The 57,663-nt window shown below is 52.0% G+C and overlaps 1 protein-coding gene across 2 annotated transcripts; it reads left to right on the top strand.

Moving 5' to 3' along the window:
* Positions 1-28,595: 28,595 nt before the first annotated feature.
* On the top strand, positions 28,596-55,700 carry LOC116953411 (uncharacterized). Of its 2 annotated transcripts, none has more exons than XM_076074940.1 (10): positions 28,596-28,924; positions 29,331-29,423; positions 37,406-37,658; positions 39,966-41,173; positions 44,539-44,597; positions 45,408-45,505; positions 46,387-46,455; positions 53,793-53,900; positions 54,385-54,459; positions 55,199-55,700. In XM_076074940.1, the coding sequence occupies exons 3-10, from the start codon at positions 37,503-37,505 to the stop codon at positions 55,352-55,354; spliced, it is 1,929 nt and encodes a 642-aa protein (XP_075931055.1). In that variant the 5' UTR covers positions 28,596-28,924; positions 29,331-29,423; positions 37,406-37,502; the 3' UTR covers positions 55,355-55,700. The 2 variants fall into 2 exon arrangements, with proteins under 2 accessions (XP_075931055.1, XP_032829486.1); XM_032973595.2 differs by lacking the exon at positions 28,596-28,924 and adding an exon at positions 29,023-29,216.
* The last annotated feature ends 1,963 nt before the right edge of the window (positions 55,701-57,663 follow it).

Genomic DNA, 57,663 nt, shown 5'->3' with positions numbered 1-57,663 from the left:
TGGTGGACTAGTCTGATGACTTGGCGTTTAGACAACGCGGGCGCTCCCACTGTGCCAACTCGCTGCGTTTTATACCGCCAGGCGCTCCGCTCGTTGTTGTGAGCGTCGCTCCTCCGCCCTCGGTCGTTGCTGAAAGGCGACTGCCCCCAACTGTCCAGTAGCAGCAGCAGCGTCCTTCACGAGCCTCCTACTCCACAGAAGTCGATCTGGGCGACGGTGGTGTCGGTCATCGGCAAGTCCACTCAGCTCCACATCCTCCCGTATCGCATCAGCCCATCTCATCTCCAGTCCGTGCCGGGCCCGTTTAGCCCCCCTCTATCCGACCAAACTGCAGCTGCTTGGGCATGCGGTGGCTGGGCATGCGGGCTACGTGACCTCACCAACTCAGCCTTGACGAACGGAGGAGCTCACTGATGTCAATTTCTCTCAAGGATCTGCGAACCGAACTTCGCACAGGGATGAATGGATCCGCAGGGGAGGCGAACGTGAATGTGTTCGACCGGGCTCATACGCGCCTTCATAGTGGCGCCTCCACGTTTCGCAAAGGCAGGGAAGGGAGGCCGAGAAGACACGGAGCTTGGAGCGACATGCCACGTGTCTTCCAAGGCGGCCTTACGCATCTGATGAAAAGACAAATGCAGCGCCACTGATTCGGAGTGAGACCTCCGCTTCCAAAGCGGAACTGGTCACGAGCACACTGCCCTGGTATGGGAACTCCTTCCCACACGCAAAGATAAAGATCCCCCATGTAGCCTTTTGACAGAGGGGCAAGTGCTGTTTAGCACAAATACAAAGATCCCACATATAGCATGGACAGACTGTTGGGGCAAGTGCTGTCAGCGAGCACCTATGAAGGCCGAGTGGCGATATTTTTACACATCGTACCAGGTACTCATTTGAGACTGAGTCGAGCTAGCGGAGGTCCAGGATCGGTTCAGACCACCGTCACTGGTGTCGGCCGTGAGCAGGAATCGAACTCATTTCGCCGGGTTCGTAGCGCAGCGCGCTAACCGCTACGCCACCGTTCCCCAATGTTCGCGCGCACACACTGACACAGTCATTAACACACACAAACACTGACACGAACATTGACACACGCACTGACACACGCACACATTGACACACACATTGACACGCACATTGACACATGCACTAACACACACGCTAACACACATTGACACACACACACACACATTGACACACACACTGACACGTACACACTGACATACACACAGGCACACACATTGACACACGCATTGACACGCACACTCACACACGCACACTCACACACGCACATACTTGTAACCGTAACCAAATATAACCTTGCAATAAGCAGTCAGTCCAACAGGAGGGTTTAATTTCTGTAATTAATGTGCTGGGATCCTTTACGTGTTAATTAGTCGTTGCAATATATTTATAACCAAATTACGCGGCGATGCCACTGCTGCTGCTTGCGTTGGCAGTAGTGCACAAGCACAATTAAAAACAATAAAAACAACGACAAACTAAATTTCGATTTAAAGCTTTCGTGACTGCAATGATTCCTCTTCTTTGGTTCTTTCGGTAAAGTCACCACCACGTAGAATGAGAATAAAATAATAAATTGATAAAATAAAATAACACAATAATATTCTCACGACGTTTCGGCCACAACACAAGCGGCCTTCATCAAGTGAAGGGACGAGACTGTCTGGTAGGACAGCGCTGGAGTGAAAGAGCCACGTTCAGATCACAAGTTGAGGCTTAAAGGTCGTGATCTGAACGTGGCTCTTTCACTCCAGCGCTGTCCTACCAGACAGTCTCGTCCCTTCACCTGATGAAGGCCGCATGTGTTGTGACCGAAACGTCGTGAGAATATAATTGTGTTATTTTATTTTATCAATTTCTTATTTTATTCTCATTCTACGTTACTTTACCGAAAGAACCAAAGAAAACGACAAACTACTCAACATATTCGTCAACAACAGCGTGGCCTTAAAAGAAACATGTTTATTATAGTGCGACGTTTCGGGCAAGAGTCCTTTCCGCTTTATGTGCTGATCATCATAATCAGCATTATCATCATCAGCAACAGCATTATCATCAGCAGCAGGATTATCAGCATTATCATTAGCAGCAGCATTATCATCATTATCATGATTATCATCATCATCAACATTATCATAATTATCATCATCAGCATTATCATCAGCAGCATTATCATCATGATTATCATCAATGTAATTATCATCATCATTATCATCAACAATTAATCTTCCTGTCTTGCACATTCTACCCCGACCTCACTAACCGGCGCTGACCGGCGTGGTGAAGTATGGTCAAACAAATCCCCATGACGGACACCAGACCATCATGGCCTTCATCCAGCAGTGGATTAACAAAAGATCTGTACATTATAACACATTCTTATCATCGGCCATGATCAGTTCACTGCTGGATGAATGCCTCCTCCATACCGCAGTCGTAGTACTGTTTTATTATTATTGAGTCGGAGTAGTTTCAGCATTAATTATGAAATGAATCAAGGGCCATTGCCCGAAACGTCAAACAATATATATGTTTGTAAGACCACACAGTGTTATTGACGAATGCATCGAGTTTTTCGAGTATTAATTATGTAATACTCCCCCCACACACCCCACCCACTCATATTAAATAATTAATAACCAAATAATATTGATGGATGAATTACATTACCAGGAGGTGTGTAATTTGAGTTCGCGTTTGAGACCGAACTCGGGGCTGGACAAACCTTCTCCTAGGCTGCTGTTGCTGCTGTGTGTCCCCTACGTGACTCTTCGCAAGGAAGAAAAAAAAAACTCCCCCAGGTTATTAAAACGTGATCTTTTTTCTGTGCGAATTATATTTGCAGCCCGGTTTAAAACAACAAAAAAAAGCTGAAAGCGCAGCCATGCAATTTCTTCACTCACGCTACTGCTGGCAGAAGCTCATCTCCCTGCAACCCAGGGCCCACGCCAACCACGCTAGTCCACTGAGCCCAAGGTGAACAGGTAAAGGCGCAGCCATGCAATTTCCTCACTCACGCCACTGCTGGCGGGAGTGGCCTACACTTGAGGTGGCTCCTCTACGCAGGGCGATTTGGCCCCTCTCTTCCACGCTGGACAGACGTATTTTGGAAGAAAGAGGTGAGAGTTACCCACACTTTACCCCACCACACATGACGGCCCGCCGATCTGCCCTACTATTGTAGGCGGGGGGGGGAGTAGCTGTAGATAAACGTGCATCGTGCTTTCAACTGCCGCGCCCGGAGATCGAATAGAACAGGGGACCTCCGGAAAGCAAGTCCAGTGTGCGAAGAGCATTGAAGTCCAGTTAACTGTTGTACCATTATTTTCATCATCATCATCAGTAACCATGGTCAATCCACTGCTGGATGAGGACTTCCCAATGCCGCCGCCGTCACCACCTCTCACGATCCTGCGATGCAACAATCCGTGTCCAGCACCTGCTCGCGGGCACGAATATATCGCTCCATCTCCTGCCTGGCGGGGTTCCTTTCTCTCTCTGACTCTGTGCAAAAACTACTGGACATCTGTGAAAGAGGAGCTTTACAGCTCAACGGATTCCTCCAGTGCAAATTCGCATTCTGATTCTGTCTCGCCGCCGTGACTATCTCGTTGGCATTAGAGTAGCGAGACTAAAAGTTCGCCTGTGAAGTTGTGAATATGCCACCCATGACAATCCTATTAGCGCCGAGCGCCGCTTCGATGACATTCTCTCGTGTCGTCTCGCCATTTGTTCAGACGGAGAGTTGCCCTTGACAAAAATGAAGGGTTTCCCCGTCGTCCAAGTCGCGATTCTCGTCGTCGTCATCATCTTAGCGGCAGGCGCAGCAGGGAAGAAGGCCACCTGGGTTCGATTCCCCGACTCGGCCGCCTTTCTGCGTGGAGTTCGTCCGCTCCCTCCCCACTCCTCAAGCCGCCTTGCTCCGCGTGGGTTTCCGCCGTCTTCTCTGCTTTCCTCCCACAGCAAAGGCAAAGCTCCCCCCCCGTGTAGCCTTCAACAGACTGTTTGGGGCAAGTGCTGTGCTCTTATGAAGGCCGGCACGGCGCACGAGGGGGTGGGTGGCCGACACCACGCCCGACCTCCTTTGTCTCCCCAGCGGCGATTATGTTTACACACCGCACCAGGAGGCCCAGGACCGGTCGAGATAATTGTCGCGGTTTGCGTGTGGCCGTGAGCGGGACTCGAACTCGGGTGGCCGGGGTTTCGCAGTGCAGCGTAGCGATTAAAACCGCTTGCAACTCCCGCTCCACGCTTCCTCCCACAGCTAATCACACAAACACGGTGCCATCCCAAATGCTGAACATTTGCACCGCAAATTACTCAGTCGGGATGACGCAGAGCGGCACGAGCAGCAGCAGCAGTAGCAGCAGTGGCGGTGGAATCGCGCGCCCCTACTGAGAAATACCAAAAATTGTATCTTGCCAAGGATTCGCACCGAAAAGGAGTCTTTGGGACTCAGCGAGGCTGCTTTCCTGGCTAAACCATCGGCAGTATTGTTGTTGTTGTTATTATTTACACGAACTCTTTCATAATCATCGTCACACTGACTGCTTCCTCGGAAAACGCCCATCGCAAATATCCGATCGCCCACACGTCCCCCTCGTTACCCCCCCCGTCCCCCTCGTTACCCCCCCCCCCCACGTCCCCCTCCTCCTCCTCTGCCCCCCCCCACTCACGCCACTTCCTGTCGTGAGCTGCTCTCTCACGGTCCCACACGGAGGGAGGAGGGGTTGGGGGGAGGGGTTGGGGGGAGGGGTTGGGGGGAGGGGTTGGGGGGAGGGGTTGGGTTGGGAGGAGGGGTTGGGGGGAGGGGTTGGGGGGAGGGGTTGGGGGGAGGGGTTGGGGGGAGGGGTTGGGAGGAGGTGGTTGGGGGGAGGGGTTGGGAGGAGGGGTTGGGGGGAGGGGTTGGGGGGAGGGGTTGGGGGGAGGGGTTGGGGGGAGGGGTTGGGGGGAGGGGTTGGGAGGAGGGGTTGGGGGGAGGGGTTGGGGGGAGGGGTTGGGGGGAGGGGTTGGGGGGAGGGGTTGGGAGGAGGTGGTTGGGGGGAGGGGTTGGGGGGAGGGGTTGGGGGGAGGGGTTGGGGGGAGGGGTTGGGGGGAGGGGTTGGGGGGAGGGGTTGGGAGGAGGGGTTGGGGGGAGGGGTTGGGGGGAGGGGTTGGGGGGAGGGGTTGGGAGGAGGTGGTTGGGGGGAGGGGTTGGGGGGAGGGGTTGGGGGGAGGGGTTGGGGGGAGGGGTTGGGAGGAGGGGTTGGGGAGAGGGGTTGGGGGGAGGGGTTGGGGGGAGGGGTTGGGGGGAGGGGTTGGGAGGAGGTGGTTGGGGGGAGGGGTTGGGGGGAGGGGTTGGGGGGAGGGGTTGGGGGGAGGGGTTGGCGGGAGGGGTTGGGGGGAGGGGTTGGGGGGAGGGGTTGGGGGGGGCGAGCGGGGGGGGTAACGACCGAGGAGGAGAGATGAAGGTCGGTGGGGTGAAGGGAGGGTTGAGGATGGTGAGGGTGGGGGAGGGGAGGGGTGAGGATGGTGAGGGTGGGGGAGGGGTGAGGATGGTGAGGGAGGGTGAGGGGAGGGGTGAGATCTCGTCGCCCGTCTCTGCGAGTCGTGGCTGCACCCTTCACGTCTCGCCGTAGCTCGCCAGCGCCGTCCTCACGACCTCCTGCACCCAAGGCCTTCGGCGGGCGTCTGGCTCGCACACCTGTGCGTACGCTGAACTTCTTTCGCACCGTACGTAGCCAACCGTGCTGATCGGAGGTGCGGCTGAAGGGCAATCGGAAGTGCGACGCCCTCCTCATCTGTCGAGCCCATCGGTGTCCCCGATGGGCTCGACATCGCAAGGCGTGCCAGAGTCGGCCCGTGGTGGGCCCCCTGACACACAAAGAGTGAAAGATACCACCCCCATCGTCATCATCGTGCTGCTGTCAGACCCAACAATGGTTTCAAATGTGCGGAGGCCCTCCAAACCCGATGTCTTTTCGGCGAAAGTGGCCCAGCCGCCCCTCTGAAAATTCATGAAGCACAGTGGGCTAGAGGCGTGGGTGAGCCAGTGACGCAATCCCCAATGATGCCATGAAATGTCTCAAAGAACGAGCGGCTGGTGCTCTCTAATGATTTTATTGGGCTGCAGTTGGGGCGCTCCACGGTACCTGGATGTTTACTACCTCGTTCGGTATACAGGAGGTCGTGGGTTCGATCCCAAACCTGACGCCTGTCTTATTGGGGTTTGCGTGCCCCTCTCTCCCCCGTGGTCACGCGTGGACTTTTCACCGGGTTTCCACCCCCCCCCCCCCTCCACCATATTTAGAGTCTTCGGCTGCTATAAAATGTCCATATTACGATAAGCCACTTCTTTGAGCCATAATTTGTGGGCAGGTCGCTTCTGAAAAAAGAGAATAGCTGTACGGGGAGCTCATTGGACCTGACGCTGGATCGCCCCCTGGCCGTAACCAGCGTGGTATTGCACCTACGGTAAAGTCGTCGGGGTGGTGGTGGACACAGATCTAAAGATGCACGGCAGATTTCGTTCCATGTGTGGTCAGAATAATGCTACTTGGAATTTGTCAGGCGCATTGGGAAGCAGGGGGATAAGCAGAACTGTTGGGTAAAGAGCAGTGTCGGATTAAGCTAGTGTGGGGCCTGTGGTATATGTTATGAAGGGGCCCTAAACAAACATTACAACACATTTTAAACTTGCATAGTAAAGTAATTGTATGTTTTCATTTGTTACACGGACAGATAATACGGCAAATCGCTAACCTTAAACACCCAGTCGTTCATAAAAGTTGTTGAAGGCGGTATTGTCCTATAGTAATAGAGCAAGTGCAGAATCACTGAACCGGAATTGATAGCTTGAAAGCATTTAGCGCGGTGCCCTTGAAAGTGCGGGGCCCGTAGCTACATATGTAGCTACTTTTGCTACTATGATAATCCGGCACTGGTAAAGAGGTGAGTTCTCAATACAGACTTAAATATATCGAACGATTGTGACCGTCTTATTAAAAAAAGTCAAAGCGTACCGAAGTTTGGGAGCTGCACTGGCAAAAGCCCGATCGCTCCAGGAAATGAGCCTTGATCTCACAGTCCAGAACAATAAAAATAACATCCCTTCAAGAGCGTGGTGAAGTTACAGCATAGCATCGTCTAAGAACCCAATTATCGACACGACGTGGGGAGGCGATCATCCAGCAGTGGATTGACCAAGAGATCTGAACTGCAAAAGGGGCTCTCAACGGGGTGGTCCCCCAGACCACGTGGAGGTCCCCCAGACCACGTGGAGGTCCCCCAGACCACGTGGAGGTCCCCCAGACCACGTGGAGGTCCCCCAGACCACGTGGAGGTCCCCCAGACCACGTGGTGGTCCCCCAGACCACGGTGTTGGTCCCCCAGACCATGTGTTGGTCCCCCAGACCACGTGGTGGGCCCCCAAGACCACATGTTGGTCCCCCAGACCACGGTGTTGGTCCCCCAGACCACGTGGTGGGCCCCCAAGACCACGGTGCTGGTCCCCCAAACCACCGGTGGGTCCGTGACGGCCCTCCGTGTCGGCCTCGGGGCTGTGATACAAACGCAGCTTGACCTGGACAATAATCACAATGTTTATTACACCTTTTTGTTTTCGACATTAATTGCTATTTTACTCATGATACTTAATTAAAAAAAATGATTTCCGGTAAACTACCCTGATTAAATTAAGCCTAAAAAAAAACTAAAAAAAAACGTATGTCTGCATTACAAAAAAATGTTTTAACCTTACTTTAATATTAAATATTATTGTATGAGTGGAATTTAGAGAGAGAAGTGTTGTCATCAGGGCATACATGTCAACCCCTTATAAGTGCCCTACCTTATTGCAGACCAATTCAGACCTTATTGGTCACCCCGCGCCCCTTATAAATCTCAACGTCCATCCTACAAAAGTTCCATCACAAGGGAGAAACACAAACAAATAGACATCTGTTGTTGTTTGCCCGCATGGAAACGGCTGTATGCCGTACGGACCTGAAGACTCAATTTCCCTGCACAAGAATACGGGGTAAACCGTGATGGGTTGACTGACGCGCCAGTAGCCGGGTGAGTGGATGCGTGGTGGTCTGGGGAAATGTTTGCATCGGCCGAGCGGTCCGCGGCTCGAGACGAGTTTTGAGAAGCACCGGGCACGGTCGATCGACGTCGAACTCTCCGAGAATAGTGAGCGGCGCTTGGGCAGGAGTCGTCGCGGCTGGCCATGCACTGCGCGAAAGAAGTTCAACGTCAGTCTAACGCGTCGGCTTTCGCGAACAAAATTATTCACGATAAAGGTGTTTGGGTTAGATTCCTTAATAATTGGCTGCGTCGGGTGGTGGAGGGCAAGGCCGTAATTAAAATATGCTCAAAATCTCCCTCCCCCCCCCCCAATATATTGCTATAAAATAGATTTCTGTTTATATGATTGTGGTTATGGTTGTACTTTATTAATCCCTAATCTCTGCCATTACATACAATGAAACAAGAAAAGAGCAATGTAATACAATACACTATTAGACATTATTGTACAAAATAAATAGAAAGTCCATCCTATGTATTCTTGGTTCTTTCGGTAAAGTCACGTAGAAGGGAAACAAAACAAAATGTAAAGCAATTAAATTCTCACGACGTTTCGACTGCAACACTATCAATCATCATCAGGTGTGAAAACCACAGCAAGAAAAATGTTGGTTTTCACACCTGATGATGATTGCTTGTGTTGCAGTCGAAACGTCGTGAGAATTTTATTGTTTTACATTTTTTAAGTTTTTTTTATTGTTTCCCTTTTACGTGACTTTACCGAAAGAACCAAGAATATGAATCCCTGCAGTCACGAAAGCTTTAAATAAAAATTTTATGCTATGAGTTAGTGATTTTTTTAAAATATATTTTAGGCAGGAAATTAGTTTTCAAATTTAGATTTTTTTCTGGGGGAGGGGGGGACCCCCAGGCCCCCTGGAAGATTTGGTCCCCCCCAATGTTGACTCCATGGCTACGGCCTTGGTGGAGGGTCACGACACATTTATATTTACGCGATCCAACCCAACCTCCCCCCCCTCTTGATTATGAAGCTCAACGTGCATGCAGTGCATGGCGACCGAGTGGCAGTCAAAGGCGGAGGCGAAAAACGCCCGAGAGGGAATTCGTCCACCGTGGAAACGGAGCGATGAAACCACCTCAATATTCTCATGCCGAAGAGTCGCTGTGCGCGTGTATGTGTGTGTATGTATGCATGTCTATTGATATGGGGAGCGGTAGTGTAGCGGTTAGCGCTACGCTGCGCTACGCTGCGCTACGAACCCGGTGACCGGAGTTCGATTCCCGCTCACGGCCAAAACCAGTGACGATTATCTGAACCGGTCCTGGGCCTCCCTTAGGTCGACTCAGCCTCAATTGAGTACCTGGTGCGGTGTGTAAACATCGCCACTGGGGAGACGAAGGCGGTCGGGCGTGGTGTTGGCCACCCACCCCCTCGTGTGCCGTTCCGGCCTTCATAGGTGCTCGCTAACAGCACTTGCCCCTACAGTCTGTTCAGGCTATACGGGGAATCTTTATCTTTGTGTGTGCATTTCTATTGAACTTCTTTCGCACCGTACGTAGCCGACCGCGCTAGTCGTAGGTGCCCTGGGCGGGAACTGCCCAGTCACATTCGCAGCACCGTGAGTGTTGGTGGCGGCGGCTTGGAATCCATCCAGCAGTGGATTGACAAGGCGATGCAACATTTTCCAGATCGATATTAATTTATATACTTGATTGGCCCTGGGGTGAGGTGGGGTGGTTGAGCTAATTTATTGTGGAAGATGCGCCGGTGAATGATTAGCCTTGTACCCCCATCCGCTCGCTATTGTTTCCTTCTGGATACAATTGGCCGCGGCGTTATTAATTGGGCCACAACGCGTGAGTCGGGCAAATGGTATGACAGGAAAGGGCATCCCATCAATATTATGACACGTGACTCTGCGCGCGCGCGTGTGTGTCTGTCTGTATGTATGTGTATCGAGGAGCGGTGGTGTGGGGAGCGGTAGCGCGCTGCGCTATGAACCCGGCGATCCGGGTTCGATTCCCGCCAACACCAGTGACGATTATCTGAACCGGTCCCGGGCCTCCCCTAGGTCGACTCAGCCGCAAATTAGTGTGCGGTATGTAAACATCGCCACTGGGGAGACAAAAGGCGGTCGGGCGTGGTGCTGGCCGCCCACCCCCTCGTGTATCGTTCAATGGTGCTCGCTAACAGCACTTGCTCCTACAGTCTGTTAAGGCTATATGGGGGATCTTTTTATTTGTATCGAGGAGCGGTGGTGCGGCAGTCAGTACGCAGCGCTGCGAACCCGCCAGAGAGCCGAGTTCAATTCCAGATCACGGTCACCAACACCGGTGACGATTCATATGAACCGGACCTGGGCCTCCCCTAGCTTGCTTCGGCCAATGATGATAATAATGCTGATGGTGACAATGCTGTTGATGATGCCGATTATGATTATCAGCACATAAAGCGGAAGGAATCTTGCCCGAAACGTCGCACTATCATGAAATGTTTATTTTAAGTCCACGCTGTTGTTGACGAATGTGTTGAGTCGTTTGTTGTTGTTGCTATGATGAGTACCTGGTGGGACGTGTGAACATCGCCACCTTCGAGAGACAAAGGCGGCTGGGCGTGGTGCTGGCCACCCACCCCCTCGTGTGCCGTGCCGGCATTTCACAACATCACTTGCCCCTAACACTCTGTGCAAGGCGATGTTACGGGTCTGTGGGTGTTTGTGTGGGAAAGCAGCGGCGGCGGTTCGTCGAACGAACGCCGTTGCAATGTACTCGCTCGTTACGCCGCACACAAAGCGCTACGACGCCTCGCTGCTGATCTCATCAAGGACCACGGCCATGGTCACGCCAACTACGTTCATCATCGCATGCGGATTCTGACCGGGCCATCGAACAAAGACTGGCGAACGCTGCATCGCGCGCTTTTGCGGCCGTCTGGAACGCTCTTCCTTCCACCATTAGGAAGCCGCTGGGAGCTGTGCACTTTCAAATCGACACTGAAAACTCATTTCTTTAGAAGTGCTTTTTTGTGTTTTTATTTGTCGTCCTTTCCCCGCACCTCCGATTAGCACTGTTGGCTACGTACGGTGCTAAAGGAGTTCAACGTGCGTACACATGTCCAGTAGTTCAACATACACACATACATATGTTGAACTACTGGACATCTGTGAAACTACTGGACATCTGTGAAACAATAGCTTTATAGCTCACAGCATTCTTCCAGTAAAAATACATATTCTGAGTCTGATACATACATACTTGCAGATCATCAATTGGTGGGACAGGGTGGGGGGATGATTATAGGGGTAGGTTATTACATCATGTAAATCAGCGGTCCCCAACCTTTTTGGCACCAGGGACCGGTTTCGTGGAAGACAATTTTTTTCACGGACCGGGGGGAGGGGATCATCATTGGGTCTTTCCCCCTTTTAAAAGAAGCTCTCCAGCAACGTTTGTTTTTTACTAATTCTGGCTACTCGGGGTTAGAGCTCGTGGGCTTACCAAACACTGTGACTGAGACAAGAGGCGCGGACGGAAGTGGTAAATAATAAAATAATGGGAGCGGGCCACGCGCGGACTCACCGCTCGCACCTGCTGTAAATTGTAATTATCATAATTCGTGTTGTACCGCTGATATTCGAACTTTTCTCTCGGCGTGTTGGGAGCTCCTTCAGGAAGGCCCAGGGATGATTCTCCTAAGCACGTGGAGAGGAAAGTAGACACACACACACAGAAGCAGATCAGCTGATTGATGAACTCGCTCAGCCAAAGCTGCGACATCAAACACTGCCAAATGGAACACTGGCACAGACGCTAATGGGATGAAAGGGGGATATTTTATCCGATAAATAAATCATTACGTCCACTTTGGCGAGTGGCTGATGGTGCGTCTGTTTGAAGTGTATCTGAGCGTCTGCGTTTGTCTTGTCTACGCTCTCAGTCAGTCAGGTGGGGAGCGGTGGTGCAGCAGTTAGCGCTACGAACCCGGCAGAAACCCGAGTTGGTTTCCCGCTCAAATGAGTAACTAGTCCACTAGGGGAGCCAAAGGCGATCGGGCGTGGGATGCTGGACAACCACCCCCTTCGTGTGCCGTGCCGGCCTTCATTGGTGCTCGCTAACAGAACTTGCCCCAACAGTCTGTTAAGGCTATACGGGGGTACTTTGTCTACAATCTCAGTCAATTAAACTCATAACACCGGTTCAGATAATGTTGCCGTGAGCGGGAAGCGAACTTCGGGGCCTGTAGCTCAGCGCGCTAACCACTGCGCCACCGCTCCCTAACACAAACAAAGACAAAGATCCCCCGTATAGCCTTAACAGACTTTTGGGGCAAGTGTTAGCGAGCGCCCATGAAGGCCGGCACGGCACACGCGGTGGTGGGTGGCCAGCAGCACGCCCGGCCGCCTTTGTCTTCCCTAGTGGCGATTGTCTACAAACCTTACCGGGTACTCAATTTAAAGCTGAGTCGACCTAGGGGAAGACCAGGACAGTTTCAGAGATATATATATAATCGTCACTTGTGTTGGTGGCCGCGAGCCGGGAAACGAACTCGGGTCGCCGGGTTCGTAGCGCAGCGCGCTAACCACTACCCCACCGCTCCCCACATGCAAGCTCTGTGCATCTCCCCCTCCTGCACCCTCCTTCTCAATCGATCTTAAACCCCACCCCCCTCTAGCCCCCTCCTGCACCTCCCCCCCCTCAACTTTCCTCCAGCTCGCTCCCTTCGTCTCTCGCCAATTAGGAGCACGCGTACTGCACGCGCCGCGACCCCCCCCCCCCCACCCCCCACGTGGCGAGAGAAGGGACATCGATTGCGCTGTGGGGGGTACGAGGAGAGGGGGGGGGGCATAGGGGCAGGGAGGAGGGGCCAGGGGTGGGGGGAGCGACGGGGGGAAGGGGGGGGCCATAGGGCGCTAGGAACACTTTTACCGCCCCTGCGTATGTACGCTGAACTTCTTTCGCAACGCACGTAGCTGATCGGAGGTGAGTCTCGTGCCTCCTGTTGAGGAGGGTCCTGCCACGTGTTTGCAGTGGTCAGGGGGTGGGGGGGGGGCGATGCCACGATGGGCGCTGTCATCCCAATCGAGTGATTTGCGGAGCAGCACAGCAGTTGCACAAACAAATAAAAACATTACGTAGATTCGTCCTTCCGCGTGAACCGTGAAATAAAACACGTTTCTGAACCCTAACCGTCCCCCTGGAGCCCCCTTGCATAAAAATACACGCGGCTGATTCTCAAAAGGTACTCACAGAAGCTTACAAAGACAAAGGTCCACCCATACCATACGTTTAGGGCAAGTGCTGTTAGCGAGCACCTACACGATCGTCGGGTGTCCAGCCACAACCACGCCCGGCCGCCTTTGTCTCCCCAATGGCGATATTTACACATCGCGCCCGGTACACAATTGAGGCTGAGTCGACTTAGGCGAGGTCCAGAAACCCCCCTTTGGGTAAAAATCGTCCGCCGGTGCCGGTGGCTGTGAACGGGAATCGAACCGCGGTGGCCGGGTCGGTGGCCCGGCGCGCCAACCGCTGCACCACTGCTCTGCCATGCAGACGCCTCCGCGCGCGTGACATTGAGCGATGCTCCACACGCGCAATTATTCCTTGCGCCCAGAACCTGCTGTTGCTGCTGCTGCCGCCGCCGCCGCAGCTATACGTTGTATTTTTATCCCTAGTCGCTGAACACTTGGAGGACCGAGAGCATTGTGCAGGCGGCCGGCAACTGAGCGTGCTAAAAATAGCACGGCATATAAAATAAAGAAATAAAGCACCACCACTCCTCCCAAGTGTCTCGAATGGAGCGAGGTTGTGTTGTGCCTCGAGGGCCGTACTTATATTGCAGCCACGTTCCATCTCGCCTTGTTTTGTGCACCTTGTAACCACATGATAATAATAATAAAAATATCAACATATCCGTCGATAACGCTGCGTGCCCTTTAAAGGAAAAAAAATATATAATAGGCAACGCTTCGGGTAATGGCCCGTGTTCATAGTACGTGATGTTTTATGATGTGCTATGGAGGGCCACATAATGTGCTATGAAGGGCCACATAATGTGCTATGAAGGGCCACATAATGTGCTATGAAGGGCCACATAATGTGCTATGAAGGGCCACATAATGTGCTATGAAGGGCCACATGATGTGCTATGAAGGGCCACATGATGTGCTATGAAGGGCCACATAATGTGCTATCAAGGGCCACATGATGTGCTATGAAGGGGCCACATGATGTGCTATGAAGGGCCACATAATATGCTATGAAGGGCCACATCATGTGCTATGAAGGGCCACATAATGTGCTATGAAGGGCCACATGATGTGCTATGAAGGGTCACATGATGTGCTGTGAAGGGCCACATGATGTGTTATGAAGGGCCACATAATGTGCTATGACGGGCAACATGATGTGCTATGAAGGGCCACATCATGTGCTATGAAGGGCCACATCATGTGCTATGAAGGGCCACATGATGTGCTATGAAGGGCCACATGATGTGCTATTAAGGGCCACATAATGTGCTATGAAGGGTCACATAATGTGCTAAGAAGGGCCACATAATGTGCTATTAAGGGCCACATAATGTGCTATGAAGGGTCACATGATGTGCTATGAAGGGCCACATGATGTGCTATGAAGGGCCACATAATGTGCTATGAAGGGTCACATGATGTGCTATGAAGGGCCACATGATGTGTTATGACGGGCCACATGATGTGCTATGAAGGGACACATGATGTGCTATGAAGGGTCACATAATGTGCTATGAAGGGCCACATAATGTGCTATGAAGGGCCACATAATGTGCTATGAAGGGCCACATAATGTGCTATGAAGGGCCACATAATGTGCTATGAAGGGCCACATGATGTGCTATGACGGGCAACATGATGTGCTATGAAGGGCCACATAATGTGCTATGAAGGGCCACATGATGTGCTATGAAGGGCCACATGATGTGCTATGAAGGGTCACATGATGTGCTATGAAGGGCCACATCATGTGCTATGAATGGCCACATAATGTGCTATGAAGGGCCACATGATGTGCTATGAAGGGTCACATGATGTGCTATGAAGGGCCTCATCATGTGCTATGAAGGGCCACATCATGTGCTATGAAGGGCCACATCATGTGCTATGAAGGGCCACATAATGTGCTATGAAGGGCCACATGATGTGCTATGACGGGCAACATGATGTGCTATGAAGGGCCACATAATGTGCTATGAAGGGCCACATGATGTGCTATGAAGGGCCACATGATGTGCTATGAAGGGTTACATGATGTGCTATGAAGGGCCACATGATGTGCTATGAAGGGCCACATAATGTGCTATGAAGGGCCACATGATGTGCTATGAAGGGTCACATGATGTGCTATGAAGGGCCTCATCATGTGCTATGAAGGGCCACATCATGTGCTATGAAGGGCCACATCATGTGCTATGAAGGGCCACATGATGTGCTATGAAGGGTCACATGATGTGCTATGACGGGCCACATGATGTGCTATTAAGGGCCACATGATGTGCTATGAAGGGCCACATAATGTGCTATGAAGGGCCACATAATGTGCTATGAAGGGCCACATGATGTGCTATGAAGGGCCACATAATGTGCTATCAAGGGCCACATGATGTGCTATGAAGGGGCCACATGATGTGCTATGAAGGGCCACATAATATGCTATGAAGGGCCACATCATGTGCTATGAAGGGCCACATAATGTGCTATGAAGGGCCACATGATGTGCTATGAAGGGTCACATGATGTGCTGTGAAGGGCCACATGATGTGTTATGAAGGGCCACATAATGTGCTATGACGGGCAACATGATGTGCTATGAAGGGCCACATCATGTGCTATGAAGGGCCACATCATGTGCTATGAAGGGCCACATGATGTGCTATGAAGGGCCACATGATGTGCTATTAAGGGCCACATAATGTGCTATGAAGGGTCACATAATGTGCTAAGAAGGGCCACATAATGTGCTATTAAGGGCCACATAATGTGCTATGAAGGGTCACATGATGTGCTATGAAGGGCCACATGATGTGCTATGAAGGGCCACATAATGTGCTATGAAGGGTCACATGATGTGCTATGAAGGGCCACATGATGTGTTATGACGGGCCACATGATGTGCTATGAAGGGCCACATGATGTGCTATGAAGGGTCACATAATGTGCTATGAAGGGCCACATAATGTGCTATGAAGGGCCACATAATGTGCTATGAAGGGCCACATAATGTGCTATGAAGGGCCACATAATGTGCTATGAAGGGCCACATGATGTGCTATGACGGGCAACATGATGTGCTATGAAGGGCCACATAATGTGCTATGAAGGGCCACATGATGTGCTATGAAGGGCCACATGATGTGCTATGAAGGGTCACATGATGTGCTATGAAGGGCCACATCATGTGCTATGAATGGCCACATAATGTGCTATGAAGGGCCACATGATGTGCTATGAAGGGTCACATGATGTGTTATGAAGGGCCTCATCATGTGCTATGAAGGGCCACATCATGTGCTATGAAGGGCCACATCATGTGCTATGAAGGGCCACATAATGTGCTATGAAGGGCCACATGATGTGCTATGACGGGCAACATGATGTGCTATGAAGGGCCACATAATGTGCTATGAAGGGCCACATGATGTGCTATGAAGGGCCACATGATGTGCTATGAAGGGTTACATGATGTGCTATGAAGGGCCACATGATGTGCTATGAAGGGCCACATAATCTGCTATGAAGGGCCACATGATGTGCTATGAAGGGTCACATGATGTGCTATGAAGGGCCTCATCATGTGCTATGAAGGGCCACATCATGTGCTATGAAGGGCCACATCATGTGCTATGAAGGGCCACATGATGTGCTATGAAGGGTCACATGATGTGCTATGACGGGCCACATGATGTGCTATTAAGGGCCACATGATGTGCTATGAAGGGCCACATAATGTGCTATGAAGGGCCACATGATGTGCTATGAAGGGCCACATGATGTGCTATGGAGGGCCACATAATGTGCTATGAAGGGCCACATGATGTGCTATGAAGGGCCACATAATGTGCTATGAAGGGCCACATAATGTGCTATTAAGGGCCACATAATGTGCTATGACGGGCCACATGATGTGTTATGAAGGGCCACATGATGTGATATGAAGGGCCACATAATGTGCTATGAAGGGCCACATAATGTGCTATGAAGGGCCACACAATGTGCTATGAAGGGCCACATAATGTGCTATTAAGGGCCACATGATGTGCTATGACGGGCCACATGATGTGCTATGGAGGGCCACATAATGTGCTATGAAGGGCCACATAATGTGCTATGAAGGGCCACACAATGTGTTATGAAGGGTCACATAATGTGCTATGAAGGGCCACATCATGTGCTATGAAGGGCCACATGATGTGCTATGACGGGCCACATGATGTGCTATGACGGGCCACATGATGTGATATGAAGGGCCACATGCTGTGCTATGGAGGGCCACATGCTGTGCTATGGAGGGCCACATCACGTGCTATGAAGGGCCACATCATGTGCTATGAAGGGGCACATAATGTGCTATGAAGGGCCACATGATGTGCTATGACGGGCCACATGTGCTCTGAAGAAGGGTCATTGCCAAAAACGTTTATTTTGTTTGTCCTTGTGCACCACTCCAACAACAGCATCACCATATTTTTGTTATATATATAATCCTGGTTATAGTGGTAGTGCCTTATGCCGATCAGCCCGACTGCAAACCAGCCTGGCATTGTCCCCAAAATGAATATCGAGTGAGAAATGAGTCCCCAGTAAACAGGCATCTTCCTATGGCCATATCTCGAATGCTTAGCAGGTGATTGCGTTGTGGGCAGTCCGGCAACATTCATCGTTGTTGTACTGCACCTCTATGCTGCCACAGCAGTGCTGTCCGCCTTGACGTACCCGCACGGACCGACGTGGTAAAGTATGATACAATAAGCACCACAACCTGCACGAGGTTGACAAAAGGGTTGTGCATATACCCATACTCCACAAGGCAGTGCAGAATATTTTTATATATATAACTCAGCGGCCGCCCTGGTAAATACTGCGGGGGATGCATTAACCGTTAAGCTACCACGCTCCGTCACTGGACGGTTAGCGATCCCGTGGCGTCATTCGCAAGAGTGGACCAACGTGTGCCGGCGTCGTGGTCAAAATTTGAGCGAACAGTTCAATCGGTGAATGAATGAACGAAGAGTGAATTCGTGATGGAATGAAATCGTTCATGGATGTCATCGCATTACGACGGCTCGGGGGAGGCTGTCATCCAGCAGTGGATGGAACACAGCTGCTGATGCTGCAGCGGCATGCACAGCAGCAGCATCAGCAGCATCATCATCAGCAGCTGATGATGATGCTGCTGCTGCTGCTGTGCATGCCGCTGCGTCGCGATCGATGTTCCCCCCAGGCAGCGATGACTTGGAGCGGCGCAATTTAATCTCTCCGTAGAAAATTAACTCGCGGCTCGGCGCGGGACGCGAGGTTTAATTATAAAGCGTGGATGACCCCGAGAGAGGCTGTTTCGGCGTCTCCCTGAGGTTTATTTGTAATGACGACTCCACACCTGTGTGCGGGGAGACAAAGGCGGCCGGGAATCGCATTGGCCACTCGACCCCCCCTCTCGTGAGCCGTGCCGGTCTTCACAGGAGCTCGCAAAAAACCAGCACTTGCTCCCGAAAGTATGTGGAGGCTATACGGGGCCCCTTTGTCGCTGCCTTGTCTGCGCACTGCGACCACGAACCCGGCGACACGAATTCGATTTTCGCTTTCCGGGCCAACATCGGTGACGAACATCTGAACCGGTCCTGGGCTTCCCCCCCTAGGTCGACTCAACCTTAAATGAGTAGCCGATGCGGTGTGTGTAGTAGCTGCTACGCGCGTGTAGTAGCTGCTACACGTGTAGTAGCTGCTACACGTGTAGTAGCTGCTACACGTGTAGTAGCTACTACACGTGTTGTAGCTACTACACATGTAGTAGCTACCACATGTAGTAGTAGCTACATATATAGTAGCTACGGGCCCCGCACTTTCAAGGGCCCCAGCGCTAAATGCTTCCCAGCTATCAATCCCGGTTCAGTGATTCTGCACTTGCTCTATTACTATAGTACTATACGGCCTTCAACTTTTACGAACGACTGGGTGTTTAAGGTTAGCGTTTTGTCGTATTATCTCGCTGTATAGCAAATGAAAACATACAATTGTGTTTACTATGCAAGTTCAACATTTACGTGTTTAAAGATTTATGTTTTTTTTTTTAATTTAGGGCCCCTTTATAACATATGCGACAGGCCCCGCTCTAGCTTAATCCGGCACTGCATACCAGTGGCGTGCGGTGAGGTCAATGGCTGGGGAGGCACTGGCTAGTGTCAGAGCCAGATTCACACGCAGGAAGGGGGCGTGGCCTCACAGAAGGGGGCGTGGTCTCGCTGAGGGGGCGTGTTAGACACGTCCCCCTCAGTGAGGCAGATGTGATAGCTGCCTCCCCCTGGTGCTTTATCATTGCAGTTTCATGACGAGTCCAGCGAGCCTAAATATCTTTATACACGTAGGTGAAATAAGTTACCTGGAGTATGGAAGGCGAGGACATGAAATGAAGGGGTCTACAAACATTACATTGGTGACATACTGAGATAGTAACAGGCACGCGCTTTTTGCCCGCGCTCCATCCAGTTACTGAGGGGTTGCACAATCAGAGGGGAGGCTGAGCTCCTCGCTGCCTCACCTCTCGTCTCTACCTGTATTTGCAGCGGAGCTCTGCAAATTTGGCGATTTTGGCTATAAAAAAGATTGCGATTGTACAAAAACGACATTTATAACACAGATCAGTGAAAAAAATCTTAATATTAATTTGATTTGATTATTGTTTTATTTTTTACTTTTCGTAACAGCTATTTTCATTGGAGTATGACAGGCGAGGCTTTGCCCACCCTGCCTCCCCTGACCGCACGTCCCTGCTGCATACAGCCATAGTAACAGTCCACGTTTTGCCGGCATCACGACGCAGAATGGTTCGACACACTCCCTCGCAGATTCCTTAAATTGGAAAACACAAATCCAATGCTCGCTGCCGACTGCGAAGACTGAGCAGCAGCAGGAGGAGGAGGAGGCCACGACTCGTGTAAAATCCAGTCTTGAGGACTCAGTGAGGCTTGTCTGGGTAAACCAAATGAAGATACCATGTAAGAAAACAAGTTTTGCTGGCTGGCTGGCTGGCGTGAGGGACGGACGGTCGGACGGAGGACACAAAACGTAAATAAAAATCCTTCCACGCGGACAAAAAAAAACAGCTATAAAAAATAACCGAAATCTGTCCCAACAACTGTGGAGGATTTAAACTGCCTTAACCGAGACTAGCAACGTTGATTGATCGCATCTGCTGTGTGGCAATACACTCCCCCCCAACTTGTCCTGCCCCAAACCCCCCACACGTTCCACCTCAACCCCAGCGCCTCCCGGCGGGCACCTTTCTCAAGCCCCTTCATGCGTCACGACGAAATGACCTTGACCCGTACGCGAACTTATACCCCGTAGGGAGGCATACGTCAACGAGCCTACAACAGCGTCGGGCCAATTTGTTGCAGTGGCTTGCTTTTTGTTTGAGTGAATCAGCCACTCTCACCACCACCGCAACCACCGTTCGTAATAATCAAGTGATCTTAGTTATCATGAACACAATTGCTATGATCACAACCATCCACAACCACCATCACCACCACAATGACAACCAGCACAACCACCACAAACCACAACAACCTCAACCACCGCCATCATCATGATAAAGTCTTCATCAGAATCAGAATACGCATTGATAGTGGAGGAATCCGACGAGCGATTAAGCTCTTTATCACAGATGTCCATTAAATACAAGCCACACTGCGGGTGTGAACATGCAACCACCGTAGTCTGCGAGCACCTATGAAGGCCGGAACGGTACACGAGGGGGTGGGCTTCCAGCACCACACCCGGCCACCTTTGTCTCCCCAGTGGCGACATTTACACACCGCACCATTTGAGGAAGAGTCGACCTAGGGGAGGCCCCGGTACGGTTCAGATAATAGTCACTGGTGTTGACTGTAAGCGGGAATCGAACCTGGGTGGCCAGGTTCGTAGCGCAGCTCGCTGACGCGACTACCAAGGACAGTATAACGAGAATATGATGGGAGGCGACATTTGGGGGCTGATTCGTGGAAGTGATTTACAGTATAATCGTACATCTCGAACAACTACTCACTTCTAAATCTTTTGTAGTATTTTTTGAATAACTTTCGTGTAAATACATGTCAAAATTGTATTCATGTTGTTGTTTTTTTCTGACTTTATGTGAACGAAAAGACACATTCGCCCGTTTTCTCATTGAAAATTGGTAAATTTCAAAATATCAATGTCCTGGTCACAAAAGCAAAGTTTGTGGGGAATAATAGCGATTTTCTGTACTTTTGAGGCATAAGCAATTAGGAAATAACACTTACTACCCAGAACAAAAATTGTGTTACATGGTGTTATCAGTGACGTAGTGACTACATTATCAGTGGCGTAGCAACTACATAATCAGTGGTGTAGTAAACTACATTATCAGTGGTGTAGTAACTACATTATCAGTGGTGTAGTAAACTACATTATCAGTGGTGTAGTAACTACATAATCAGTGGTGTAGTAACTACGTTATCAGTGGTGTAGTAACTACATTATCAGTGGTGTAGTAACTACATTATCAGTGGTGTAGTAACTACATTATCAGTGGTGTAGTAACTACATTATCAGTGGCGTAGTAACTGCATTATCAGTGGCGTAGTAACTACATTATCAGTGGCGTGGTAACATAATTATCAGTGGCGTAGTAACTACATTATCAGTGGCGTAGTAACTACATTATCAGTGGTGTAGTAACTACATTATCAGTGGTATAGTGACTACATTATCAGTGGCGTAGTAACTACATTATCAGTGGCGTGGTAACATAATTATCAGTGGCGTAGTAACTACATTATCAGTGGCGTAGTAACTACATCATCAGTGGCGTAGTAATTACATTATCAGTGGCGTGGTAACAAAATTATCAGTGGCGTAGTAACTACATTATTAGTGGTGTAGTAACTACATTATCAGTGGCGTGGTAACAAAATTATCAGTGGCGTAGTAACTACATTATCAGTGGCGTGGTAACAAAATTATCAGTGGCGTAGTAACTACATTATTAGTGGTGTAGTAACTACATTATCAGTGGCGTGGTAACAAAATTATCAGTGGCGTAGTAACTACATTTTCAGAGGCGTAGTAACTACATTATCAGTGGTGTAGTGACTACATTATCAGTGGCGCAGTAACTACATTATCAGTGGTGTAGTAACTACATTATCAGTGGTGTAGTAACTACATTATTAGTGGCGTAGTAACTACATTATCAGTGGCGTAGTAACTCCATTATCAGTGGCGTAGTAACTACATTATCAGTGGCGTAGTAACTACATTATCAGTGGCGTAGTAACTACATTATCAGTGGCGTAGTAACTACATTATCAGTGGTGTAGTGACTACATTATCAGTGGCGTAGTAACTACATTATCAGTGGCGTAGTTACTACATTACCAGTGACGTAGTAACTACATTATCAGTGGTGTAGTGACTACATTATTAGTGGCGTAGTAACTACATTATCAGTGGTGTAGTAACTACATTATCAGTGGCGCAGTAACTACATTATCAGTGGTGTAGTAACTACATTATCAGTGGCGTAGTAACTACATTATCAGTGGTGTAGTAACTACATTATCAGTGGTGTAGTAACTACATTATCAGTGGCGTAGTAACTGCATTATCAGTGGTGAAGTAACTACATTATCAATGGTGTAGTAACTACATTATCAGTGGCGTAGTAACTACATTATCAGTGGTGTAGTAACTACATTATCAGTGGCGTAGTAACTACATTATCAGTGGTGTAGTAACTACATTATCAGTGGCGTAGTAGCTACATTATCAGTGGCGTAGTAACTACATTATCAGTGGTGTAGTAACTACATTATCAGTGGCGTAGTAACTACATTATCAGTGGCGTAGTAATTACATTATCAGTGGTGTAGTAATTACATTATCAGTGGTGTAGTAACTACATTATCAGTGGCGTAGTAATTACATTATCAGTTGCGTAGTAACTACATTATCAGTGGCGTAGTAACTACATTATCAGTGGCGTAGTAATTACATTATCAGTGGCGTAGTAACTACATCATCAGTGGCATAGTAACTACATGATCAGTGACGTAGTAACTACATTATCAGTGACGTAGTAACTACATTATCAGTGGTGTAGTAACTACATTATCAGTGGCGTAGTAACTACATTATCAGTGGCGTAGTAACTACATTATCAGTGGCGTAGTAATTACATTATCAGTGGCGTAGTAACTACATTATCAGTGGCGTAGTAACTACATTATCAGTGGTGTAGTAACTACATTATCAGTGGCGTAGTAACTACATTATCAGTGGCGTAGTAACTACATTATCAGTGGCGTAGTAACTACATTATCAGTGGTGTAGTAACTACATTATCAGTGGCGTAGTAACTACATTATCAGTGGTGTAGTGACTACATTATCAGTGGCGTAGTAATTACATTATCAGTGGCGTAGTAACTACATCATCAATGGCGTAGTAACTACATGATCAGTGACGTAGTAACTACATGATCAGTGACGTAGTAACTACATTATCAGTGGTGTAGTGACTACATTATCAGTGGCGTAGTAACTACATTATCAGTGGTGTAGTAACTACATTATCAGTGGCGTAGTAACTACATTATCAGTGGTGTAGTAACTACATTATCAGTGGCGTAGTAACTACATTATCAGTGGTGTAGTAACTACATTATCAGTGGCGTAGTAACTACATTATCAGTGGTGTAGTGACTACATTATCAGTGGCGTAGTAATTACATTATCAGTGGCGTAGTAACTACATCATCAATGGCGTAGTAACTACATGATCAGTGACGTAGTAACTACATGATCAGTGACGTAGTAACTACATTATCAGTGGTGTAGTGACTACATTGTCAGTGGCGTAGTAACTACATTATCAGTGGCGTAGTAACTACATCATCAATGGCGTAGTAACTACATGATCAGTGGTGTAGTGACTACATTATCAGTGGCGTAGTAACTACATTATCAGTGGCGTAGTAACTGCATTATCAGTGGTGTAGTAACTACGTTACCAGTGGCGTAGTAACTACATTATCAGTGGTGTAGTGACTACATTATCAGTGACATAGTAACTACATTATCAGTGGCGTAGTGACTACATTATCAGTGGCGTAGTGACTACATTATCAGTGACGTAGTAACTACATTATCAGTGGCGTAGTGACTACATTATCAGTGGCGTAGTGACTACATTATCAGTGACGTAGTGACTACATTATCAGTGGCGTAGTGACTACATTATCAGTGACGTAGTAACTACATTATCAGTGGCGTAGTGACTACATTATCAGTGGTGTAGTAACTACATTATCAGTGGCGTAGTAACTACATTATCAGTGGCGTAGTAACTACATTATCAGTGGCGTAGTAACTACATTATCAGTGGCGTAGTAACTACATTATCAGTGACGTAGTAACCACATTATCAGTGACGTAGTAACTACATTATCAGTGGCGTAGTAGCGACATTATCAGTGACGTAGTAACTACATTATCAGTGGCGTAGTAGCTACATTATCAGTGACGTAGTAACTACATTATCAGCGGCGTAGTAGCGACATTATCAGCTCAGGGGTTGTGGCAACCGTTCAGGTGAAGCCCCAATATTTTGTTCGTCTCTTCACGGTCGCACCTGGAGGCTATTTCTATATCGCGACCTCCTCCTGCCCTAATCACATCGTCCTTACGCTCACGGTCTCGAACATTTAACGCTGTGCGGGCGCTCCGTCTTTCGCCAAAGGCAGCCGCTGCAGCTCCGTAGTCACCTCTCTGCAATATAATTCACGCGTGTCTAATGCAATCAATATCACAGAAACCGAGTTGCTACGTCCACTGTTCTTCTACTCAAGTTGCCATCAATGGGTGCCCAGCTCGTAGCTTTGGGGATCAAGGCACCGCGTGCCCCCACGCTCGTTACCCTTCGGCTCCGCCGTCTCTACCCCCACCCCCCACCCCTGACGCTCTCACAATCAATAATTTCGCTCAATTAAAAGAGGCGTGTGAATAGCTCGTTCCACTTTTATTGGTGCTGTTTGTTGCTGGAGGCTTGACGTTTTATTTTCTTGGGCCCTTTGCCCAGCTACCGTCTCTATGAAACAAACCCCAGCAGGGCCGCTCTTCCGGATGATGCGCTCACGGGCGGAACTCTCTCTCCCATTAATATACAACATGCCAATGGTTTGCGCCAAGTCGTAACATAAACAACAGTCGAGTTCACGGAAGTTTTGTTCGTTCCAGACTCTTAAGCGTGTACATTTTCACTTATAGTGTAGTGCGCGTTCGCTGTGCAGCGGCGGAATTGGTGGGCAGTGTTTAATTGGGGTGGTGGTGGCGGGGGTATGAACCAGGTCAATTTTTAAAAAATCTTATTTCCACCTTCACTGGGGCAATTACACCGTCACCTCCACCGCATCATCATCATCGTCGTCGTCGCGTCCCTGTAGTTGCACGCGCCCACCTTTAATTATAATCATTTGCTGAAGGCAGGGGCGCAGCCCTGCAAAGGCTTCTGTTCGCGCCACTCGCTGGTGGAAGCGCCCCCACTAGAGGGGGCTCTAGTGGGGGCTCTTGTGAGCCCCCTTTAGAGGGGGCTCTCGTGAGCCCCCTCTAATGGGGGCTCTAGAGGGGGCTCTCGTGAGCCCCCACTAGAGGGGGCTCTAGAGGGGGCTCTCGTGAGCCCCCTCTAATGGGGGCTCTAGTGGGGGCTCTCGTGAGCCCCCTCTAGTGGGGGCTCTAGTGGGGGCTCTCGTGAGCCCCCACTAATGGAGGGGGCTCACGAGAGCCCCCTCTAGAGTGCCACTTGGCTTACTACTCCAGACGTCTTAGGGGCCGTCCATAAATGACGTCACGCGATTTTGGACGATTTTTGACCCGCCCCCACCCCTCTCGTCAAACGGCGTCACAAAAAGTCAGACCCCCCCCCTCAAATATGACGTCACAAAGCTCTGCCCCCCCCCCAATATAAATAAAACATGCTTCAAATCGCTTTAAACTATTGTCATTGTAGTGCGTATCTAATGTGGGGCTGTACTCTGATGTTGTAGGAGAAAACATTTATTTAAAAAAATCTATATTTATTTAAAGTTGCGCATTTTGATGTGACGTCACATTTCTCAACCCCCCCCCCTCTCGTCACACATCGTCACAAATGTCTGACCCCCCCCTCCCCTAGGTGCGTGACGTCATTTATGGACGGCCCCTTAGTCGAGGTTTGAGTAGCCAACCCTTTACCCCACGAAACGCGACCTGCATGGCACGCGCGCCCGTGGATGGAGGAATTTAAGAAACTCGCCAGCGTCGTTTCAAGTTGAAAGCTGCCGGGCCTGGTAGATCGAATCTAACAGGCGATTTATTATTATTGTTATATATATTTTTTTGTTTATCAGGTGAGTCTCTTCTTCAGCAGTGACCTGGCCAGTACTGGGGGAGCCAAAGGCGGCTTGGCGTGACGGTGGCCACCCACCCCCTCGTGTGCCGTGCCGGCCTTAATAGGCGCTCGCTAACAGCACTTGCCCCCCGACAGTCTGTTAAGGCTACACGGGGCCAGGGGTGATCTTTGTCTTTTGTGCGCGCACGTTGCACGCTCCCTCGCTGTCCCCGTCCGTCCACGTGCGCTAAGATCACATCAGCGCCAGCGCCGGATGAAGTTAAAGCGGAGCCTGTAGCATACGTTATGAAGGGGCTCTAAATAAATTAAAAAAAAAACACGTAAATATTAAAACACAAATTTTTTACTTGCATAGTTAAGTAATTGTATTTTTTCATTTGCCATACGGCCAGATAATACGACAAAACGCTAACCTTAAACAACCCAGTCGTTCATTAAAGTTGCTGAAGGCGGGATTGTCCTATAGTAATAGAGCAAGTGCAGAATCACTGAAACGGAATTGATAGCTTGAAAGCATTTAACGCGGGGCCCTTGAAAGTGCGGGGCCCGTAGCTACTACACACACACAGCTACAAATCTAGCTACACAAGTAGCTACAAGTCTAGCTACACAAGTAGCTACATATGTAGTAGCTACACAAGTAGCGACAAGTCTAGCTACACAAGTAGCGACAAGTCTAGCTACACAAGTAGCTACAAGTGTAGCTAGACTTGTAGCTAGACTTGTAGCTACTTATGTTACGAGGATAATCCGACAATGGTTACAGCAGAGAGCAGGTGAATTCTAAAAACAGCTCCTGCCTACTACTTTCCTCATCGACCAGACAGACACAGACGACCCCAGTAATTCCCCCGGTGATCGTAGCCCGCGCACAGACTGTTGCTGGGGCAAGTGTTGTGAACGATTTTCTTCGTTTGTTATTTTTATCGGGTGTGGCATATCAGAAGCGACCTGGCCACGAATGATAGCTGGACGAATTGCCTCACCGAGTGGAAATCTACGGCAGACAAATACTCTAAACGCGTGACGTTGATTCTAAACGCGGAGGGAGCAATCCGGAGGACCCGGATAGAAATCCACGCGACCAAGGGTGAGAGAGACGCGCAAACTTAATATGGGGCCGTCCATAAATGACGTCACGCGATTTTGGACGATTTTTGACCCCCCCCCCCTCGTCACACGGAGTCACAGAAAGTCAGACCCCCCCCTCAAATATGACGTCACAACGCTCTGCCCCCCCAAAAAAAACATTTCCATTAAAAAAATAAAACATGCTTCAAATCGCTTTAAACTATTGTCATTGTAAGTGCGTATTTAAATGGAATATGTTTTTGGGGGGGGGGGCAGAGCTTTGTGACGTCATATTTGAGGGGGGGGGGTCTGACTTTTTGTGACGCCGTGTGACAAGGGGGGGGGGGTGGGGTCAAACATCGCGTGACGTCATTTATGGACGGCCCCCAAGACGCTCCGGAAAGTAAGGCGCGCCTTGACAACACGGAGGATTTCGCTGCACTGTGTAGGGTCGCCACCTGGCGTGCACAGTCGGGTACTGCAGTCGCTGTGAAGAGAGACGGCAAACCTGCTCGCAGGGGCCCTTCATCCAGCAGTGGATCGAACGCGGCTGATGGACACCATCCAATGGACTCCGATCGTTTTTGTTTGTGTTCATTTTGCTGCTGTAACTTCGTGACCGACGCCCCTGCTGGACGTCGGTCACAAAGGGCTTCGCAGCTCATCGGATTTCTCCAGGATAAATGAAGATTCTGATTCTAAAGCGCCACGTGGTGGCGCTGTGGTTAACTTACTGCGACAGGAACCCTTTGAGCCGAGTTGCATTTGCCCAACACGCAGTACTGTATATCCAAAAACCCAACATACTCCTCAATAGGAACACATACAATAGGCGACGTTTCGGGCAAATGGTCTTTCTGAATAACAGGTAGAGTGAACGAAACGAGCTGAAGACTGCACCACGTTGGCCTGATGAGAATCAACACTCCTGTATATCGTATTATTTAAACAAGTCCAAAGGGCGTGTTGCTTTGCTACATTTTGAAACGTCTTTTTTTTTTCAATGGCACCAGTTCCCGTTTAAAAAGTGGCAGGTGAACACCCGCCACTGAACACCACCAGTCGGCTGGACTTCACGAACGTCGGTAGACACCACTTGTTTGTCAGAACGTGGGCGTCTGGCAGGAGTGACCACGGTTGGTAACAACTCCAGCCTTGCTTGCCTGCTGGCCTATCATCCTCTGTCAATCTTTTACGAGACATATATACCCGACTCAACAATACCACACGGCCAAACATCTCCCCCCCCCCACACCCCGTCTCTCTCTCTCTCTCCTCCTTCTCTTCTGTACCTCCCAGACCCCACCCAGCAAAGCCATTTTTGTATGCGTTTGTTACCGGGTCACAGTCAAGGAAGGGCTTTTTTTTTCTTTCTGACAATCCACCGGACAAACCGCGCGCGTGTGGCTCAGCTTTTACTTTGGCCCGGTGAGGAACGAGAGAGGGCTTCTTCTCAAGGGTGTCGGGGGAGGACTTTGTCGTCGGAGTCCCGCAAAGGAGGTCGACCTCTCGCTGTGTCACTCTCTCTGTCTCTCTGGCCAGAGTTGTCCCGACGAGACGGGGCAAAGGGAGGAGTAGGTTGGTGGTGGTTGGTTGGTTGGTGGGGGCGCACGGCACGAAGGAGATTCGCGACAGGTGAGTCGACACACACTGCGTACACTCGGCACGCTCATCGCCGGCCACGAATCTATCCACTGCTGGTTGAAGGCGGCCAGGAAACAACGTCCGGCCGCCTTTGTCTCTCCCCGCCCCCCCCCAACCCACCTCCCCCAATGCTATGATTGTATTTTTCACACGAGACAGGGTCGTCGTTTAAGACTGAGTCGACATAAGGGGGCGGTGGCGTTATCGTCGATGTTAATAGCAGGTCCACCACGAGCCATGTCCGCACCACCACGATTATTCCATCGCTCCATCTCTCCGGTGGTACCCGTTGCTCTTTCGACCCATTCGTTTCACCCCCACCCCCCCCCCCCCTCTAACAACAACCCTAACGCCGTGGGCGAATTAATTACGGGCAACCATGGGGGACGTGACCCCCAAGTTCGTCGGCCCGACTCGATTAGAAGGTTCATCTTCAAATCGAGTTTGAAGATTTATCGTCGACTTTGTCCGCTCGAGTCGGGAGTTATCATTCCGATGTGTTAAGCCCCCCCCCCCCCCCGTTCTTTGAGCTCGTCCTAAGCAACGCTCCAGAATACAGAACCTCTCTCTCTCTCTCTCTGTGTCTGTGTGAGGAGCGGTAGTGTAGTGGTTAGCGCGCTGTGCTACGAACCTGGCAACCCGGTTTCCATTCCCGCTCACGGCCAACGCCAGTGACGATTATCTGAACAGGTCCTGGGCTTCAAATGAGTACCTGGTGCGGTGTGTAGGTATCGCCAATGGGGAGACAAAGGCGGTCGGGCGTGGTGCTGGCCACCCACCCCACTCGTGTGCCGTGCCGGCCTTCATAGGTGCTGCTCGCTAACAGCACTTGCCCCAACAGTCTGTTAAGGCTACACGGGGGATCTTTGTCTTCGACATTGCGTCCTGTGTTCGTGTGCGCTCCGAACCTGGCGAAGCCCGGGTTCGATTCCTGCTCACTGCCCACCAACACCGGTGACGATTGATCTGAACCGGTCCTGGTCCTACCCGCGGTCGACTCGGCCTTTGCCTTTATGTGTACCGTATATCTTGTCTCCCTAGTGCTTTTTAGTTTTGTCTACACAGCGCAGCACCAGGAATGATGAGTCGTTCTAATTCTGAGTCCATCTCGTGGAGGGCCCCAGAATCCTGCTCGGATGTTCGTGCAGGAGCGAGCTGGGGTTGTGTGGCATCGCAAGCACCCCGTGAGAGATAGCCACGGCGATCGGAGGCCTTAATCCAGCAGTGGATACCCCATAGCTCATGATGATGTGGGGAGGTCTTCATCCAGCAGTGAATACACCACAGCTCATGATGATGTGGGGAGGTCTTCATCAAGCAGTGGATAGACCACAGCTCATGATGATGTGGGGAGGTCTTCATCCAGCAGTGGATACACCACAGCTCATGATGATGTGGGGGGGGGGGGGGGGTCTTCATCCAGCAGTGGATAGACCTCAGCTCGCGATTGCCTCATTGTTAGATAATGAGATGGCTTGGGCGAGGCAATGTAAGGCGCAGCCCTGCAATTGCGTTCAAAAGCCACGGCAGGCGGAAGGTACCTTCCATCATTCCGAGAGAGTTCTCGTCTCGAGAACCCATCCCAGAGGGTTATTTGTTTCAGTTTCAGTTATTTGGAATAACCCTGTGAGCCATTCGGCTCTTGATTCGGGTGCAACCGCAACAAACAATACAATTACAAGATACATTTATAATTTACCGTACACAAATTGAGACATTCCCTACAAAAGCAATAACATCGTCCAAAAAACGCACCATTTGTTTATGCTCCGGACTAAACTGTGCAAAAAAATCCCATTTTGATGTAAGATCACAATAACAATCATAATACAATTTAGATTAAAAAAAATTCAGTCTAACTCTATACTTCATCAAAGAATCGGGCTCAACTAAGCCTTTCTAGAAATTACTAAATGGTTTGAAAACAATGTAATAAGAGTGATCATAAGAAATGCGATTGAAAGTTAACAATAGCGACATACATAACACACATCGCTAAACCTAGCATCCTTCTCTAGCTGCATGAGTCAATCCATAATAGCAGGAGTAACAATAGTAGTAGTAGCAGCACACTATAATCAAAATACATGATAATTTCTCGCATTTGGCCTACCCTTCCACGCTGATTAAAAGTCTTGGAGTGAGATGTCGCAGTACCCACAGTTCACCCCCACCACACGCTCTCAGCCGATCCTTTTAACCGCTGTTACCCATTTAACAGGTCCCTTGCAGGGTGGGCTGGTAGGACAAGTCTCTGCGCTGTCTATTGCTGATTTTACACCCAACAGCACGAGATTTCACTTCGTTAAAGTATTGAAAGGGGACGGACGGACGGACACATTAATCTATTGCAGGCTGGTACACTCAGTTTACAACTTCGTTCCTACCAGTATAACTACTGGCTGGACGGAGAAGGGGAGGGCGTGCGGTGATGTTCAACGTTCAATGAACGTTCCCATTGTGGCCTTGCACAGTCTTGTGAAATCATTGCCCTTGTGCTTCAGCATCCACAACTCGGGAGGCACGGCTGAATAAATATTTACCTGTAAAACAATGCGCATCACGTGCCAATCAATCCCCATGTTTATATATATATTGTTTTTATTCTGCGAGCTGGGATATTGCCAAAGTAAGCACTCTGAGAAAATTAATTGTTGTTTCTGCGCAGTCTTGTGACCGGACTGAGATCATTAACTCGCTACACTTGAGGAGCTGGTTTAATCGCAACTTACGTCTGTGTGAGTGCCACTGACTAGATATAACTTATAAGTCTCATTAATTTCTAAACGTACAATGTATCTCTGCTTCGTCACCAGTGACCTTGTGCCCGGGCCATCTATTCACTCCACTTGTGAACTCAGTCTGTGTGGGTCTTAGGCATCTAGGTCTTTGCGTAAATCTATGCGTCTCAATGTAAATCACAAGCGCGCAAGCTGCTGCCACCACCAACTCACTGCACTTGAGAATCCGGTTCAATAACCTTGGCCTGGGTAGTTTAACCCGGATTCGAACCTCTGTTGACTGTTAACAGTAAACACCACAGGATGCCGGCGTTCAACCTGTTGTCAATCTACTGCTGGACGAAGGTCTCGGCACTGTTTGGCCATACTTCACCACGCTGGTCAGTGACGTGAAGGATGAATTCCCACCCAAACGAATTATTTGGCGCTACTGCTTGCTTCTAGCTGTGGCCTCCTAAGCAGTGCCGGATGAAGCTAGTGAGGGGCTTGTCGCATATTTTATAAAGGGGCCCTAAATTAAAAAAAAACATGAATATTAAAACGCACATTTTTTACTTGCATAGCAAAGTAATTGAATTTTTTGTAATTTGCCATACAGCGAGATAATACGACAAATCGCTAACTTTTAAACACCCAGTCGTTCGTAAAAGTTAAAGGCGGTGTAGTACTATAGTGATAGAGCAAGTGCAGAATCACCGAACCGGAATTGATAAGCTCGAAAGCATTTAGCGCGGGGGCCCCTTGAAAGTGCGGGGGGCTACGTATGCGTAGCGACATATCCGTAGCTACGAGGACAATCCGGCACTGCTCCCAAGTTGTCCTGGGACCGGTGGGGTTGTGGTCCGGTCATTGCACAGTGCGCTGACCGCAGCGCCCACGCTCCCGTAACCCCTGCCGCATGCAAAGTGGCGTTTGGCATAGCCGTGAGTCGGAAGCACACTGCGCGTGCCACGCATTCCACGGTGTGCCAAACGATTTGTCTGCCCGGTGGGGGGGGGGGGGGCGGCGGCAAGGGGGGTGGTAGTCTCTGGGAGCCTAATCTCTACACTGCGTTCAGAAGCAACAGACAAAACAAACTTGATGAACGCGTTGCGCCAGTTGTGACAGCTACAGTTTGTCAAATGGGTTTGGTTTTCTCCCTTCATCGCCAGCGGCGAGGCGCTAGTGGCATTGAGCCAATGAGGCAAAAGCTAAAGGCGCTCAAGTGAATGAAAACGTAAATGCAGGGTGTCCCATGAGTCTGGAATCGTAGGAAAAAAACGCAGCTCCGCGTTGTTGGCTCGCCGTCCGGATGCAGTCTGTTAAATTCAACAGCGACCTCTTTTCCGACTCCGATTTCCTACGAGTAGAATTATCTGGGCTCGCTCTTCCTTGCTCAAGAGACATCTTGGGCCTGCAGAGACAACACAAAATACGAATGAGTTATTTTTCCCTATGATTCCAGACTCATGGGCCGCCCTGCAGAATAAACCAAAATCAGCTCCTATTCAGATTCTAATAATTGTAGGATGGCATTGCAGAGCCTCATCAGTAAAGTCAAAACAATGCTGGCAGACTGCTCTATGTGTACAGGGGCAAGGACTGGTTTTGACATTCAGTGTCTCATCAGGCTTTCTTAAAATAATACTGGCACACGGCCAGATGTTACAAGCAAGGGCCCTATCTGGATGGCTTGCTGGATTAACGTAGGCCTTCTCGGGTGAAGCTGTATAAAGGAATAATGGGGAAGGTCATGGCTGGAGATAACTTTAGACTCAGCGATTTATAGACACGCATATAGACCCATGGGCTTGCATAGAGACCCATACACTCACAAAGAGACTATTAACTTACACAGAGACTCGAAAATGTATTTAGAGACCCATGTATATATGAAGGCCGTAGCCATGGAGTCAACATTGGGAGGGGACCAAATCTTCCAGGGGGTCTGGGGTTCCCCCTCCAGAATTTTTTTTCAATTTGACAACGAATTTCCTGCCTACACAGGATGGACGTTTTTTGTACATTCATGTCTAATAGTGTATTGTATTACATTGCTCTGTTTTTTACCTTTTCTTGTTTCATTATATGTAATGGCAGAGATTAGGGATAAATAAAGTACAACCATAACCACAATCATATAAACAGAAATCTATTTTATAGCAATATATTGGGGGGGGGGGGTATTTTGAGCATATTTGAATATTGGGGGGATGACACATCCCCCCAATATATTATATATTTTACGGCCTTGGTATGTATGTATGTAGAGATACACAGACGTACACAGAGATCCATAGACACACTTAGACTTGAGATGTGGTTAAACAGGGCTGTCACGATGGGCAGGTGGCTCGCAGGTCAGAACGCTGAGCTGGTTCTCAAGTGTAGTGAGCTCATCGTTCTAACCCGGCCACCAATGATCGCACAGAAAGAAAAAAAACTGCACATTCAAATTTGGTTCTCAACTTAACCTGCCCAAGTTTTTTTTAGCTCCGACAACTTAAAACATCGGTTCCACTGAAAGATACTTTTTCGGGGATGGGCGTGGAGAGCTATCCCAAAAGAAGTAGCTTTTAACAGCAAAGGAACTCCATTCTTTAGAATAGCTTTTTGTGTTTAGTTTGTTGTCCTTCTCCGTACCGCCGATTAGCACAGTTGGCTACGTACGGTGAAAAATAGGTTAAACGTACATACCTCTCGCCGTGAAAACCCACATCATTCAACACATCGGTTCTACTGTCACGCGATGAAACATTATTGGGACACACGAGCGGCTGATGTAAACATCGATAATGATGGCATTTGGCCCACACGGTGGCTTTCGTCCATTCTTTGGCGCGTGCAAAATGACTCTTCAGCCAAACACGCATGCACGGCGGCCCACCGCTCGCTGGACCGTGGGCGCTGCTAGGGTGGTACAGTTCGCCCCTCCGTCACCGGGCGTGAAGGGCGGTCCCCATGGCAGCCTCGGCCTTCGCGGGCCCCGGGGGTCAAAGACTGAATCGCAACTCGGATCACCTGCACGCGGAGGCGGGGCGTGGTTGTGTGTGAGCAAGCGGAGTGAGTCAACCGCTCGGGGACACCAGCTCGTTTTACTCTGGTTTTGCATAGCGGAGGCGTTTCGGCACAGTGTGTTGGCACGCCGTTGATGGTGGTGTACGTTGTTCATATGTTGGCACCCACAATACGGCAGTGGGTAATCCGTTGATTACTGAAGGCAGATTAAAGCCTCGAGTAGGCCAGTGGCATCCACACCGAGGCAGTGGGACCATGGGTAATCTCGTGATTGCTAAAAGTAGATTTAGCCTCAATTGGGCCAATGGCATCCTCAAAAGGAAAGTGGGACCATGGGTATTCTGATTACTCAAAGTAGATTTGAGGCTTGGGCAGGCCAATGGCCTCCACACCAGGATAGTGGGACCCTGGATAATCTGTTGATTACTAAAGGCAGATTAAAGCGTCAGGTAGGCTTTAATCTGCCTTTAGAATTGCTTTATGGGAAGGCATTGGCGAGGTGTGGTGATGTCAGAGGCTTCGGCCGTGATGACACCTTGATCTTTTGCTACTGGGGCAAGTTTTTAGGTCAATCGCTGCCGTAAAATATTTGCCAAAATAAATGATCGCCGCTCCGTTGTCCATTGGACATTTTAAGAAACTTGTCCGGTTGTTTCAACTGCTGCCAGGCGTTGTAATCAAATGCGACCGGCGGTCTCATGATTTCAAGTCGAGTGTTCCACACCATCGCATCGGTAGCGCTGTATACCTGCGTTAACTTAACACCTAGATCATTCGTAATATATTTTTTGTGTCCGGCAACGTGATGATTGTGGCTAAATCCATGTTATTCGAAATCCTGCACCACCCAACGCAGCCAAACAAATGAAATTGTCGGGTGTACAAGCATTCAGCGGGGCAATTATTTGTTTTTTTGCATGTTCATAACAAGTACTGTGTGTGGTTAATGCAGACATGATTCCTTGCAAAAGGTTTATATGTGGTGTTTTGAACATCTTAATACCTGTTTTATTGCCAGGAAGGGTAAAACCTATTCTTATATTTTCATACTTTGATACTGGCAAAACTGTCCCATTTTGTAGCTGCTCACGCCGAGCTATAAAGTCGTTCTCTGGTCTGACACTGCTGAGACTAGGCCCTAACGAAGGCTTTGGTGTAGGCCCATACGTTTCAAAGGCAACGCATATTTTATCGGAGCATGTTTGTTTGCATGTTCACCACAAGTACTGCGTGTGGTTAATGCAGACTTGATGCGTTGCAAAATGTTTCTATTTGGTTTTTGAACATCTCGTATTTTCACACAACTATTTGTGATTATGCTTGCTGGCAAATTGAGAGAACAACCAAATTTACCCACTGCAAACAATGACGTTTCACTTGAAACTATGTCAGGACAAGATGCAGAAAGTCAGAATCACTGTCAAAGTCAACATGCAACGTTGGGCCAACGTTAGCATGCAGTTGGAACTGCTGTTGGACCAACTTGAATCGAACATTGGCCCAACGTTCCGCGTTTACTGGGGTGTCACCTGACCCGGCTTACAATAAAACGTACCGTGCATAGTTAAGCGCATACGTCGCCCGGGCGATAACATCCCTAAGAACATTCTGTTTCTCGTGTTGTGATTTGAAATTCCGGTTTAAAACAACTAAAATTAAATAAACCACACCTGTCCGCGAGTATGGGTTGGGCGGCAGAACGGATGACCCATGCGTCCGCGCGGAGAAACGCGAAAGACGCGAAGCCGTTGGCAAAGTTTCGAGCCTCTTCTTGCCCTTGGGGGAAATGTGACCCAACTTCAACCCTTTGTCTCATGCTTCCCACTTGCCCCTCCTCCCCACGTTCATGAAAAAACACATTGCGTTGCATGCCCGTTTGTGGTCGAGAACAGCACCTGCCCCAAAAGTCTGTTTCAGCCTTCATGGGGCATCTTTGTCCTTATACGGCGATCCGAGTTCTATTCCCGCTCATGACCAGTAACAAGTGGCAAATATTTTAACCGGTCCTGGGACCCCCCACAACCCCCCGGGCTGGCTCGGTTGTAAATGAGTAACTGGTGCCGTGCGTAAAACTGCATTGGGGATACAAAGGTGGCTCGCCGTGGTGTTGGCTACCCACCACCTCTTGTGCAACGCCGGGCTTCGTAGGTGCTCCCTTAGCAGCACTTGGCCCAGCGTTGTGTGTGGGCTACACCGTGGGGGGGAGAAGAAATATTTAGTCTTTTGTGTTTTCAGTCGGACATCCGTCCCCTTGACGTGACAAGAAGAGGGGGCTGCCCCCCGGCAGGAGGAGAAGGGCAGACAGCCGCCCCCCTCCGCCGCCGTCGTCATCATGGTGAAGGACCAGGAGAGGCCAGCGACTCGCCAGGCCGTGGAGAGCGACGAGACATGCCCGGCGGCGGTGGTGGCAATGTCCGTCATGGTTGACTCGGCTTCCTCGTCCTGCGACTCCTCGCCGCGGAACAGCGGCGTCCGTGGCGGCTTCCCGGTTAGTGCCCCCCTCCCTCCCTCTATCCCCACCCCCCCCCCGCCCCCACCATCCCCTCCCCTTGTGCCGTCGCCACTTTGGGGCTGCCATCCGGTCAGGGTTGGAATGAAACACGCCGTGAAGTCTGGCAGTGTGAAATACCGCCGATTTGGCAAGTCTGGTGTACATTGATGCTGTCGGTCGGTGTTGAAAAATTTAAAGCCATCGGTGAGCGAGCGTTTTATCGGTCAAAATTAGATGGGTACGTATCCATGTCTTAAGAATAACATCAGTTGTGAACGTTTGGTAATATCGATTTGGACATTAAATCAACCACCCAACCAACGTGGCCTAACTTAGAATACGAGTTTTGACTTTCCAATGCACTCCCAATTGCCGATGTACGTATGTATGCGTGTTGAAGTGTTGACATTCTTTCGCAACTGTACATAGGCCAGCCGTGCTAATCGGTGCGGATGTCAAATTGCTCCCAGACAAAATAATTTGCGCGCTGCTCACCTCTGCGCCTCCCAGTTTTATTGAATGGCCCTGGGGTGGGAGCAGTGCCAGATGAAGCGAGTGCGGGGACTGCAGCATACGTCACAAAGGGCCCATAAATAAATAAATAAGCACATAAATAAATATATAAATATCCAAATAAATAAAAACGCGTAAATATTAAAACACACATTTTTTTTACTTGCATCGTAAAGTAATGGTATTTTTTCATTTGCTATACAGCAAATCGCTAACCTTAATCACCCAGTCGTGCATAAAAGTTGAAGGCAGTATAGTACTGCAGAAATAGAGGAAGTGCAGAATCGCTGAACCGGAATTGATAGCTTGAAAGCATTTAGCGTGGGGGCCCTTGAGAGTGCAGGGCCCGTTGCATATCGAGATGCTTTTGCTACGAGGATCATCCGGCACTGAGTGGGGTGTTGGGGGCGGGGGGGGGGAAGCGGTGTGGGTGGGAGCCATGAACCTTTGCACCTTGGACAAAAGGCTCCCGTCGAATCGTCCGATCCACACGTGGCGAACTCGGTGGTGTGAGGAGCGTAAACAAGAGGCAGAGGCGGTGTATAGGGCACCCATAGAGACGTGGGAACAGGTGCTGCAACATAAACAAACGAAACACACAGCAGATCGCCCCTGCGGCCTTGAACAAGAGTTTTTTTGAGCGTTGGCCCACCCCGTCCGCTTCGGCACGGTGCACGAGGCTGGGGCGGCTGGCTGAGTCGACACGCGTGCGCTTGCTCTACTACCACCCCCTTTGGTGATCTGATAACCAGGGTCCACGGCCCCGCCGCCGCCGCTTATCCGCTGGGCCGTTTGCAATATCCTGGCGTGTGGTGCGATCCCCGTTTCAAAAGGTGTACGAGAGATAGGTGTGCGCTGTTGGGGAGCGAGGGGGTCTGCGCGTGGCGCGGGGTGGAGGGGGTTCACGGAGAGGGGGAGGGCCTGGTGGGTTAAGGCAAGGATATCAAGATACCCCCGTGAGATTATCGGCTACGGTAATTAATTCTCGTTGAGCTTCCCCCGGACGATCCCGTCAGAACTCGGCGGCTGAGCAGCCCGTCGAGCGCAGGGCGGGGGGCCCGGTGGGTGGGGTTAAAGGGGATGAACTCCCACACTTCTCCCCAGCCCACAGCACCCGAGTGCTGCCAGCACCCCGATCAGCGCGGTTGGCAATGTACGGTGCAAAAGAAGTTCAACGTACGTGCGTGCTACTGACGCTGCTGGGCGGAGAGAGGGGGGCGGTGGAAAGGGGTGGCTTTTAGAAGCTTGCCAAATTGTTTTGCCCCGGCCGCGTGCCACGAGGTCGCATCGAACCGCCAACCCCTGCATTGTGAGTCCAGGTTTTTCTCGAAAATAATAATATAATAATGTACAGCGCTTTGTTCATCCACTGCTGGATGAAGGTTCCCTGACAGCACTTTCCCCAACAGTCTATGTCTGCGGTAGTGTCGTAGTTCGCGCACACTGCTATAAACCCAGCCACCAAAGTTCGATTCCCGGCCATGGCTAACGTCATTGGTGATTATCTGCGCCGGTCCCGCACCTCATCTAGATGAACCCGGCCTTAAATTAGTATCTCATGCTGTGTAAAAAAAACCAAGAAGTATCACTGGAGAGACAGAGGCATCTGTCCGTCCTTCCACACACCCCCACGTGCACCGTGCCAGCCTTCATAGGTGCTCACGAACTGCACTTACCCGAACAGCCTGTTCAGCCTACACGTGGGAGAAGGGGATGGGGGGGGGGTATCTTTGGCTTCACCTTTGTCCTCCGCTGGTCCCCCCCCCCACCCCCCACCCCCCACCCCTCCAGCGCAGTGACTCGGCGGACTCGCAGGGGCCTCACACCCCCTCGGAGGAGAGCTTCTCCAGCTCTGGGGGCAGCAGCGAGGAGTCCATCACCGGGCTGCCCTTCCACCTGGACGACGTCGACCGGCGCGGCGGCGGCGGCGGCGGCGGCGGGCGGGAGCCGGCGCCGGTCCCCCGCCAATTCCGGCACAACCTCCCCCAGCTGTTCATCGCCCGGGGCAGGCGGGCGCAGGAGTACCTCGACCCGTCGGACGACTCGCGGTCCATGACCCCGACCGACGCCGATGAAGGCGGCAGCGGCCACGACTTTGACGGCGACTACCAGCAGCTGTTGGGCCAGCTCAACATCAACAAATCTGGGGGCCGACCGGCGAACGTCGCCGCGGCGAGCAGGGCCCCGGCCCGCGGCGCCGGCGTTCCGGCGCGATCGCCGCCGGACTCACCGCTCAGCCTGGAGGGCGACCGCGGCGACGTCGACGGCGCCGCGGTGGCTCGCGTCGACGCGGCGCCGGCGGCGATGGAGGGGGTCGTGCCGCCGGCGGATCAGTGCCTGGCGCAGCGGGAGCTGCGGTGGATGTCGCAGACGTCGCTGCGTCGCTACTGCCAGGACACGCGGAACGACGTCGGCGGATTGGACGAGAGCCCCGTCGCTTGCACCGGGCAACCCGACTTTTTTCCAGCTTATCAGCACGTGCAGCATCAGGAGCAGCAGTATCAGCAGCAGTATCAGCAGCCGCAGCACTATCAGCAGCAGCTTTATAATCACTATCGAATGCAGCAGCATGTTCAACAGCAACAACAACAACAACAGCAGCATCAGCAGCAGCAGCTTTATTTGCAGCAGCAGCAGCAGCAGCATCATCTTCATCATCAGCAATATCCCGGCCATTACAATCATCAGCAGTTCCACGTGTCGCCGCACAACTCGCAGCCGGCCTCGCCGCAGCACGCGCCTCCGGGCATCGTCGTCGATGGAGGAGGAGGCGTCTGTAGCTCACGCACGGCCTCCGACGGCGGTGGCGGCCCTCTCGGCGCGGCGGACGTGCGGGCGCCGTTCAGCCGGCAGAGCAGCCTCGGCCTGTCGAGGCTGGAGCCGCCGGGCCCCCTGGTGTCGCACGCGGAGGCCGGCGCGGTGCAGGCGATGCGGGGGTGCGCCGAGAGGAACTGGCACCCAGGCCCCGCGGAGGGAGAAGCCTTCTCGCCCGGCGCGCCGTGAGTATAGCCAGGTTGGGATTGGGGGGTGGAGGGTGGGGACACGCGCGTGCACCTCGTGGCGTCGTTATCATCGTTGGTGCGAGTTGAGTAGCTCGCGATCGCTCGGGAACCGCAGGCGCACGGGGTCAAGGCAGCAGCCGGCCGGCCGGTAATACCGGCACGACCAGCGGGTGCCCAAGGTCCGCGGTGCTCTACGTAACGAGGTGTTTTGAGCCGATCTTAATGAGCGTTTAGACGTGCGGGAGGAAACTGTAGCACGTGTATCCCATAAAAAGAAGGAACAGATGGAGTTTAGTCCGCGCTTTGCTGTACTGCCTCGTGCCGCGCCGAGGTAGGGCACCCACGGCAAGGGAGTTTAGCCACAGTTTAGCGATACACAAACCTCTCAACCCCTTATCAGTGTCCTCCTTTGTTACAGACCAATTCAGACCTTATTGGTCACCCCGTGCCCCTTATAAATCTCAACGTTCATCCTACAAAGTCCCATCACAAGGGAGAAACACAAACAAAATGGTGTTTTTGTAAATGTATTTTGCCCGTATTGAAACGGCCGTACGCCACATGGACCGGAACACTTCCCCCGTACAAGAAGACGTTGCGAACCGCGTGGGTTGACACGGGAGGGATACACCGACCCTCGCTTGCCTCCGTAATTCTGGATTACGAGCCACGTGTCCGGCCACCACCACCACCACCGCCGCTACCGCCCGGCTTGTATTGGTAGCGTGTGTGTGGCTATATACGTGTGTGTGTGTCTATATACGTGTGTGTGTCTATATACGTGTGTGTGTGTCTATATACGTGTGTGTGTGTCTATATACGTGTGTGTGTGTGTCTAGCTCCCTATTGCTCAACCACGTTATGTATGCCGATGCTTTGGTAATAGCTGCTCATTCAGAGGAGGAGTTGGAGACGCTGCTGCTGAGACTGGAGCGTGCCACTAAGAGATGGGGCTTTACCATCAGCCCCACCAAAACTAAGCACCTGCCTGGGTATTTTGTACCATCGGACACTCCACCCCCACAACTCCCAATCCGTGATGGGGCAGTTGTGGAGAGAGTTGAGAGTTTCCCATACCTGGGCAGTGTGCTTATGACCGGCTCCAGTTTAGCAGCAGAGGTCTCACTCCGAATCAGTCGAGCGGCAATATCTTTTCATCGGTTGCGTAACGCTGTGTGGAAGCTACCTGGTCTGTCGCTCCGCACTAAGCTTCAGGTCTTCTCGGCCACGGTCATTCCCTCCCTTTTCTACGCTTGCGAAATGTGGACCCCCCCTAATGGAACATCTTCGCCGGTTAGAAACATTTAGGCTGGCCTGCCTACGATCCATCCTGGGTTTAACCAGGCTGGATTGTCTGAGGAGCTCACAAATCCCTGAAAGATCTGGGCAAGGTCCCATCGGTGAGCTCCTCCGGCGGGCGAGGCTGCGATGGCTGGGTCATGTAGCCTGCATGCCCAGCCACCGCATGCCGAAACAGCTTTTGTTCGGCCGAATCGAGGGCGCTAAACAGGCGCGGTATGGGCTACAGAAGAGATGGAGTGATGTGGTACAGGAGGACGTGGAGCTGAGTGGACTTGCCGATGACTGGTACCAGCGGTGTCAAGATCGGCCTCTGTGGAGGAGGCTCGTGAAGGACGCTACTGGGCAGTTGGAGGTAGTCGCTCTCCAACACCAACGGAGGGCGGAGGAGCGACGCTCACAACAACGAGCGGAGCGCAGGGTGGCTAAAGCACAGCAGGTTGGCATAGTAGGGGGCACAGGTGGTGCATCAGCCAGTCATCTCAGTCATCTTAGTCAGTCGACCTATGGCACTTGGGTCTGCCCAGTGACCTCCTGCCAGCGGGCGTTCGACACTCCACGTGGCCTCAAGGTGCATATGACCTGGCACAAGCGTCGTGGTGACGTCACCGCCACTTAGTGGCGAATGGCGGTTTTTGTTGTTGTGTGTGTGTCTATATACGTGTGTGCGTATGTCTGTATACGTGTGTGCATGTGTCTATATACGTGTGTGTGTCTGTATACGTGTGTGTGTCTGTATACGTGTGTGTGTGTCTGTATACGTGTGTGTGTCTATATACGTGTGTGTGTGTCTATATACGTGTGCGTATGTGTGTCTATATACGTATGTGTGTGTCTATATACGTATGTGTGTGTCTATATACGTATGTGTGTGTCTATATACGTGTGTGCGTGTGTGTGTCTATATACGTGTGTGTGTGTCTATATACGTGTGTGTGTGTCTATATACGTGTGTGCATGTGTGTGTCTATATACGTGTGTGCATGTGTGTGTCTATATACGTGTGTGCGTGTGTGTGTCTATATACGTGTGTGCATGTGTGTGTCTATATACGTGTGTGCGTATGTGTGTCTATATACGTGTGTCTGTGTGTCTATATACGTGTGTGTGTGTCTATATACGTGTGTGCGTGTGTGTGTGTCTATATACGTGTGTGTGTGTCTATGTACGAGTGTGTGTGTGTGTGTGGGGAGCGGTGGCGTAGCGCTGCGTTACGAACCCGGCAGAGACCCGAGGTTTCGATTCCCACCCACGGCCCAACACCAGTGACAATTTTCTATACCGGTTCCTGGACGTCCCCTGAGTCGATTGGCACTAGTGAGACAAAGGTGGCCGGGTGTGGTGCTTGCCACGTCACCCCCACGTGTACCATGCCAGACTTCGTAGCCCCAAAAGTCTTTTTAAGGCTCTACGGGGGCACTTTGTCGACAATCTCAGTCAGTCAACCCATCACGCCGGTTCAGATAATCGTCACTGGTGTTGGCCGTGAGCCGGAAGCGAACTCGGGTCGCCGGGTCCGTGGTTCGGCGCGCTAACCACTGCGCCACCGATCCCTAACACAAATAAAGATCCCCCCGTATAGCTTCAACAAACTGTTAGGGCAAGTTCTGTCAGCGAGTACCTATGAAGGCCGGCGCTGCACACGCGGCGGTGGGTGGCCAGCACCACGCCCGGCCGCCTTTGTCTCCCCGGTTGGCGGTGTTTACACACCGTACCGGGTACTCAATTTAAAGCCCTAGGCCCAACCCCTAGGCCAGGGCCTAGGGGTTGGGCCGGCCTTCATAGGTCATTGCGAACAGCGCTTGCATTGAGCCGATGGCGTGGGGCCGCATGGACTGTGTGTGTGTGTGTTGGGAGCGGTGAGTCAGCCCTGCGCCTCCCCTAGGTCGACTCAGCCTTAAATCAGTACACGGTGTGGTGTGCGTGTATCACATCGGCACTGACGTGAGGCAAAGTTGACGTGGTGCTGACCACAGCACTGCATCGCGAGCAGCGCTCTCCCCCCGCGGGCTAAATAGGCTACGTATTTAGCTGCGTCTGCGTGCGCGTTTGCTTTTTCGCAGACCGGCGTGCTCTCCTGGCGGCACCCGGACACAAAGCATCGTCCTCCCAGACCGACAGCGTGAGTTCCCCTCGGCAAGCCCTCTTGCCCGATCACCGTCATCGCCAGCGCCTGCGAAGCCGATAAACCATTTTATGTTTTTTTTGCCACTGAGGTTTTTTTTTTTTACCACCGAGGCTACGTAGGTAAGGCCCGCTAAGCCGTGTCAGCTCTTTCTTTTTTTTATATATAGAAGCGACCTGGCCACAAATGATAGCTCGACGAAGTGGCTCATCGTCACGTGAGAATTTACCGCGGCCGAATACTCCAGACGCGTTGACTCCAAACGCGGAGGGAAAAACCGGAGAAAAATCCGCACGACCACGGGGAGAACACGCAAACTCCAAATATTCAGGCGTCGGGGTTGGGATCGAATCCACAATCTCCTGTATACCAGGCGAGGTAGTTAACATCTCGCCACTGCGTGCCCTAACAACCGTTGCATTTGGTTACTCACCTGGTTCACCTGGGATTCACGCGGCAAGTGTTGTCACTCAGAGGGCGTTCCTCTTTGCCACCACCCGCTCTCCCCCCCTCTCTCTCTCCGTGCCACCAACCGCTGTCCCTCTCACTCCCTTCATTATTATTCGTTCTCATGAACATGGCTCACCGCACGCTCGTGCTAGGTCATGCTACCCCAAAGCTCATGAAAAACACACGGCCCTGGATTTTGTACGAGCCCGCAGCCGGACGGCGTTGCGCTTTGGATGCATGCGAACGGAAAGTGACGGTCTGTCTTCGCTCGTCACGCGTTCCTCTGGAACCTTCTCTCTTCCTTCTCCCCCTACCCCCCTCGCCATCCCCCTCCCCCAACGCCGTTCTCCCCCACAGGCAAAATTTTCGTCACCTACTCGTTGGACAACGACGCCCACATCGGCAAGGTCATCTCCTTCGTGACCTGGCTCCGTAAAAATGGATTCTACACAGAGGTGCGTAGGCGCGGTCGCCCCCCCCCCCCCCCCACGTGTGCCGGTTGAGCCTCCCAGAAACCCTGGGGGTATTCTCGAGAGACGTCACAGAGGGTCAGCGAATCAGCCAGACCGAAAACGCCCGCTCGGCGGAGGCCCGGGCTTGCCGAGTCTCCTTTGCCCACCACACGGGGGCAGCTGCCAGCGGGGGTGCCCCTCGTCCGCCTGCAGCTCCCCCCCCCGCGGGCTTGGAGCAGGGGGCGGCTCTGTCGTTGCTAGCTAGCAGACGAACGCGGCCGCGGGGGGCTGCTGGCGTCTCCCGTGTCGTTTCGTCCGCGCGCTCCGCCTGGTCGCGGCTCTCGCAAGCCAAGCAAGCGTTGAGCCTGGGCCAACGCGCTCGGATTGGGCGGCCCACGACTGCACGCCGTGTGGTCGCGGCGGGGGGTGGGGGGTGGGGGTGGGGGGGGGGTGAGGGGGGGGGGTGGCGCGTCGTGGCGGGCGTTGCTGTGCTGCACCGCGCCGCCTTCAACCAACCAAGCATCCGCGCCGACCAGCCCGGGGAATTTTCGGCCAAACAACTCCACACGACGGCTTCTTACCATACGTAGGCGACCAGCGCGCGAGCAGATCGCAGAGCGGTGGCGAGGCGGTTGGAGCGCCGCCAACCGGGCAACCGGCCCGGGGCCGAACCCCAGAAAACGCTGCCCTGGAAAAGTATTCCGTGAGAAATCAAGCTCTGGTGCTGGGGAGACAAAGGCGGCCGGGCACGATGCTCGCCACGCCCCCCCGTCCCGCGTTGCGCCGAGGCTGCCTCCGTAGGCGCTCGCCATCGCCGCTTGCCTACACGCGGGAACCTTTGTCTGTCTGCCTTTTGTACTTCCCCACCGCCCCCCCCCCCCTAGATGGACATGTTCGACACGCTGCTGCAAGGCATGAGCAAGATCGAGTGGATGGACCGGTTTCTGGACGACGTACGTTTCCCCGAGCCTCGTTTCTCTCCTGCCTCCCTGTCCTGCCTCTCTTCCTGCCTGTCTTGCCTCGCCTGCCTGCCCGCCTTTCCCGTCCACATCTCTGTCCGTCTGCCTCAGGCGGCGCGCCCATCCCTGCCCATAGAGGTGTGCGCGCACGTGCACCTGGGGCCTCCAACCGCACCACGCCGCTCTCTGTAAACATTCCATCCCTCTTCTCCCCACCCCCTCTCTGCACCATCCCCCGCGACAAATGAGTGGCCGGCGTGGGTGTCGTGTCTTCACAATGCGCGGTCCTCGCGCGTTTCTTCCTCGTGCGTGACGGCAGCTCACGGTGACTGTGCAGTTCATCGAGACGAGCCTTTAAAACATCTGTAATTTGAATAGAGGGGGGGCACGCACAGCGTCACACGACGAGCCTTTAAAACATCTGTAATATGAATAGAGGGGGGGGCACGCACAGCGTCACACGACGACTCTATAAAACATCTGAATGGTAAAAGTCGCTCCAGTGGGGGGAAAATGGGGGTTACGTTCCTGGTGCAAGTGAACATGGGGGGGGGGGGTGGGCGTGGGGCGGGGGAAATGGTAAATGTTTATAATAACAATGACTATACAATCGATAATTATAAAGAAGAATGCAGAATATATATGGTGATGACGATGATTATTTGACGACGATGGAGTGGGTGGTGGTCATACCGAGGAATTCAGTAGTGGGCGACTCCTCGGGAGAGACAGATGTTTGGTAACAACGCCGCACAGCTGTTATCATTCTCGCACTCTGGGGGAGCGCTAGCCGCAGAACTTTCCCCGCATTTCGCGTTCTTTTGAATAGGCCTCGCAGTCGACTCGTTCGTATCAAAATGTGTCAAACTGAGCCGACCGCGAGTGCGTCTGAAGCAAACGTGCACGGTCGCGAGTCCGGAGCGGGATTGCTGCGAGACCGAGGACTACGCGGAGAGCCGAGCTTGGGAGTGCCCCATCCTCGCGGACGACAAGTCTCAAACGTAACAACGTTCTGGGCGCACCTCCTCCCCGGCGTCGGTGGTCTGGCACGACGCACGCTCACGAACACCGAAGTCCGGCGGGTCACGAATGTGGGGGGGGGGGGGGATTGGTAAACATTTAGTTCACCGGCGGATACGCGAGTCCTGAACTGGCGCAGAGAGAGGGTTTTACTGTACTTTGTTTTCTGTGTTACCCAGGCAGGTTGATGGTATCTCTCGCTCGCTCGCTCGCCCGCCCGCCCTGTGTGGTGTCACGTCTTGCGTGTCACCAACTCACTAAACCACTCAATCGCTCACCCACACACTTATCCACCCGCTCGCAAACCGAATCACCCACCCACTTACTCACCCACACGCATACTCGCCCACCTATCCACCGTAGCATCTCAACCACCTACTCACTCACCCACTCGCTCACCCACTCGCTCACACACCTCTCAGCTTTGTATTAGTTTGTGTATGCGTCGCTACTGGGTGTATACACACTACGACAAAGACAAAGATCCCCTGTATAGCCTTAACAGACTGTAGGGGCAAGTGCTGTTTGTGAGCACCTATGAAGGCTGGCACGGTAAACGATGAGGTGGGTGGCCAGCACCACGCCCGACCGCCTTTGTCTCCCCATTGGCGATGATTTTACACACAGGACCAGGTACTGATTTGAGGCTGAGTCGACCGAGGGGAGGCCCAGGACCGGTTAATATAATCGTCACTGGTGTTGGCCGTGAGCGGGAATCGAACTCGGGCCGCCGGGTTCATAGCGCAGCGCGCTAACCGCTGCACCACCGCTGCCTTCACACTCACCACACACGCACTACTCACTCACTACACGCTGACTACTCACTCACTACACGCACACTACTCACTCACTACACACACACTACACGCACACTACATGCTCACTGCACACACACTACACGCTCACTACACGCACACTACACGCACACTACATGCTCACTACACGTTCACTACAGGCACACTACACACACACTACACGCAAACTACACGCTCACTACTCACTACACGCACACTACACACACACTACACGCTCACTACACGCTCACCACACGCACACCACACGCTTACCACACGCACACGCTCACTACACGCTCACTACACGCACACTACACGCTCATTACACGCTCACCACACGCTCACCACACGCATACCAGACGCACACACACACTACACGCTCACTACACACACACTACACGCACACTACACGCACACTACACACACACTACACGCTCACTACACGCTCACTACACGCACACCACACGCTCACCACACTACACACTCACCACACTACACACTCACTATACGCACACACTGCACACACTACACACTCACTACACACACTACACACTCACTACACACGCACTACACGCTCACTACACGCTCACTACAGATACCACACACACTACATGCACACACGAACACACGCACACACACTACACGCACACACTACACGCACACACGAACACACGCACACACTACACTCACACACTACACGCACACACACACTACCCGCACACACTACAAGCACACACACTACACGAACACACACGCACACACACTACACGCACACACTACACACACTACACGCACACACTACACACACACACTACACACACACATTACACGCACACACTACACACACACATTACACGCACACACTACACACACACACACTACACACACTACACGCACACAATACACGAACACCCACTACACACACACACTGCACACACTACACACATTACACACACACACTACGCGCACACACACTACACACACACACTACACGCACACACACTACACACACACTACACACACTACACACACACACTACACACACACTTCACACACTACACACACACTACACGCACACACTACACGCACATACTACACACACACACTACACATACACTACACACACACACTACACACACTACACACACACTACACGAACACACACACACACACTACACACACACACTATACACACACACTATACACACAAACTACACACACACACACTACGCACACACTACACGCACACACTACACGCAGACACTACACACACACACTACACACACTACACACACTACACACACTACACACACACTACACACACTACACAAACACTACACACTCTACACGCACACACACACACACTCTACACGCACACACACTACACACACTACACGCACACACTACACGCACACACACTACACGCACACACAGTACACGCACGCACTACACACACTACACGCACACACTACACACACTACACGCACACACTACACACACTACACACACACACTACACACACACACTACACACACACTATACACGCTACACACACTACACTACACACACTACACACACACTACACTACACACACTACACACACACTACACGCACACACGCTACACACACACCACACACTACACTACACACACTACACACACACTACACACACTACACACACACTACACACACACTACACTACACACACTACACACACACTACACACACACACTACACACACTACACTACACACACTATACACACACACTACACACACTACACTACACACACTACACACACACCACACACACTATACACACTACACGCACTACACACATACACCACACACACACTACACACACACCACACACACACTACACACACTACACTACACACACTACACACACTACACACACACACTACACACACACACTACACACACACTACACTACACACACTACACACACACACTACACACACTACACTACACACACTACACACACACTACACACACACTACACACACGCACTACATGCACTACACACACCACACACACTACACACACACTACACACACACTACACACACACTACACACACACCACACACACACACTACACACACACACTACACACACACACTACACACACACTTCACACACACTACACACACGCATTACACGCACTACACACACACACTACACACACACACTACACACACACTACACACACACACTACACACACACTACACACACACTACACACACACACTACACACACTACACACACACTACACACACACTACACACACACTACACACACACACTACACACACACTACACACACACACTACACACACACTCTACACACACACACTACACACACACACTACACACACACACTACACACACACTACACACATACACACTACACACACACACACTACACACACACACTACACACACACACTACACACACACACTACACACACACTACACACACACTACACACACTACACACACACACTACACACACACTCTACACACACACACTACACACACACACCACACACACTATACACGCTACACACACTACACACACTACACACACACACTACACACACACTACACACACTACACACACACACTACACACACTACACACACACTACACACACTACACACACACACTACACACACACTCTACACACACACACTACACACACACACCACACACACTATACACGCTACACACACTACACACACTACACACACACACTACACACACACTACACACACACGCGATCTGGGTGCCCTGGGATTCCGATGACACGTTGCGCAATCTCTCTAGCACGTACGCACATGCCCGTGAGGTGGTAGCCAAGTGTGTACGTCGAGCGCGTGAGAGAATATCATTGTGCAAGGTGTGGGGAGGGGGGGGTGGTGGTGGCGGCGGGGTTAGGGGCGTCTGAAGGACGAGAGCGATGGATGTGGGAGGGCGATGCGGTGGTTCAAGAGATCGGGGAACTGACTTGGCACCACTGAGATCCTGGGTGCACTCCACTCCCCTCCACGCACTCCCCTACCACTCCCCTCTCATCTCACTCCACTCCCCTCCACGCACTCCCCTACCTCTCCCCTCTCATCTCACTCTACTCCCCTCCACACACTCTCCACCCTCTCCCCTCTCATCTCACTCTACTCCCCTCCACGCACTCCCCTACCTCTCATCTCACTCTACTCCCCTTCACGCACTCTCCTACCTCTCCCCTCTCATCTCACTCTATGCCCCTCCACGCACTCCCCTACCTCTCATCTCACTCTACTCCCCTCCACTCACTCTCCACCCTCTACCCTCTCATCTCACTCTACTCCCCTCCACTCACTCTCCACCCTCTCCCCTCTCATCTCACTCCACTCCCCTCCACGCACTCCCCTACCTCTCCCCTCTCATCTCACTCTACTCCCCTCCACGCACTCCCCTACCTCTCCCCTCTCATCTCACTCCACTCCCCTCCACGCACTCCCCTACCTCTCCCCTCTCATCTCACTCTACTCCCCTCCACACACTCTCCACCCTCTCCCCTCTCATCTCACTCTACTCCCCTCCACGCACTCCCCTACCTCTCATCTCACTCTACTCCCCTTCACGCACTCTCCTACCTCTCCCCTCTCATCTCACTCTATGCCCCTCCACGCACTCCCCTACCTCTCATCTCACTCTACTCCCCTCCACTCACTCTCCACCCTCTACCCTCTCATCTCACTCTACTCCCCTCCACTCACTCTCCACCCTCTACCCTCTCATCTCACTCTACTCCCCTCCACGCACTCCCCTACCTCTCCCCTCTCATCTCACTCCACTCCCCTCCACGCACTCCCCTACCTCTCCCCTCTCATCTCACTCTACTCCCCTCCACGCACTCCCCTACCTCTCCCCTCTCATCTTACTCTACTCCCCTCCACGCACTCCCCTACCTCTCCCCTCTCATCTCACTCCACTCCCCTCCACGCACTCCCCTACCTCTCCCCTCTCATCTCACTCCACTCCCCTCCACACACTCCCCTACCTCTCCCCTCTCATCTCACTCTACTCCCCTCCACGCACTCCCCTACCTCTCCCCTCTCATCTCACTCTACTCCCCTCCACGCACTCCCCTACCTCTCCCCTCTCATCTCACTCCACTCCCCTCCACACACTCCCCTACCTCTCCCCTCTCATCTCACTCCACTCCCCTCCACGCACTCCCCTACCTCTCCCCTCTCATCTCACTCTACTCCCCTTCACACACTCCCCTACCTCTCCCCTCTCATCTCACTCTACTCCCCTTCACACACTCCCCTACCTCTCCCCTCTCATCTCACTCTACTCCCCTCCACGCACTCCCCTACCTCTCCCCTCTCATCTCACTCTACTCCCCTCCACACACTCTCCACCCTCTCCCCTCTCATCTCACTCTACTCCCCTCCACACACTCCCCTACCTCTCCCCTCTCATCTCACTCTATGCCCCTCCACGCACTCTCCTACCTCTCATCTCACTCTACTCCCCTTCACGCACTCCCCTACCTCTCCCCTCTCATCTCACTCCACTCCCCTCCACGCTCTCTCCTACCTCTCCCCTCTCATCTCACTCCCCTCCACGCACTCTCCTACCTCTCATCTCACTCTACTCGCCTCCACTCACTCTCCTACATCTCCCCTCTCATCTCACTCCACTCCCCTCCACACACTCCCCTACCTCTCCCCTCTCATCTCACTCTACTCCCCTCCACGCGCTCCCCTACCTCTCCCCTCTCATCTCACTCCACTCCCCTCCACGCGCTCTCCGCTCCGTTAATCGAGGCTTTCTGCAAAATTTCCTCGCCAATTCTCCGCTGGCCCCTCCCTTCCTCCGCCGCAGCCGCCCGTGCTGTCGACCTCGCTGCTCCTGTTCGAGTCGAGGCTCAGCACTTCCCTCACCTCCCTTTGCCTGTGACTCACTGCCTCCGTCTCCGAAATCGACAAAAATCTATAAATGTTGCCTATTGTATTTATACACAGCCGGTTTATGCATGTCTGACTAGGGCGTTGAGGTGTATGAAAGTCTCGACATATCTACACAAGCATGCATAACAAACAGTCTCAATCTGACTCTCAGTCTTCCTGTTTGTCTGGTGGTCTTGACTGTATAATATCAGTAAAACCTTGGATTGCGAGCATAATTCGTTCCGGAAGCGTGTTTGTAATCCAAAGCACTCGTATATCGGTTGTGATCACGTGATGCTCGGCAGACAAAGTGTATACGTACACTGCTCGTATTGCAAGACCCTCACTCGTTTATCAAATTAATATTAATTAAAACATTTTACTCGTCTTGCAAAACACTCGCAGACCAAGTTACTCGCAATACAAGATTTTTCTGTATTAGTGCTTTGACGTGCGTCAGGCTATCTTAGCGCGTGTCCTCTACACATCGGGGCGTTCCTCGGTCAGCCTTGACTGTCCGTCTGCTCCTCTGTGCGTGTCTTGTCTGCGTGCAGAAGGACTACCTGATCGTGGTGATAATCAGCCCCAAATACAAGAGAGACACAGAGACTCCGGCTGGCAGTGACGAGCATGGATTGCACACACACTACATTCACCAGCAGGTGAGTCGCACACCCAGAGTCTCTCTACACAGACACAGGCACACCCCCCAGAGTGCCTCCTATACAAAGATCACCCGGCAGTGGAAGCAATGGGGTGCAAGGTTCTTAAACCCCCCCCCACATCTCCTCCACCCACCCCTCCCACCAACCTCCACCCCCCAGCTTCTGTCCACCCAGCAGTGTGATTGGCTACTGCACCGGGGTTAGTCGATCAGCAGGCCGTGTGCGGTGGGCTACACTGTGGGTGTGTTGCTCGATTGGGCTTCCGCATCCACCCCCGCTCCCCCCCCCCCGCCCCCCCCCCCCCCCGTACTGGCAGGTCAGGCGCTGAGTTACCGTATGCCACGCAGGGACAGCTGCCGCTAGGGGGTGGGCGGAGAGAAGGGGGGGCGGGGGGGGGGGGGGAAGTGAACCGGATTTGTGACGCTCGGGTATGCGGCCGTCCGGGGTGACCGACCGTCCGTGGCGTCTGTCGTGCGTGCAGATGAAGAACGAGTACATCCAGAACGGGAGCAAGAACTTCCGCTTGGTGCCCGTGCTGTTTCCCGACGCGACCAAGGTGGGTAACACGTCGCCCCGCGCGCCCGTTTTCGGCGCTCGCGTCCAGCTAGCGGGGGGGGGGGTGTTGCTGTGGATGGGGGCGGGGGGCCGGCGGGGGGGGAGGTCAGCCTCATCGTTTGCCGAACGCGGTGGCAGCGGTTAGCGTGACGCCCGCTTAGCGGGACGCGGACTCCAACGGCGTGCGTCGTCAGTTCGGTGTTGTCACGTCAGCCCCCTAGCCCCCCACCCCCCTCCGCCTCCACCCAGCAGCAACACCTACGACGAGCACGGTTGGCTACGCACGGTGCGAAAGAAGTTCAACGCACGTGCATAGGGGCCTCGGCCGCTTCGCAGCTTGTTGAGCAAGGCCCGCGTGTCACCCGCTGGGATGTGTCAGTATTTTTGTTTTTTTTATTATTATTAGGCTCACTGAGCTATACAGCTCTTTTTCAGCAGCGACCTGGCCACAAATGTGTGAATTTGTAGCGGCCAAATACTCTGAGCGCACGTTTATTCCAAACGTGGATGAAAAAACGGAGGATCCGGAGGGGAAAAAATTCCACGCGACCACAGGGACAGAGACGCAAACGCCAAATATACAGCAGCAGCAGCTGCAGGCGTCAGGGTCGGGATCGAACCCACAACCTCCCGCGTACCAGGCGAGGGAGTTAACGTCTCGGCACCGTGACGCGCTAACGTCGCCAACATTCCGCCCGGACCCTGACTCGCCTTCTTCATCTTCTTCTGCTCCTCTTCAGGGGCACGTGCCGAGCTGGCTGAACAACACCATCGTGTACCCGTGGCCCGGCAAGCAGGCGGACCTGATGCTGCGCCTGTGCCGCAGGGAGAAGTACGAGATCCCACCGCCGGGGCCCCTGCCCGTCATCGTCGCTCAGCCCTTCGGCTCCAAGTAGCGAGAAGTGCCCCCCCCCCTCGCCCCGCCCCCCCCAACTACCACCATCCCCCACCCGGCCCACACTCCCGCAATCGATACGGCCTGGGGGGGGGGGGGGACCGCACCCGAGCCGTCGGTTGCGCAACTCGGATCGCTGTCGCGGGGGGGCGTCTCGGCAACGCGTTGCGAGCGAGTGGCGACAAAGACGGAGTTGCGTGCGGCGGAATCGCTTCGTACTGCAAAGGGTCGCGTGGGGAGCAGAGTGAGATGAGAGGGGAGAGGTAGGGGAGTGTGTGGAGGGGAATGGAGTGAGATGAGAGGGGAGAGGTAGGGGAGTGCGTGGAGGGGAGTGGAGTGAGATGAGAGGCAGGAGAGATCGGAGAGTGAGTGGAGGGGAGTGGAGTGAGATGAGAGGGGAGAGGTAGGGGAGTGCGTGGAGGGGAGGGGAGTGAGATGAGAGGGGAGAGGTAGGGGAGTGTGTGGAGGGGAGCAGAGTGAGATGAAAGTGGAGAGGTAGGGGAGTGTGTGGAGGGGAGTGGAGTGAGATGAGAGGGGAGAGGTAGGAGAGTGTGTTGAGGGGAGTAGAGTGAGATGAGAGGGGAGAGGTAGGGGAGTGTGTGGAGGGGAGTGGAGTGAGATGAGAGGGGAGAGGTAGGGGAGTGCGTGGAGGGGAGTGGAGTGAGATGAAAGGTAGGAGAGTGCGTGGAGGGGAGTGGAGTGAGATGAGAGGGGAGAGGTAGGAGAGTGCGTGGAGGGGAGCAGAGTGAGATGAGAAGACTGACGTAGCCTGACAGGACGAAGGGGCCTTGGAGGGTTCGATTCCCGACTCGGGTGCCTTTCTTGCGTGGAGTTTAGATGTTCTCTCCATGTTCTGTGCGGCTATCCCCCGGGTTTCTTCCAGTAACTGCAACATTAAAAAAAACCCTCTAAAGCCAACGCCAATCTCGGCGCAAATTGACAACAAATCTCACAAAAAATGTACCCACAGAACGACTCCGTCGCATTGCAATCGCTGGCCCATTGCCAGAGCCAGGTGCCCGCGTCTCCTTGCCACACAGGGGCAGCCGCCACTTCCCGGCGGTCGAGGTGGAGTGCGGTGCACGGTGCTTCGAGATGCCGATGATGCCCGTGATTTTAAGCCGCCCCCCTGAAATGCGAAGATTGTTGTTGTTCTAGATTTGAAGCTTTTGTGACTGCAAGGATCCATACTCTTTGGTTCTATTCGGTAAAGTCACGTGGGTAAAAAATAAAATAACAAAAAAAATTACGACGTTTCGGCCACAACACAAGTGGCCTTCATCAGGTGAAGGGACCGTACTGTCCAGAGGACAACGCTGTCCTCTGGACAGTCCGGTCCCTTCACCTGATGAACAACGCTGTCCTCTGGACAGTCCGGTCCCTTCACCTGATGAAGGCCACTTGTGTTGTGGCCGAAACGTCGTAATTTTTTTTGTTAATTTATTTTTTTACCTACGTGACTTTACCGAATAGAACCAACGAGTATTGTTGTTGTTGTCGTCATCTGTGTTGACGGACCAAGGCATACGTGCACGAATTGCAATATTTCACCCGCGCGAGATCCCTTGGGGGATGGGGAAACGTCTCGTTGGCAAGAGTGTCCAGGCCACGCTGCCACGCGACGCGTCCAGTCCGAAGATCGCGCGTCGGACTCGGGACGGCACCCGCCCGCCCGCCCGCCCGCATCGGCGCCATCGCTATCTGCCTTGGCAGTGGGGCATCATCGGCGCACGGCACTGCCGCTAGAGTGCGCCTAGCCAGAATGATCCTGTTGCTTTCGTCGCCGTCGGAACGACCGTCGGATCTCAGCTTTGTTCTTTTTGGTTTTAATGTTTTCACATCGCAGTTGCTAATCGCAGGCCCAGAACGACTCTGACCGGGGGCTTTTACATTTCGATTTTTTCCGGGTCGCTTTGTGGACTTTTTGGAGTAGGGTTGGCACGTGACTGGTAGGAGCCACAGGCAAAGAGGTGAGAGGGGTATCATTCTGGATGTGGTGTGCCGGGTGCGGACCCGAGATGACCCGACTGATATTGATGAAGCCCTGCTTATAAAGCAAAGTGGCCAGTAACTAAGAGCAGTAACAAATAGCACTTCATAGCGTAGAGCAGATGAGAACCAACGCGTATCTTGAACCAGGCAAGGTTGTAGCTATCTGGAGTAGGAGACGATGATGGGAGGAGGGAATTCCCGAAGGGAGGGGTGCGAGAAACGAAGCAGAGCGAGAGGTGAGGTGACCTGCAGTGTGGTGAGGTGGGTGGACGATTTGGCGAGTAGGTGTGTGTGTGTGTGTTGGTGGAGGAGGAGTTG

This window comes from Petromyzon marinus, chromosome 51 (assembly GCF_048934315.1).
Source record: "Petromyzon marinus isolate PM22_M1 ecotype Great Lakes invasive population chromosome 51, UKy_Petmar_22M1.pri1.0, whole genome shotgun sequence".
NCBI lineage: Eukaryota > Metazoa > Chordata > Hyperoartia > Petromyzontiformes > Petromyzontidae > Petromyzon > Petromyzon marinus.
The sequence above is the reverse complement of the archived record's forward strand: the minus strand, read 5'-3'. Positions and strand labels throughout refer to the sequence as shown.

What these genes read in the sequence shown, in the direction of transcription:
- LOC116953411 (XM_076074940.1), top strand. Translation starts at nt 37,503, where the DNA reads ATGGTGAAGGACCAGGAGAGGCCAGCGACTCGCCAGGCCGTGGAGAGC. An exon ending in CGTCCTCCCAGACCGACAGC is followed by an intron (nt 44,598 to 45,407) that starts GTGAGTTCCCCT and finishes TCTCCCCCACAG; the next exon opens with GCAAAATTTTCGTCACCTAC. An exon ending in CACACTACATTCACCAGCAG is followed by an intron (nt 53,901 to 54,384) that starts GTGAGTCGCACA and finishes TCGTGCGTGCAG; the next exon opens with ATGAAGAACGAGTACATCCA.